Source organism: Schistocerca serialis, chromosome 3 (genome assembly GCF_023864345.2).
Source record: "Schistocerca serialis cubense isolate TAMUIC-IGC-003099 chromosome 3, iqSchSeri2.2, whole genome shotgun sequence".
In the NCBI taxonomy this organism is placed as follows: domain Eukaryota; kingdom Metazoa; phylum Arthropoda; class Insecta; order Orthoptera; family Acrididae; genus Schistocerca; species Schistocerca serialis.
The window spans coordinates 194,988,343-195,060,431 of record NC_064640.1 but is presented as its reverse complement, the minus strand read 5'-3'; positions in this window follow the sequence as shown (position 1 = coordinate 195,060,431).

The window sequence follows — 72,089 nt, the reverse complement described above, 5'->3', positions numbered from 1 at the left end:
ATGCGTGTATCCTCGCTAACGGAGGACATGTTGAACATTTCCTGTTACAAACGCTGGTACGTTCTGTTGCTGTGTGTTTCCATTCCATGATTAATGTGATTTGAAGAGAAGTAATAAAATGATCTCTAACGGGGAAAGTAAGCGTTTACGGACACATGTCCACATAATATATTTTCTTTCTTTGTGTGTGAGGAATGTTTCCTGAAAGTTTGGCCGTACCTTTTTGTAACACCCTGTAATCAAAAACATCTGGGAAACAGAAAAGATACCAGAAGAATGGAAGTCAGCCCTAATACACCCCCTCCACAAGAAAGGAGACAAAACAGACCCTAATAACTATAGAGGAATTTCGTTACTGCCGGTGGCATACAAAATTCTATCAAAAGCTCTGTTAAATCGCCTAGAACCTCAGATAGATCCACAGATCGGAGAATACCAAGGAATGTTCAGGAAGGGAAGATCATGCAGTGAGCAGATCTGGTGTCTGAGGACATTATTAACAACGAAAAAGTCCAGAAACACCACAGTAACATTTGTTGATTTCAAGAAGGCTTACGATTCCATAGACAGAGAAACACTTTTTAATACACTAGAAGAAATGAAGGTAGACAATAAGACCAGAAAACTAATTCAGGAAACATTAACAAATACAAAGTCAAAAGTGAAGTTCATGGGCGAGATCTCAGAATCTTTCGAAATCAAGACGGGGGTGAGACAGGGAGATGGCCTGTCACCCATTTTATTTAATGCTGTTTTAGAGAAAATAATCAGGACGTGGGACAAAGGAGTCAATGGGGTAAAGATGGGGAGAGAGAAAAATAGAACCGTCAACATAAAATGTCTGGCCTTTGCCGACGATATAGCCATCATTACAAATGACAGAAAAGAAGCCAAAGAAGCCCTAGAGATATTGCATGAAATCGCAGCCAGAACAGGACTACAAATATCATATGAAAAAACCCAGTACGTGGACACAAAATCTACAGACAGAAGCCCATTGATAACAAAGTACGGAAAGATAACACAAGTACAAAGTTTCAAATACCTGGGAGAGATTATACAGAAAACAGGACTGAATTCAACAGCCAATGAAGAAAGGGTTACAAAACTACAAAAAGCATACAGTCTTACATGGAACCATTACAATGAAAGAAATATTTCCGTCAATGCCAAATTAAGACATTACAAAACAGTAGTCTTACCCGAGGCCTTGTATGCCTCAGAAACACCAGTAATGAGAGGAAGAACTAAAATCAAGGAAATGGAAAGGCAAGAGAGGAAAATTCTGAGAAAGATCTATGGGCCAGTTCAGAGACAGGGGATCTGGATAAAGAGACCAACAAAGGAATTGAACAAACAGGCAGAGACAATTACAGACAATATCAGAAAAAGAAGAGCAAAATTCTATGGGCACATTCATAGGATGAATGAAAATAGGCTGACCAAGAAGATTTTTAACATCGTGGTGACGAATAAGGTGAAAACTAACTGGGTAAAGGAAACCATGGAAGACCTCAAAAATCTAAACATCTCCACAGACGAAATATCAAATAGAGGAAAATACAGAGAAAAAATCAACGAACAGAAATTAGAAGAAACACCAAAAGAGAAGAAATCAGGAAAGAAGTGGACAGAAGAGAGGAAGAAGAAACACAGTGAATTTATGAGAGGTTTTTGGGAAGAGAAAAGAAAGAGACAGAAAAAAGTGCCATGAATTTGAAATGTAACAATTTATGTACCATATTGTCATTGCGAATATTGATTGTGTTTTAACGCTCTCCTTAATGGGGAATTAACGATAATAATAATAATAAAGTTAAAACTATTTGGGGCATCGTCATAAGGGAGACAGGATAGATTCCATGACAACGAACCTAAATGACAGTGTTGTGCCTGATAATTCGCAAGTTGCAAGTACTTTTAAAAATCACTTTCTAGACATAGCACCAAATATAGGATTAAATGATTCAGTTGAAGAAACAAGAGAATACATTAAAAACGTCATTCCACAAAACTTTAAGCAACTAGAAACGTCAACAACATTCTTCACTGAAATGTATACAACTCAAAAAATTCTAAAATGAAAACCCGATATGTGGTTGATGGAGTTCCAAACAGAATTCTCGGTAGTTGTTACAGCCTAATAAGTAATGCCCTTAACGATATATTCAACGCATCACTGGTACAGGAATTTTTTTCCAGATGGGTTAAAATATGTAATCGTAAAGGATTTCTTAAGAAAGATAACAAGACAAACTTAAACAGTTATCGTCCAGTTTACATACTAACAGCGTTTTCCAAAATATTCTGAAATGTAATGTACTCAAGAGTAGTATCACTTAATTGGAAACAATGACTTTAGCAGATCACAGTTTTGATTCCAGAGGTGTTGCTCGAATGAGAATGCTATTTATACATTCACTCATCAAATAGTACAAACCCTAAATAGTAATATATCGCCAGTTGGTATCCTTTATGATCTTTCCAAGACGTTTAATTGTGTAAATCATACTACTATGTTAGAAAGAGTCAAGTTTTATGAAAGTGATGGCTTTACACATAACTGGCTTAAATCACACTTAACAAACGGAATGGAAAGAGGTCGTGCTAAATAATTCAGAAGCGTCAGAAAAGTAAAAAATTTTGATGACTGAGGAGGGAAAAAAAAAATCAAAAAGGGAGTCCCACAGGGTTCAATTTTGATTCCACTTCTATTCCCTTTATATGTGAATAACCTTCCACTTAATATTCAACAAACAAAATAGGTACTTTCTGCGGACGATACTAGTGTTATAACAAATCCCATTAGAGAGAAAGCAACATAGTTGGTAAATTGTATTTTCCAAGGACTGATTAAGTGTTTCTCTGAAAATGGACTTTCCAATCCGCGGCTGGTTCGAGGACGCGCCGTAAGCCGCACGCGCGCGTCCTGTCGCCACTGAGCCGGCTGTATTTGTTTGTGGATATCGAGGCTAAATTTTATGCTTTTTTCGATTGCGCATACTACTTTTTGTTTTGTAATTTTTGATGTGTATATTGAGCATGGCTAACTCTCCACAAAAACAGTCAGTTAGACAGATTGTTCAGTTTCAGGCACAGCAGATTCAGTAACTGATGAACATGATGACAAGACTGCTCGCTGCGCGAGTTAACACGCCGCCGCCGCCGCCGCCGCCGCCGCCGCCGCCGCCGGTCAGCACAACCACACACCAGCAGTGCCTTTTTGCGTCGCACCATTCCGTGCATTTGATTCCACTCAAGAATAATTCGAGCATTGAACACAGCTCGATGCACACTTCACAGCGTATCACATTTAATGTATGGGACTGCAAGCTTATTCTCTCGCAACTGTCGGTGTCTCAGTGTATAGGCTTGCCCCACCGCCCACCCTGAAAGTGCTCCTCACGATGAATTAATTGCTGCGCTAGACAAATACTCTGATGAACAGATTAATGTGACAGCTGCGCGTCAAAAATTTTTTACGTTTGCTTGAGGCAACCTACTCACACTCATATGGAGTTCGTACCAGACGCTTACACGCCATTACAAATTCAAGTGCGTTTGTGGTAGTTATTGTAGCGAATCCACGATGAGAGACGTCATTAGTCAAAATGTGTCAGGTCCTCGGATATGCCAACGCATTCTTATGAATCCTGATCCTAGTTTCCATCAGGTTTTGGCATGAGTGGAGCGTCAGGACTCGTATGAAAATGCAGTAGCAGCCTTTGATTTCGCTCGTATTTGTGCACTGCAGAGCAGTGGTACACAGGTTGTGCCCGCAGTGAGCGTGCCGCGGCTTGCAAAGTCTCAGCCAGGGCAGGACGGCGACGTAAACAGAACCAGAGAGCTACACAGCGGACTAGCGCAGTTAAATCATGTCCTCGGTGTTTTACAGCACACAAGCAGACGGCAGAAAATTCTACTTGGTGACAGACCACAAGTTTCTTGCCTCAATGTTCAATACTTCAAAGCCAGTTCCTCCCGGACGGCACAAAAGTTGTAGCGTCGGTCTCTGCTCCTCTCTAATTATCAGTACGAAACTGTGTACAGACCAACGGCTAAGCGTTCGACCGCATACCCTCTTTGTCGCCTTCCACTTGGCTGTGATTCGACATTCGACACCTCAGAGGATTCTTATCTGCACGTTGCTCTTCAGGACAATGAAACACTTTACAGTTTTCCCATCCACCATCGATGGATTGCTCAGGCAACTTCCGCACACACCGGTCTCAGGATTCTGTTGCAGTACCCCCGCTCTAGGTGGCCAAGTTCATAGTAACCTGATCGTACGCCATTATTTTGCTCTCCGCACAACTTATACGTCCTGCAGTGTCTCATCTTATTACATACAGATGATGATTAGTCACGTGTGATTTTTCCACATTTGCTTCAGAAAGAAATTCTTCGCCTTCTGCATCAAGGACATTTGGGCATAGTACGCACTGAACATCTTGCTCATTGCCATTGCATATGGGTCAGCATTGACACTCAAATAGAACAACTGACTTCACAAAGTCCGGTTTGCGCGTAGCACCAGGCTGCTCAGCCACAAAAAGTTTTCCTTCGCCCACGTCCAGCGCACTCGGCAGCGTCTGTTGCCGGTCTCTACTGGAATTCTCATTGGCATATTGTGGTAGACGCCATTATAAAGTTCCCGTTTGTAGTGCCCACGTAGTCCACCGCAACAGCTAGCACTATCAAGACGATTTTCTTCATCGACAGTCTACCATAACTGTTGGTTTCGGACAGTGAATCCTAATTCCCGATGCACGGGCAGAGGCACAAGTTGATGGGGATCTACCTTGTGTTTTAGCTAACGATGAGGCGTGTGTGTCTAGGGTTTTTAAGTTTTGTGATGTGTCTGGACTCTGGCCTACACTTTTAGGCTGGAGGTTTTAGTGTGTTGCAGAGTGGCTGACTCCTCCCTTTTTTCCTTGTGGTCCGCCAGCCACTTCCATCTGCTACGTTGTTTTAGCTCCCTCTACCATTTTCTTCTTGTGATGTCCATGTTTTACTGCTGACGCCCTGCTTCATCCCACGCTTCGGTGTGGTTGAGCACATTTTTTCAATGATTGTTCCCCGTGTTTTATGTTCCGTTTTATGTCAATGTTCTGAGGTTTTTTTTTTTTTCTTGACACCCGCCTCACTATGATACTGCACGGGCGCTGAAGACCTTGCTGTCGTGCGCCCACAAAACCCCTCTACTACTACTACTACTACCCAATTCCCGAATTCACATCGGCTGAATTTCGGCAGTTCTGTGACGTCAACAGCGCCGAGCATGTAACGCGAGCATCATTCCACTCTCATTCCGAACATTCCAGCAACAGATGAATAAATTACGTGCTCCTCACACACGCGACCAAGAGTTAGTGTGCTTGTTGTCATCAGCCTGCTTCTCATTCACGCAACCAAGAGTTAATGCTCTTGCTTTCATCATACCGTTCCAAGAAACAACGGCAAGTCACCGCGGAACTTCTGCACGGACGCCGGCATAGGACACTGCTACAGTTGCTGCTGTCTGCTCATCGTCCGCAATTCTCTAGGTTTAATGTAAATGATTTTGTCTTTTCCATAGCTTTTGACATATACAGGCGCTGGGATTAGTAGTTGGGTCGCTCGTCATATGTCTTGTAGGTCCCACCAGGCTGCAGGAGCACAACAGAGTCAGCTTCCTTTGTGTGAGATGTGTGATCCTGCCGCGGGTTCTTCATTACCAGTCTCAGTCACTCCCGCCTCTGTTGTGTCGCGCGCTGCCGGCACCAGACGGGGAGCCTACGGCCATCGAAGCTGCGCCGTCGCCATCGCCGTCACCACACCCAGCAGCTGGATGGGGGCCCCATTAACCCTGCCGCTTTCCAGTGGGCCACCGTTTACCCTCCAGTCGTAGCACCTTCGCCAATGGAAAACGATGTTTCATCCCTGGGTGTGAGTCTGCGGCCTAAAGTTGATTATTCAGTTTATGTTTCTGGCTGTTCGCAAGACGAATGTCGGGGTGCGGGAAAGAGATTGTCGTCGGCTAAAGTTTCGACTCCTGCCTCGTCAGTGGCACCTGCGCCCACCCACCCATGTGACTGCCGTGCCAATCCACGGCTGGCTCTAAGACACACCCTCTGCCGCACACGCGCCTAGTGCCACCACCGAGCCAGTTTAGGAAGACGCCGTACTGACATCAGCCCAGTCGGGCAGTGGAGTTCACTCGATACATGCAAAGCCTACTAGTTACTTCATCTCTCTGTGTTATTATCCACGATGAACATTCTTGTTTCAAGGAATTATTACAAATGGTTCAAATGGCTCTAAGCACTATCGGACTTAACATCTGAGGTCATCAGTCCCCTAGACTAAGAACTACGCTACTGGCCAATAAACTGCTACACCTCGAAGATGACGTGATGTAGACGCAAAATTTAACCGACAAGAAGAAGATGTTGTCATATGCAAATGATTAGCTTTACACAGCAATCACACAAGGTTGGCGCCGGTGGCGACATCTACAACGTGCTGACATGAGGAAAATTTCCAACCGATTTCTCATACACAAACAGCAGTTGACCAACGGCGCCAGGTGAAACGTTGTTGTGATGCCTCGTGTAAGGACGAGAAATGCGTACCATCACGTTTCCGACTTTGATAAAGGTCGAATTGTAGCCTATCGCGATTGCGGTTTATGGTATCGCGACATTGCTTCTCGCGTTGGTCGAGATCCAACGACTGTTAGCAGAATGGAATCGGTGCGTTTAGGAGGGTAATACGGAACGCCGTGTTGGATCCCAACGGCCTCCTATCACTAGCAGTCGAGATGACAGGCATCTTATCCGCATGGCTATAACGGATCGTGCAGCCACGTCTCGATCCCTGAGTCAACAGATGGGGACGTTTGCAAGACAACAACCATCTGCACGAACAGTTCGACGACGTTTGCATCAGCATGGACTATCAGCTCAGAGACCATGGCTGTGGTTACCCTTGACGCTGCATCACAGACAGGAGCGCCTGCGATGGTGCACTCAGCGACGAATCTGGGTGCACGAATGGCACAATGTCATTTTTTCGGATGAATCCAGGGTCTGTTTACAGCACCATGATAGTCGCATCCGTGTTTGGCGACATCGCGGTGAACGCACATCGGAAGTATGTATTCGTCATCGCCGTTCTGGCGTATCACCCGGCGTGATGGTATTGGATGCCATTGGTTACACGTCTCGGTCACCTCTTGTTCGCATTGACGGCACTCTGAACAGTGGGCGTTACATTTCAGATGTGTTACGAAACGTGGCTCTACCCTTCAGTCGATCCCTGCGAAACCCTACATTTCAGCAGGATAATGGACGACCGCATGTTGCAGGTCTTGTAAGGACCTTTCTGGATACAGAAAATGTTCGACTGCTGCCCTAGCCAGCACATTCTCCAGATCTCTCACCAACTGAAAACGTCCGGTCAATGGTGGCCGAGCAACTGGCTCGTCATAATACGCCAGTCACTACTTCTGATGAACTGTGGTATCGTGTTGAAACTGCATGGGCAGCTGTACCTGTACACGCCATCCAAGCTCTGTTTTACTCAATGCCCAGGCGTATCAAGGCCGTTATTACGGATAGAGGTCGTTGTTCTGGGTACTGATTTCTCAGATCTATGCACCCAAATTGCGTGAAAATGTAATTACATGTCAGTTCTAATATAATATATTTGTCCAGTGAATACACGTTTATCATCTGCATTTCTTCTTGGTGTAGCAATTTTAATGGCCAGTAGTGTACTTAAACCTAACTAACCTAAGGACATCAGACACATCTATGCCCAAGGCAGGATTCGAACCTGCGACCGTAGCAGGAGCGCGGTTCCGGACTGAAGCGCCTAGAACCGCTCGGTCACAGCGTACGGCTGAATTATTACAATACCTTTTGACTCGCTAGACTGAATTTAAGTAAACCAAAGTAAAGAACATATTATTTGTGTTTTTAATTATTTTGTTCTATGTCTCACCACCCACCCATTCCTCAGCAAGCACCCCTGGACCAACTCAATATTTCCAAGTCCTCCATGAGTGACGGGGTGAGAAATATTCATAACAATGAATTACGAGCACAAAATCTGTGCTGAAAAATTTTAAACTAACCTGCAGGAAGTTGGCAAAGTCAACTTCACTTAGCAAACATAATCCCTTAGGATGGTGACATCCCCAAAACATTCGCACCCTAGTTTACACCAAATGTATAAATCGACATTTTCGGCAACTTCAGTATCAGAATAAGTTTCACATCTTGCATAAAGTGCTATTTCGAGCACAGACGAGCAGTCTATCCTCTCTGCTGCATCTGCACTAGATGTTTCAGACAACGTTCCACTTATCACTATGTGCCATTAGTTACTGTATCCCATCTCATAACAGAGTCACCTTTGCGCTACATTATTTTGGAAAGGCAACCGCATGGTAAAGGAGATGAAAGTTACAACACATGCACCCGCTTTTGTAAAATTCAGTGTAAACACAAGAGCAGAAGTAGGGCACAAAGTCAGAAAGCTTCTTGGAAAAATTAAGAAAGTAAATTTTAGATAGAAATGTACAATAAATGATACAAAAATCTTAAAATCTGTAAATAAAAAACTGGAATGTCATCAATCCACAGTTACAAAGGCGGACAACGGGAGTGCTCTTGTTATAATGACAGAAGGATATTATATAGAGAGAACCCATGGATTCTTTGATGCTAATAATATTCAGCATATAAAAAAGACCCAACAAAACCATTTCAATGTTACATTATGAAGCAATTAAAGAATAAAAATTTCCCCTTGAATAAATCAGAAAAGAAATATGTCATATACATGAACACAAAGGCACCACGTTAAGAGCACACCCAAAAATATGCAAGGAAAGAAATCCAATAAGACCAATAGTGAACTCTATAAATAACTCAGTATACAATCTTATCACAGAAACTAAATAAAGTAATTATTAAAAATTATACATACGAGAAAAAATATTCCATAAAAAAGCCGTGTGACTTTATATGAAATACTAAAAGTCACGAAACTCCCTCAACATTTTCAATTTCTACCACTGGACGACGGTAACTTCACTCAGACATAGCTTTACAAGAAGATATGGCAGTAATCCAAAAGAACATAACGAAACAAAAGAAACTAGTAGACACAGGAAATGTTGAATTCATGGAATTCCTCCAGCTAACCCTGAAGTGCAACTATTTTATATTTAATATCAATACTTATGCGTAGCCAGATGGTATGGCAATGGAATCGTCTATATCTGGTACCACAGCTGACATATTGATTAATCATTTGGAACGATAACTGCTTAACAACGAATAACACTGCCTAAAGAAAATTTTGTTTTATTGGAGATGTGTTGCTGACATACTAGTGCTATTAGGGGGTCATGTCAGAGACGTGGTGGACATTCTGGAAAGCTTTAGTAGTCTACACTAAGAAAAATATATTTACAGTGGAACGCAAATAAGACAGAGGTATCAGTTACATGGACTCAAATATTAAAAGACACTTCAGTACATGCACATTCAAAATTTGTACGAAAAATGCGACGACTAACACAACAAGCACAAAAACTTCATGCCACCAAAGCATTCATAAGCAAGCAGAATATTGGTCAGTGCTGCCCAGGACAAGTAACATACTTTGAAGCAAGAAAACATGCAACAGTAAACGAACGTACCACAGCGAAACAGACTGGAGTTGGCAATTACTACACAGCTTCCATGGCTGATGCAGTGCTCGACAAAACAAAGAAAGATCACTATATAAACCACGCAACAGATGAAAAGAAACGTATATCTAACATCCCATATATTGGCAATATACGACAAAAAAATTTCAAATATTTTCAAAACACACAAAGTGAAACTTGGATTCTCTACATCCAATAAACTACAGCAGAAATTATTACATAATATTAAGTGTAATAGTGACTCATATTCGGATTCTGAAATATATAAAATGACATGCTGAGATTTCTCAATGTTCTGCTTAGAACAAACAGGCTGAGATATCCACACCAGGTATATAGAGTACATTAAATACTATGTACACAACAGACACACAAGATCAGCAATATCCACTTACATACTCAATACAGGACACCCATTTGAAAACGAATAAAATGACAAAGAATTTCACCGACTAAATAAAGATCGTAAAATGATGTGTTGGAAGAAACGGAGATACGTTTACACACAAATAATATAAAAATAAAATACTTAATGAAAAATGGGAAAGTGACTCACAATGAACCCCTTGAGGGCGAGGTCGTAAAAGGGCAATCGCATTTACGGCATTCGACACCCCACACCATGCAACCACAATATAGGCTGCTTATGGCAACAGGAGAGATACTCAATGCTGAGCACAGCATGAGGCTACGGAGTATAGTTGAAGTGCTTAGTCGAGAAGAAGCTCGCAACACTGCTACCGTACTAGTGGCGTTGATACAAAACAGACAAACGGTAACGATAAACAAAGCAATCATTGTATTATATCTACAACATCAGTAGCCGAAGCAGGGCAACAGACTGAAGCAAAGAATTTCGCAGAATGAGGAAGAAGTTCCGCATGGAATATTAGCGTTCGTGCAAGATGAGTCAGTGGAATGTGTGCTGTCGTACACGCTCAATTGTGTGTACAATGTACGTGGGGAATACAATAATGACGATACGTGCTTAACAAGTGAAAGTGATATGGAAACAGGTGTCGAAGAATGTAATTCGTCATCCTTGTCGGACAGGAACCCACAAATCTCTTCTCCAGTGTAACGTAGTAAAGGGCAATCGTTGTCCGAGGAGAGGGTGCTAAACATAACTACGCATTTGCAAAATCTTTCGCAGCATAGTAAAAAACCAATTATGAGCAGATTTCAAATAAGTTCGCAGCAATATGACTTTGCAGCGCATAAGAAAAGCTATGAATATTCAACGGTTGACGAGGCGCACTTGTTACAAAAACTGGTGTTTACGCACTTAAATGAGCTCCATACAGTTTTACACGACGTGCATCACAGTGACATAGTACCTTATGCGCGTCAAACTGCGAGCGACATAGATTACAGTGATTTGAAAGGAAATACACTCCTGGAAATTGAAATAAGAACACCGTGAATTCATTGTCCCAGGAAGGGGAAACTTTATTGACACATTCCTGGGGTCAGATACATCACATGATCACACTGACAGAACCACAGGCACATAGACACAGGCAACAGAGCATGCACAATGTCGGCACTAGTACAGTGTATATCCACCTTTCGCAGCAATGCAGGCTGCTATTCTCCCATGGAGACGATCGTAGAGATGCTGGATGTAGTCCTGTGGAACGGCTTGCCATGCCATTTCCACCTGGCGCCTCAATTGGACCAGCGTTCGTGCTGGACGTGCAGACCGCGTGAGACGACGCTTCATCCAGTCCCAAACATGCTCAATGGAGGACAGATCCGGAGATCTTGCTGGCCAGGGTAGTTGACTTACACCTTCTAGAGCACGTTGGGTGGCACGGGATACATGCGGACGTGCATTGTCCTGTTGGAACACCAAGTTCCCTTGCCGGTCTAGGAATGGTAGAACAATGGGTTCGATGACGGTTTGGATGTACCGTGCACTATTCAGTGTCCCCTCGACGATCACCAGTGGTGTACGGCCAGTGTAGGAGATCGCTCCCCACACCATGATGCCGGGTGTTGGCCCTGTGTGCCTCGGTTGTATGCAGTCCTGATTGTGGCGCTCACCTGCACGGCGCCAAACACGCATACGACCATCATTGGCACCAAGGCAGAAGCGACTCTCATCGCTGAAGACGACACGTCTCCATTCGTCCCTCCATTCACACCTGTCGCGACACCACTGGAGGCGGGCTGCGCGATGTTGGGGCGTGAGAGGAGGACGGCCTAACGGTGTGCGGGACCGTAGCCCAGCTTCATGGAGACGGTTGCAAATGGTCCTCGCCGATATCCCAGAAGCAACAGTGTCCCTAATTTGCTGGGAAGTGGCGGTGCGGTCCCCTACGGCACTGCGTAGGATCCTACGGTCTTGGCGTGCATCCGTGGGTCGCTGCGGTCCGGTCCCAGGTCGACGGGCACGTGCACCTTCCGCCGACCACTGGCGACAACATCGATGTACTGTGGAGACCTCACGCCCCACGTGTTGAGCAATTCGGCGGTACGTCCACCCGGCCTCCCGCATGCCCACTATACGCCCTCGCTCAAAGTCCGTCAACTGCACATACGGTTCACGTCCACGCTGTCGCGGCATGCTACCAGTGTTAAAGACTGCGATGGAGCTCCGTATGCCACGGCAAACTGGCTGACACTGACGGCGGGGGTGCACAAATGCTGCGCAGCTAGCGCCATTCGACGGCCAACACCGCGGTTCCTGGTGTGTCCGCTGTGCCGTGCGTGTGATCATTTCTTGTACAGCCCTCTCGCTGTGTCCGGAACAAGTATGGTGGGTCTGACACACCGGTGTCAATGTGTTCTTTTTTCCATTTCCAGGAGTGTAGGTCATGAATGTTCAAAAGGAATAATGACGTATATAATTACAATACCAGAAGGAAGAATACCCTTCATTACTCCACAATAAGATTGTCTTCAACGCAAAAACGGGTACACAATTCTGCAACGAAAATTTTTGATGAGTTGCCCAGTGAAGTAAAATGTCTGACAGACATCAAAGTAAAATTTGACAGCAAACTGAGAAAGTTTCTCTTTGGCAACTTCTATTTCGTGGGAGAATTTCTGTTACTGTAATGTGCAAAAGGTGATGGATGCGAATTACTAATTCACATATGTATGTCTTTTTTCTTTTGCTAAAAAAAGAAAACTTAGATAATTTAGAATGTAACCGTAAGCACAAATTATTGATTGGCAACTCCATGGAGTGTCCTGTGCACCACGAGCAGATAATGGATGTACTTAAAAGTGAAGACAGCATTGGTCGTATTTTTTTTGTTTCATTAACCGCAAAATCGATTTTCGGTCACTTAGTGACCATCCTCAGTGCTGTAATATACAATTTAAATAGGTAGGCACTGGAGTCAACAAGCTTAGACCCATCACATAATGTGATCGCTCTAAGCTTGTTGACACCAGTGCCTACCAATTTAAATTGTATATTACAGCACTGAGGATGGTCACTAAGTGACCGAAAATCAATTTTGCGGTTAATAAAACAAAAAAATACGACCAATCCTGTCTCTCCTTCTAAGTGTATGCACAAATTAATTTGCGATGCGAACGTAAAATGATTCGTTCCATATCATTACCATCTACCGCGCAAAATGTTCCGTGGAACATGTAACTACCTGCCTAACTATCACAAAACAGTGCCACAGAATTGTAAGACGTAAGATAACGAAATTTCAAATAAAGCGTCAACTTGACGATGTACAACAGACTGCCGAATTGGTCCGAAAAATTGTAGATGAGATAAACAAACGGATTTCATCTTTCAGTAAGAAATTTGTTTCCAGCTCCGACGAATCAGGATTTGAAGAGGAAATGTATGTGAAAGAAACCACGGAAATTAGAGGTAACAAGAAAGGTCCGGCAGGTGTTGCCGACCGGTTCTAGGCGCTTCGGCCGGCCGGTGTGGCCGTGCGGTTACAGGCGCTTCAGTCTGGAACCGCGTGACCGCTACGGTCGCAGGTTCGAATCCTGCCTCGGGCATGGATGTGTGTGATGTCCTTAGGTTAGTTATGTTTAAGTAGTTTAAGTTCTAGGGGATTTACGTCACAACAAGCAAGAGTGGGAAAATGGGCGTAGAGAACTACAACCATGTTGTGAGTACTGCTTTTTGCCAATAGCTGTTCAAAATAACATTCTTTTGCTTCATTCCTGGTCTGCATATAAAAATTATCCTCCTTTAGAGTATACTATTCCTTGTGAAAAGTGTGTAACATTGCAGTTCATTCCACCTGGAACGACTGGACAAATTCAGCATCTGGAGGTTTGTTTTATCCGTTCGTATAAAATATACACTACGTTATCAAAAGTATCCGGACACCCCCAAAAACATAGGTTTTTCATATTAGGTGAATTGTGCTGCCAATTACGGCCAGGTACTCCATATCGGCGACCTCAGTGGTCATTAAACATCGTGAGAGAGCAGAACGGGGCGCTCTGAGGAACTCTCGGACTTCGAACGTGGTCAGGTGATTGGGTGTCACTTGTGTCATTGTGTCATACTTCTGTACGCGAGATTTCCACACTCCTAAACATCCCTAGGTCCACTGTTTCCGACGTGATAGTGAAGTGGAAACGTGAAGGGACACGTGCAGCACAAAAGCGTACGGGCCGAACTCGTCTGTTGACTGACAGAGACCGCCGGCAGTTGAAGAGGCTCGTAATGTGTAATAGGCAGACATCTAGTCAGACCCTCACACAGGAATTACAAACTGCATCAGGATCCACTGCAAGTACTATGACAGTTAGGCGGGAGATGAGAAAACTTGGATTTCATGATCGAGCGGCTGCTCATAAGCCACACATCACGCTGGTAAATGCCAAACGACGCCTCGCTTGGTGTAAGGAGCGTAAACATTGGACGCCTGAACAGTGCAAAAACGTTGGGTGGAGTGACGAAGCACGATCCGATGGCAGGATGTGGGTATGGCGAATGCCCAGTGAACGTCATCTGCCTGCGTGTGTAGCGCCAACAGTAAAATTCGGGGGCGGTGGTGTTATGGTGTGGTTGTGTTTTCCATGGAGGTGGCTTGCACCCCTTGTTGTTCTTCGTGGCACTATCACAGCACAGCCCTATACTGATGTTTTAAGCACCTTCTTGTTCTCCACTGTTGGAAAGCAATTCGGGGATGGCGATTGCATCTTCCAACACGATCGAGCACCTGTTCATAATGCACGGCCTGTGGCAGAGTGTTTACCCGTCATTAACTTCACTGTAATGGAATGGCCTGCACAGAGTCCTGGCCTGAATCCTATAGAATACCTTTGGGATGCAGGCGTCACCGACCGACGTCGATACCTCTCCTCAGTGCAGCACTCCGTGAAGAATGGGCTGCCATTCCCCAAGGAACCTTCCAGCACCTGACTGAACGTGCGCCTGCGGGAGTGGAAGCTGTCATCGAGGCTAAGGGTGGGCCAACACCATACTGAACTCCAGCATTACCGATAGAGGATGCCACGAACTTGTAAGTCATTTTCAGCCAGGTGTCCGGATACTTTTGATCTTAGTGTATTATCGCACTACCTGCATCTACGCCTTAAAGGACAGCCAGATCCACGACAAGCTTCTCGACAGACTATTTTTCATTCGGTTGCTTGCCTTCACATCCCACCAGTTGTCATCTGCCCGTTACACCCATGTGATTCTAAATGCATTCATTAAGAGTGGATACCTAGCTGAATGTCGTGCACGGTTTGTAACACCCAAGGAGTTCTCCTTCGATCTTGATGGTGGAACCTTTGCGGTCACTGTTCGCATCATTTTTCATTCGGTGATCGTGGTGCAAGGTAATGTTTTGTTTTGAACATTTCTTGAATATTGACGATGTCCATTTTGTGAAGTATGATGTACATACATCCCATAGAAGGTTGGACTCTGTACATCCCGGACACTCATTTTCTGTCCCCCTCCTGATGCACATGGTGAATCATTAGCAACTAATATTTTTACTGTCATAATTTTTAACTCAGAACTTTTTAATGAGCCTTACTAAAGATTTAACTTGAGACTTCGCACTTAAAGGGTTTCTTGTCAGTGAATTTCTTCAGATGCGCTTAAAGTAACTTTAAATAAACCAATATAATGATGATACATAGAAACTAGTATCGTTTTAAATAATATAAAATGAAATAATGTCTGATTACATTAGAAAAATACACTCTGCACGAAATAGTAGTACAATGGGCGATCTAGAACGTTACTTCTGTTGAATATGTATAAAAATATCTTTGTGACTATTTCTAATTGTATTTTTGCTGTTTGCGACATGTTCTGTGGTCTGTTAATTCTGAGAGTGACGTTTAATATGTGTGAGATTCTGCTTAAGTGAACTACGAGGAACCAGTAAATAAAGATTTTTCAAATCATCTATTAACTATGTGTAAAAACCCATTTTCAGTTACAAAAATCTGTGTGTTTACATATTACAGTGAAAGCAGTAGAATAACGCATAATCTCACAAATCGGAAACAGCACATAAATGTCACAATATACGAACAATGCACTTGAAAATGGGAACCATTTCCCGAAACGTGTCGTCCAAGATATAAATAAAAGAAAGTCGTGAGGTAACAGCAAAATCTATTTACATTCGCAGGCTTCCACGAACCATTTCTTACGGATAAAATAATAATTTAAAAAATACAAAGAGAGGATAGCATCGGGTCAGAGAAATTGTGGTTCACGGATTTCATGACCAATAAATATGTTTAATTTTGGAGAACTCTAACAGAAGCCTGTAGTGTTGAAACTGTTTTTCCTATATTGAAACATAGCGTGGGAAGAGTACTGTGTGCGTTTGGACACCCATATTCACCCAGTGCTACAACACTTGTTTCCTAGTGAACTACTATAGCACAAAGATGATAATGTCCCTACTCACGCTGCAGGAATTTCGCAACACTGTTTTAATGAACACGATAAGAAAGTGCACCACTTCGAGTGGCGCCGCAGTCTGTCTAGCGTTATAGAGCAAAATCATTAAGCATGTAGACGTACAATGCTAAGTCTGTGCAGTGACACGGTGCCAATATACTTGAGTTCAAACCATTCAAAGGGAGTTCAAAGAATTATTTTGCCTGCGTTTGACAGGGAGGATAACGCCCAAGTTTTCTAGCCACCAGTCTACATCTACATCGACATATATACTCCGCTAGTCACCAAGCTGTGTGTGGCGGAGGGTACAATTCGCGCCAAAGCCATATTTCCCCCTGTCTGTTCCACCAGCGGATCGCGCGAGGGAAAAATGACTATCTGAACGCCTCAGTACGAGCTCTAATTTACCTTATCTTTGAATGGTGATCATTGCACGGTCTGAAAGTTGGTCGTAATAATATATGCTTTACATCCTCAGCGAAGATCGGATTTCGGAATTTAGGGAGCAGCCCCTTCCGCTTACCGCGCCGTCTATCAGCAAGTGTGTCCCACTTCAAACTTTCTTTGAGATTTGTAACGCTCTCGCGATGGCTAAATGTACCAGTCACGAATCTTGCAGCTCTTCTTTGGACCTTCTCAATTTCTTGAATCAGACCCAACTGGTAAGGGTACCAAAAAGACGAACAATACTCTAAGACTGGATGAACTAACGTATTGAAAGCTATTTCCTTTGTTGAAGGACTGCATCGCTTCAGGATTCTACCAATAAACCGCAATCTAGAGTTCGGCTTACCCGTTACTTGTGTAATCTGATCATTCCATTTGAGATCATTTCGAATAGTCACACCCAGATACTTGACGGACTTCCAAAGACTGGGCATTTATTTTGTACTCGTACATTAATGGGGATTTTCGCCTTGTTATACGCAATAGGCTACACTTACTAATATTGAGAGATATCTGCCGGTCATTACACCACGAATTTATTTTCTGCAAATCCTCATGGATTTGTTCACAACTTTCGTGTGATACTACTTTTCTGTACACTACAGCATCATCGGTAAACAGTCTAATGCCGCTGTCAATACCATCAACCATATCGTTTACGTTAATCGTAAAAAGCAGCCGGCCTATTACACTGCCGTGGGGCACACCTGAAGTTACGCTTACTTCTGTTGAAGTCACCCCGTTCAGGACGACATACTGCTCCCTGTCTGTTAGAAAACTATCTATCCAACCGTACATGTCATCGAGTAGGCCGTAAGCTCGCACTTTTTGGAGCAAACGACAGTGCAGAACTTAGTCGAACGCCTTTCGAAAGTCGAGAAATATGGCATCAACCTGGGAGCCGCCATCTAGAGCCTGTTGTATATCATGCACAAAGAGGGCCAGCTGTTTCTCGCATGACCGCTGTTTCCTAAAACCGTGCTGGTTTCTGCAGATGAGCTTCTCAGAGTCTAGAAATATCATTATGTCTGAACACAAAATATGTTCCACGATTCTGCAACAAATCGATGTCAGTGAAATTGGCCGGTAATTATGTGTGTCCTATTTTCTACCCTTTTTATATATTGTTATGACGTGGGCCTTATTCCAGTACCGTAGAACTTTCCGCTGTTCCAATGATCTCTGATGGATGATGGATAAGGATGGTGCTACATTTGTAGCATAGTCAACATCAAATCTTACGGGGATAGCGTCTGGGCCATATGCCTTCCTGGCGTCTAAGGATCTTAACTGTTTTACAATCCCAGATACACTAAACACTATGACAGCCATCCTTGCGTTTGTTCGACAATTGAAAGGGGGAATAGTGCTGCAGTCCTCTACCGTTTTTGAAAGCTTCGTGTTAATTTCGGCCTTCTGTTTATCATCATAAGTTACATTACCCGTACTGTCAGCAAGAGAAGGTATTCAATTATTTGTAGCGTTCATAGATTCTACGTGCGACGAAAATTTTTTGGGTTTATTTTTAGAATCTGCAGATAAAATATTGCTTTCAAATTCATTAAAAGAATCTCTCATTGACCTTTTGACAGCTGCTTTCATTTCACATAATTTCTGTTTGTCAGCGGGGCAGTGACTACGTTTAAAAGGACTGTGCTAAATTCTCTGCTTTCTCTGCAACTTCCTAATATGTTTGTTGTACCAAGGTGGATCCTTTCCTTCCCCTATAGTTCTGCTAGGCACATACTTCTCTAGCACATGGTGGACAATACCAACCAAAGATGCTCAATGTCTTTGTGTCTCGTGGTGAATGCTTGGAGTTGACTATGAAGATATTCATTAATGAAACTTATATTTGCTTTCCCAAACAAGAAAACTCTACGCTGTTTCTTTGGGTTTTTTGCAGCTTCCACTGACATAGAAGCCACAACGACATTATGGTCGTTAATACCTTCTTTTATATTGACTTCCTCTAAAAGATCAGGTCTGTTTGTCGCCAAGATATCTAATATGTTCTCATCTCGAGTTGGTTTTATAACCAACTGCTCAACCTTGTATGTTGAGAGCGCTCCTAAAATAACTCCGCACGAGTCTTTGCTTCTGCCCCCTGTGATAAGCGTGTAATTTTCCCAGTCAATGGATGCCAGATTAAAGTTCCACCTATAACTAATGGATAATTTGGATATTGATTTACTATGTGTTCAAGACTTTCCCTGAAAAGTTCTATGACGTTTGTTGCAGAGGCTGGTGGTCTATAAAAACATCCCAATACTATGATAAATCCTTGTCTGATTGACAGCTTTATCCAGACTATTTCACAGTCCGACTCAGTATCGAACTCATCTGCGTTCAAACAGCTTTTAACTGCAATGAACACACCACCTCCCATAGCATCAGTCCTATCTTTCCTAAACATTGTCCAATCCGAGTTCAAAATTTTACTACTATTTACGTCTGGTTTCAACCAGCTTTCGGTACCTAATTCAATATTGGCACTGCCACTGTTTATTTCGGAGAGTAACTCGGGGATCTTGCTCGAGACACTTCGACGATTTACTAACATGAGATTTAGCATATTTAAATCCTTTGGAATGACCTGTTTAGGCGAACTAACCATTTTTACAGGTGGCACACCCACATCAGTGTCTTGGTATGCCCCCATATTTTTCTCACTGTTGCACGATAGAGGACTGGATGCTATTGATTTGGATAAGCCTTCGTAATTAGGTTTATCCTGGTAAGCAATTAAGTGCTTCACTGTTACAAAAGGACAAGCTAAAGCGTTAGCTGCCATACTCTCCCTCTCGATTATTAAAACACTGTAGTTTGCCTTATACACACAGTCACTTACACCTGACAATTACAAGTAAGATGCACCATTACTCATTACTCATGAAGAGAGTTGCCAAGCGCCAGTGATAAAAACCAGCGGAACCACTTTTCACCGCAGAACCCGATTAGTGCCGTGTCATGTAGGAAACTAGATGGCGTTTAATAGTAACGATCCGGGCGCATTCATTACTCAGAACCAATTAACTCTGCAATGTCTTGCGCAAGAGGCGGCGATTCCCTTTAACCCGCATTCATACACAAGGTGTGAACGACCAGCAAGAAACTGTGCAGGAATATCAGTGACTTTGCTAGAATTATTGACACACATGAATCAGTATAAGACTGCCACTAATGGCAACTACTTTTGTCCCATGACGACGTCAGGGGCTTAAATACAAAACCGGTAAGTCTAATTGCAGTATGAACCAGACACCCCATTATCATATTAAGTAAAAATTTAGAAGGATATCACGAAGATAGTTCACTATGGGAAAAATTGTATTTAGTAGTACATTTGACGTTATTAAGTCGCATTAAATTAACAGCTTAGGTGAAGGTGTTAGTATCTCATTCGTTAGTTAGATTGTAACTTGATCCATAGATCACATTTACGGTAGTCGTTATGATGTGGAACGTGTCAACCGAACAAACACAGACAAGCAGGGTGAAAGAATATTCGTATGGCTACATGCTAGCCATTTAGAAGTTTCCTTTTTGTGAATGTGACGAACTATATCTATTCATGAATTTCTTTGTTGTACTGTAGGTAAAGTTAAGGAGAAGCATCTTTGATCGATATTTGAAAACACTTTTGATATGTGGCAGACATTTTATTTTCATCAGTAGATTGTCAAAGAGTTTTATAGCGGAATATTTTACCTCTTTCTCTCCCAAAGTTGTATTCATAAAAGAGTAATGGAGATAATTTTTCCTTCTTGCCCTGTACTTGTGAGTATGTCTGCTACCCTCATACTCTGGTATATTGTTGATAATGAATTTCAGAAGTGAATAACTGTACATTTGGCTGTGGTTAATATTTCCATCTGCTTAAATAAAAGTCTGCAATATGTAAATGTGTGAACCCCATACGTAATTCTAATTAATTTCTTTGGTGCAGTATAAACTTTTTACGTAGTGAGAAGTGGTCCCAGAATAACACCCCGTAAGAAATCTCTGAATTGAAATATGCAAAATACGTTAACCTCGGAACTTCTGCATCCGCAGTTGAGGCAACACCCTCCGCCCAGACTCTGCAATCTACTGCGAAGCAGGCATGTGAGCTGCATGTGGAATACTGTTGCCGGGTGAGCAATGGTGAGCTGAATTTCCTCATGTCATGGCCCTACGCTGCGCTGCTTTGACGCCTGCGTGATCAAAGGCAGAGCCCTGTCACGACAAAACTGGACAGCGCAATTATAAATATTCGCCTGTCACACCCTGGCAGCTGCCGATACTGAGATTTCCTCTATGCCTGCTGTCGGTCCCACATGGATCAATCAGTTTCAATTACATCTTTCACCATTTTCATCAAGCCAGTTTTGTGTTAGTCGCTACCACACCTGATGGTTTCGGGTCTTTATCCGAAGCCACCAAGAACCTCCTCTATGGTGCTTCCAGCTGAGCTCTGGGCATCTTCAAGAGGTGCTGGGTTAGGCATCAGAATTCCGGCATTCTTAAAGCCTGCTGAGAGAGCCCGCCTGCTGGACGTGTGACAGCGACCTTGCATCTTCTAGGCTACTTCAGTCGTTGCTACTTCACTGAAGCAGCACACAGTCGCCCCTGTTTGCTCCCACCGCCGCAGCCAAACGCGCCACTATGTGCCATGCTCACACAGACACACCATTACATCCCAAAGATGAAAGTTAATTTTATGGCAAAAGTGGTCGAACCTAAACATTCTGGAAGGTCTACTATATAGTTATTCCAGTTCAAGCTTTCATCACTGTGTACACCTAAGAAAGTAGAAATTTCTACTTTGTTTCATATTTCTTCCTGGTAAACCAGATTAATGGTAGGTGAGATATTTGTGACAGAACAAAACTATATGATATGTGTTTTCCTAAGTATAAAGCTAGCAACTTTGTGCAAACCCAGTTTGTAACTTTCACAAAAAGCATGATTTACTGTTTCCTTTATTGATGCTTCTTTTCTTGGCTTCTCGGCAGTGCTGTACTTTCCAAACAGAACTAGTTGTGCCTCCTGATTCAAATGAAACTGCAAATCAATATCGTGCAGCATGAAGAGTAGTGGGCCAATGATCGAACCCTGTTAGACTGCTATTGTAATTTTTCACATCACAAATAATATAGAGTCTCTCGTTGTATTAGGGTTAATTTCAGCATTCTGTTTCTACAACAAGAATTAAATTAGGTCTGTTCTGAACACACATTCAATAAAGACTTAACTTCTCTAATAGATTATCATGACTGACACAAACAATTATCATACATAAGTAATGGAAGATCCCATCTGCTGATAGTTTACCATTTATAAGTTTTATTATGTGCTTAGTACCTTTATAAAGAGGAACATATTCGGGTAGCCCTTTTAAAATCCAAACTGAGATTGGCTGACGAAACTTCCCGTGTTGAGACATATGAATAAATACAAGGCATTGGTGGTTCAAATGATTCAAACGGCTCTCAGCACTATGGGACTTAACATCTGAGGTCATCAGTCCCGTTGGCCCCGGTGGCCAAGCCGTTCTAGGCGCTTCAGTCCGGAACCGCGCTACCGTTATGGTCGCAGGTTCGAATCCTGCCTCGGGCATGGATGTGTGTGATGTCCTTAGGTTAGTTAGGTTTAAGTAGTTCTAAGTTCTAGGCGACTGATGACCTCAGATGTTAAGTCCTATAGCGCTCAGAGCCATTTGAACCATTTTTAATCAGTCCCCTCGACTTAGAACTACTTAAACCTAACTAACCTAAGGAGAGCACACACATCCATGCCCGAGGCAGGATTCGAACCTGTGACGGTAGCAGCAGCGTGGTTCCGGACTGAAGGGCCTAGAACCGCTTGGCCACACCGGCCACCCTTTAAGAGTAGATACCTAGTTGAATGTCCTGCACAGTTTGTAACTGCCACGGAGTTCGCCTTCGATTTGACGATGCCAACTTTTGTGGTCACTGTGGCTCGCCATTTTTCAAATGGCTCTAAGCACTTTGGGACTTAACATCTGAGGTCATCAGTCTCCTAGACTTAGAACTACTTAAACCTAACTAACGTAAGGACATTACAGACATCCATGCCCGAGGCAGGATTCGAACCTGTGACAGTAGCAGCAGAGCAGTTCCGGAGTGAAGAGCCTACAATCGCTCGGCCACAGCGGCTGTCACGCCATTTTTCGTTCGGTATTCATGATGCAAGTTAATGGTTTGTTTTGAACATTTTTTGAACATCGACGATGTCCATTTTGTGAAATATAATACGTTCATCCCGTAGAACACTGATCACTACACCTCCCGGACACTCATTTTCTGACTCTTCCTGATAAACATGGAGAGTCAATAGTGGCTAAAATTTTAGCTGCTATAAATGTTAACACAACACTTGCAGATGAGTCTTACTAAAGACTGAACTTTTGCCCTCGCACACAAACGGTTCCTTGCTAGAGCTGCGAAGGCCTCGTTATTTACGGAACCGAGCCTGCACATTTGGCGAGGTGGTGTGTGTGTATTATCGCATTTGCCCTCGTTTACATTTGTCGACCGTGTTCTTTACCTCGCAGTGGTAAATCAGTAATTATTATGGGTTGCCGTGCTCGGTTCTTTCTGCAGCGATTGATTACTGCAGTGACGCTCAGGCACTGAAACAGCGAAGTGGTACTTCACACCACTTTGTTAAGTAGCATTGCGACGTTCTGCGTTTCTGCTTTTCTCGCTCGGAACTGTGTGACGCTGCTCGCCTTGCAGCCTGACGTCCGTTACACTGGCTGTATGACTTGTTGACATTCGAATTGGGACCCTGTCCCACGACTAGCCATCTCTGCGCCTAGCTCGCTGGGTAGAACTGTATAAGGTTTAAGCATGTGCTACAAACTTGTTGTATGGCGCAACAAACTTCCCTTGTTACTTAAATTTCGTTTTAAATTTTGCCTATGATTATCCTTTGCAACAATCTCATAGATCTGTACGTGTACATAATTATACATTGTGCTCATTGCAACAACTTTTTTGTTCGTGGGAGCAGAATAACATGCATTTTCTCCTTTTCCCTAATCGTATACTTTCATGGTTGAGTTTCGGTTTACTGGATAATAAATTTAAAGTTTTAGCAGTGTATGCTCCTCGGTCACAATGACGGATGGACCACACCACCTGGCGGCAGCGCCCTCGTTGGTAGAACTGCGAACATCAGCTGTTTTCAGCGTTGCAGCTCGCCGCGGCCATCGGAGTATTCTGGAATCTTCGACTGGAGCAAATCTCGGAGATGACGAATTTCCACGCATTATCCAGTTGGTAGCCGCTGTCACGGTTCATTAGATTTTCCGCGATGCGTATTTCAAAGGATTCTTTTACAATGGAGTTCCAAGAAGATGTTGCTGTGATCAAAATTAAAGTTTCGTCATACTCCATTTAACGTCCGTTGGAAATATAATGTTCATCAATTCTTGACTTGCTGGGTTGCAAAAGTCGAGTGCATCATTCTTCCACTGTCCGTGTTGTTGGTCCTATATAGGCCATACCACACTGACAATTTATTTTGTTAATTCCCACCTTCCGCAATAACAAATTATACTTCACTGATCCCAGCACGTCCGAAATCGTAGATGATGGGCGGAAAATTACTAAGAATTCTTGGTACTTTGAAGGAAATATTTCCAAAAAAGGGAAGGAAAGCTAGGAAGTTAGCTGGCCCGTTGTCATCTTTATGTACTTCCCGGTTCTTCGTTTTAACTGAGAATGCCTTGTTGATTTGCCGGGTAGAGTATACATTTTCTTTAAACGCTGTCTTTGACACTGTATGGGCTCTGTGTACAAGGATTTTAAGCACACTCATAGTTTGGGGGTGGGTGATGCCAACTTAAAGAATATAAGTACAAATCAGTTTGCGTGTGCTTACGATAAACAGAATGTCCCAGAGAGCCGTCACTCTTCCATGTATCCAAGACATCCAGGAATGGGAGACAACCATCTTTCTCTAATTCCGTATCAAATCGAATGTTCTCATGAATGGAGTTAAGATGATGTAGAAACTGCATCAGTTTATCTTCTCCGTGGGGCCACACTACGAAAGTATAATCCACGTACCTCCAAAAAGCTGTCGGTTTATGAATCGCTGATTCGAGTGCTGTTTCCTAAAAATCATCCATAAAAAAGTTAGCCACAAGGGAGACAAGGAGCTACCCATGGTGGCGTCGTGCGTCTATTCAAAATATTCTTGGCTGAACATAAACTAGGTTGAGGAAAGAGCGTGTCGAAATACAGCAGTGATTCCCGCCTGAAACTGTTAACCAACTACTACCAAGGAATCAACTAAATACCTATGCAAAATGAAATACTACATCAAAACCCACTAAAAGATCCTACGTGGGAACGTCAATATTACTCACGGAGCCCACCGTCTGTGAAGTCTATTCTGTAACGTGGTTTTTGAAGCCAGTTGAAATTCATATCAACTACTAGAGATATATGGTGAAAATGCAATGACTGATGGACTGGTGTTAAAATGGCTGAGACAGTTCAGTGATGTCCATACAAATGTTTATGATAAAGCACAGAATGGGCGTCCTTCTGTTGCCAATGGTGGTTTCGTTAAGAAAGTGAGTGAAAAACAGATAGTTCACAATAACAATGCTTTGTGATGAGTTTGGCATGAAACTGTCAGAAATTTCTTAAATTTCTGCAAATTGCGTTGCCATTGGGTTCTGAAAATGCTTATGTTTGTCGAGAAGACGAAATGACTTGGCAGTGCTTTGACATTTCTTACCCAATACAGTGATCTGGAGGATGAGTTATTAACCTTAATAGTGACTAGTGATATGTCGCACCAAAATCAAAACAAGAGTTGATGGAGTGGACGCATTCACAATCTCCTAAAAAACTTATATTCAAAGGAAGGTTGTCAGCACAAAACAAAGTCATGTGCTCCGCGTTCTGGGATAGACAGGGCATTCTGCTTGTTGATTTTCTCCCCAGAGGAGAAACTATCAGTATGGTATGATGCTCTGAAAGACTGAAAAAACATTAGAACGTAATTCAGAAAAAAAAATCGTGGAATACTTGTGAAGGCACTGTGTTGCTTCATGAGAACGATCATCCCCATTCTGCTGGCGTCCTGAAAACCTTACTGAACAATTTGTTTGGGAGGAAATCGATCAACCGGTTTACAGCCCTGATCTGACTCCTTCTGACTGACACTTGAAGTGTGATTTTGGAGGAAGGTGCTTTTACAGCGATGACGTCGGCAAAAACGATGTTCAGCAGTGGCTGTCTTCACTGGCAGTACCTTTCTACGAAGAGGACATGGAAAAATTGGTTTCCCACTATTGCAAATGTCTGAACAATGCTGGCAACTATGTAGAAAAATACTTTAAGACATAGTCTTCCCTGTAAAAATAAATTTCGGTTTGAAAAATATGTCTTCATGAGTTTCTTGCCAACACGGTACTTATTTTTCAGATCGGCTATTAGCCGATAAAGCTAGGCAAATTCGCGTAATAGAAGGTACAGGACAATATTTTGCAGCATTCGTAGTTCATAAAGCAGTGCTTGCCAAACTTTTTGTATGATGAAAAAAATTTCAAACAAACTATGAACGCACCTTGTCTTAGATTCGAGAAAGAGTCTACAGCGTGTTTAAAAGAACATTGAATCTAGTCAGTGGTGGCAGTGGCTGAAGGTGTCTTAAAACAGAAAGGAAGAAGAAGAAATTGAGTTAAAATGCCAAGGGTTCTACCAATATCTAATACACTGTGCAAAACAATGAAAGCATCACTTTTTCGAAACCCCGTAATTGTGCCCCATTACCACGAATAAGTTTGAATTTCACTGAGAGGCCTACACAACGTTCCTCTGTAGTGGTGCAAAAGCGTGGCGCACTCCAATGACACCCTCGGACTCGACGACGATTCAAACATTAAGGTGTCGATGAATGCGAAAAAAGATCAGTCCTCACAGAAGTTCGTGTGACGTGTACGCTTGGTTAATGATGTCATATTGGCATTATATTTCACTTCAAATCTGCGAAACGCCGCTGTGGACGAGTCACACGATGGGAAGGTCGGTACTCCCCCCCCCCCCCCCCTCCCGTCGTCACTCTACTCACATTTCACCCCTTCTTTCGACGCCATGGATGGAGGTCAAACTGTAACGCTCAGATTTGAAATCACGCGCTTTTCGTTTGAGTAAATTGAAGGGGGATGCTGCTATCATCTGCAGCGGGACATTAAGTGAATTCAGCGATGACGAACGAAAATGTGTACCGAATCGGGATTCGAACCCGAGATTTCCTGCTTAGTAGGCAGGTGCGATAACCGCTGCGCCATCCTGGACACAGCGTTATGGCACCTGCACGGACTATCTCGGTACGCCACACGACCGATCCACACTCCCATCGAGCGCCACCTATCCTCAGTCCCTGTCCATTATACTCCTGTTCGCTTCTTAGAGATTCCCACAGCAGCTGTTCCAGACACTGTGCATTCAAATAATTTCTTATGAATGGCTGAGGATAACACTTCAGACACACCTCCGCTCAGAACCAAAGCGGAAAGGAGTCAGGGGACAGCATATAGGGCGTCAGTGAGACCAACCCTCCCGTTAAAATGTTGATTCCCACACATTTAGCGACCAAAAACTGCAGTTCGCAGTGCGATGAGCAACAGGACGAAGTTCTTGACAGTCTCTGACGCTGCTGACACCTCACGGATGCTTTTTCAGCCCTCCTGTGGCGTAATCGTGGGGAGGTGGTGGGGGGGGGGGGGGCACAGGGAGGAGGGTGCGACATTGACACTTACGTGAATAAAAAGGGAACGGGTCCCTCTAAGACCTCCCAGTTCGACAGGACTGTCGGTGGCATCCGCCCACGTGTACTGACAATGTTCGGAGTGTGCATGTACGGAGAGTCGGAGAGTACCTGTATAGTAGTCATAGGCAGCTGCAGGCATCGGAGAGGGTGTAAAGTGATTGGCTATCTGCAGGCGCCTAGGGGTACTTTGCTGGTATTCTCTCGAAAGGCATATATTTAAATCAAATGTGGGCGGGTGCCATTGAGGGTGTCGCCGAACCGAGTGGTCTTTCGAGGGCAATTTTATTCACGAATGTGCCATATCTCACTCCCTCTCCTCCCTCCTTCCCCCCCCTCCCCCCCTCCCCCCTCCTCCCCTTCCCCCCCCCCCCCCCCCCGACACACACACACACTGCCACAACGCCACAGTAGGTCTGAAAATGCATAAGCACCCTTTGCTGATTTGGATCGCCTTCACATTTCATCGAATGGTTTTGAATGGCCCCTAGTGATTTTACGTTCTGCAGAATAGCAAAAATTGCTTTCACGTGAACTCCAAAATGGTGTGATCGCGTTCACTGGGGACGATGCCCCACAGTATCCTCAGAGAATGGTTGAAATTTCTGGGGGTGTCAGTAGTGTCAAAAGTTGTCATCGCAATGGGAACTGTAGTTTTCCATTGCGAAATGTGTAGGAATCAACGCTTCAAAGGGGAGGGTTGGTTTCATTGAACACTTTTATGTCACCCTCTGACGCCTTTTCGTGTCGATTCTGAGCGGGGCTGCATCTGAAATATTTTCCTCAGAGTCCTGTAAGAAAACCGCATGATATTAATTCTAAATGTCCCGGTACTGACCTCCATCGCAGAGGCGTCCAAAGAAGGGATGAAATGTGAGCGAGAGGAGGTGCGAAATGTCCAAATTTTGTGCCAGTCTGACATCTTCAACCAACCTTACACGTCCCATCAAATCATGGGCTCTGGTCTGGTTTTTGCTTCCTGTTTGAAGTATCTTCGAGAGCGATGGTGACGTTGTAGGGTACCACCCGTTTGTTCCATTAGAGAGGAAGGTATAAGGCGCCTTTGAGCGAAATTTCAAGCTTCCGAATCGGAGTGGGGGGCAATTATGGCGTTTCAAAAAAGTGATGTAATTGTGTAGTGCGGTGTATATCAGTAACGATCATCTCGTCTACAGGACTAAAGGAAGCTAAACTGCATAATAGGACGATGGAGGCCATAGCTATCGGTAACATCTAAGAGTTGCTGTCAAGTCTTCGAAGTGCACGCTCCACAAAAGATTTACGGAATCCAGGCATTGATGACTCCGCTACTGCAGGTATCGATGTACCTGATTGTCTATACACCGACAACATAGAGATTTAAAGATGTCATTAATAAGATACTGGAACTAGTCGTGTAAATAAAATAAGAACTTTTGAAAACATACGGTTTTCTGTAATTTTTCTTTAATAAATTAATAGTTACGATCCCCAGTTTAACTCTATCATACGTTTTAGTGATTAGGGAAGTTTTAGTTTTTAAAAACAAAACATCAATTATTAATTAACTGTCTGCATTAATTATTTCACGGGTAAGTTGTCGAAAAAGTTTTTCGGGTAGTATTGATAATGTACTTTACTGTGGCACCCTAATCACTCAGCAAATCACACCCTCACATTAAGGGTAATAAAATATTATATGTGGTTCTGAGCAAAACGCCGGCCGTAGTGGCCGAGCGGTTCTAGGCGCTACAGTCTGGAACCGCGCGATCGCTACGGTCGCAGGTTCGAATCCTGCCTCGGGCATGAATGTGAGTGATGTCCTTAGGTTAGTTAGGTTTAATTAGTTCTAAGCTCTAGGGGACTGATGACCTCAGAAGTTAAGTCCCATAGTGCTCAGAGCCATTTGAACCATTTTTTCTGAGCAAAACAATGACTAGTAAGCAACGAAATCCATTCAGCCCTATTCTCTTTGCAGAGATGTCCCATAGACAGAAGTTTGCATAAATGAACATACATTTGCCACACTGTGCAAACAATGAGATGCTAAAAGAATTAATCGTTTGTCTTGAATGTTCGTTGAGTCATACTGTCGAAGTAAGGCTACTTTTAGATTACGAGTTGTCTGTCATTGAAATTCAAAATCTATTACAAAATTGTACAACTAACTGACAGCACCACTTACCTAGACTCAACTAGTAAAATATTTTTTGAATATAACACAAATTTATGACAGTCTCTATTAAGAAAGTAAGGCAGTTTCTGTTTATAATTATGAGTCAAAGGTAAATTTTAGGATTTGGCCCAGGAAGCTATCAAAGATAGCATGACTTGGATCAATAACAATGTGTATGCTCACGTAAGTGAAACTATATTGGTCATACTAACCCATGTGATTTCATTAATGAAAAAAACAGTACGTTGTATGGAGACGATAATTCGAAGCACTATGGCTGCGTCGTCGAATATTATTTGGTTTACGCCTCAGCTTTTGTGTGGCTCACACATGGCCCCTCTTCAGATTGACAAATGCCATGGAGCACTGTGTAAACACCACACATCTTTACCAGATGAGTGAACGACCATCCAAGGCCGTAGCTGCTTGTAACTGTATAAATTTCAACTTCGTATCCAAACCGTAATGTGCTCACTATGATGACTGGGCGCTTCGTCCTGCAACGTTTCCATTGCTGTGCTTTTGCTCCCTGGCACAGAGGAACTTTACTCCAGCTTTTCCTGTCACACCATTGCAATTCTATAGATCCTAACTATGGACCAGTAACCCACACAGTTTTTTTCACATATTGCATTACATGTATAGATACGCTTCTCATTCGGAACAATAGCCAGAACTAAATATAAATAATAAAAAACAAATCCACAAAATGCAGACAAAACAGAAGATTGACAGTTAAGAATGAGATGAAGCTAATTCTCTGTTTTAATCTCTTCATGCGGCGTTGTGTGGTGGTACATTAACACGACACTGTGCTTCATACACTCTTCATCAATCCGTTGAACAGCCGTTGTACAATGTTAAGATTTGTCTTTGGTGTACAACTGCGGTGTCATATTTAGTTCGCCGACCCTGTAAATGAGACAGTTGTTTTGACAGAGCCTCGAAACTCTCCCAGAGAAGTAGAATATATGCCTGCAAGGAATTCATTCTCTCCCTTGCTATTATCACCATGGACAACACAAACTGGACACTACACCGTACATCGACTCTAAACAGGGAGGCTTTAGTCATATGACCCACAGTTCGCGAAATGAACGTGCCACTGCGAGCAAAGAAGGAATTATTTAAAATTAAGCAATTTAGCCTACCTTACAGGGTATTCTCAGTCATGTGTATGTTAAGTCTCTACCCCTTCCTTCACGATTTTCTTTAGTTTCATTCCTAGTGTCTAGCCTGTCGTCCTGTTACTCGGTCCGAAGACTGGTTTGATGCTACTGCTGACGCTAGCTTATTCTGTGAAAGCCTATTCATCTCTATATAACTACTGCAGCGTCTCTCAACTAGCACCTTCTCATTATAGTCAAGCGATGGTCCGTTCTACAATTTTTTACCACCCCCTCACACACAACTCCCTCCATTACCAAATTGCCTATTTTGATTCTCCAAATACGTACACATTTTATGCCATGTCTGGAAGCCAATATACGGAGACTGCACTTTTGCTTCACGAAATCCAGATAGGTATATCTACATCTGCAATAGAATTCGGATGAATTCATTATATGCAGCGACGCATCGCTTAGAAATTTCTCTTGTAAGGCAGGCATTATCAGTACACCATCATTTCCCGACAACTTATACATTTAAACTGACGAAAGAATCAAGCTCATTTTTCTCACATGTTATCTAAGAAAGTATCCTATGAAAATGATATATGGGATACATTGGTCCCACTTAGGCCTTATTAAACATGTACTGGATAAGTAGCGACTAGATTACTTTCATATCATAATAGATGGAATAGGTCTATGGTTTTCATCGAGAACCACCTGTTAAACATGTCGAATGCAGACAACATTAGTATTTACTGTGTCACGTAGTTTGCGAAAAACGTTTTTCTCCTTTACAGTAGCTCTGAAATAACATAGAGATTTCTTTTGATAGCCTTGAGTTGTTTAAGTTTCTGAAAATGTAGAGCTCATAAAAAGCCATCACTACTACAGTATGAACTGACGAGAAATTCTTTCTATTTTTGTCGCTGCATTCGTATAAGTACTTAAGCACTTACCCGAGATACTGCACGAATGTGTACTGGACCCTTCTGTTAATCATTAGAGCGAAAAAACAAACCTTCGAAACAACCAGGAAAGATGAAAAGCGGAAAGAAAACTTAAGACGTCTGGAATGCTGTAGTAACGTATATAAGCATCTAATAACTCTAAGATACAAATGCTAAAAGGCGATCAAGTGAGAAGTTAGGGAACTTCACATTTATTAGTTTGTCAGTCATGATGAAGAAACGAAATACGACTTTCAGTTGGTATTTTATGTTTTTCTGCACTCTCAATTTTTTAAAATTATTTAAATCTGTATAAGACTTTTCTTTTTAGGGTGGAGATTGCTCTCGAAATCAAAAGAACGGAAACATGTTTTTATAACTATTTGTGATTTTTAGGCATCGAATGTGTACGAGGAAAATAGTTATCTGCATAGTATTAGACGTGTTTGAAGAACAACTTAGAAAGCAAAGTTTGGAAAATTTTGCGCATAGGAAAAATGGAGCAATACTGTTTTACTATAAAATGTGTTTCAGTCAACTGACTGTCCGCCCCCGGTAGCTGAGTGGTCAGCGCGACGGTCTGTCAATCCTAAGGGCCCAGGTACGATTCCCGGAGATTTTCTCCGCTCAGGGACTGGGTGTTGTGTTGTCCTAATCATCATCATTTCATCCCCATCGACGCGCAAGTCGCCGAAGTGGCGTCAAATCGAAAGACTTGCACCAGGCGAGCGGTCTACCCGACGGGAGGCCCTCGTCACACGACATTTATTTATTTAGTCAACTGACTAACCGTTAGCTGTGGACTGTAAGCACCTCTTAGGCTCTGCCTATTTAAACATCCCATGAGGACCCTGCTGGACTATGGAAGTAGTTGCCTTGTGGAAATGTCGTCTGGCAGCGTGTTTCGAATAGACATGTCTAGCAGGTGCGTCATAGAAATGTTGATTCCCACTATGCTTTGAATGGACTACGGTTTTAGGTGCCTTATGGAAATGTTGACCACCAGCATGTATTGCCACAATCGTTGGATAAGAAGTGTTTATCGGCTACTGGTGACGATTAGTCAGTTGAAACAATAGTTATTAAACAATTTTGTGAGTGCCGACTGAAATAATCTTCATTGTTGAATACTAATGGGCTCAGTTCTGCTCTTAGGAAATAAAATGAATTAGTATTGAACGTGCTGTTCGACTATGGTGTCACGTGAGACGAAGCCCAAGCTACGATACGGTCAGAAATGGCGGGGAAATCCGACGGGTCCTTTTCGAAGGAAGTATTTTTTTATAATGGAACCATTTGTGACTGTGCCTTTACCGTTTCAGGAAAATCACGGAAACCTGAAAACGTAATTGGGCAGGGGGATTTGAACCATCCCGTTGCGATTTCAGAATCATATCTACAGCTTCACGCCGTTCAGTCCTTCAAACGCGCAATGCAGTGTTCGATTAGATAATGAAATGAGGAGACTGGATTGTGTTGTGTTGATTGTGTTGTGGTATCCCTTATTCATACGTCATTGTCATTGTTCTACTGAAATATAACGCCATAAAAGATCAATACTTTGTGTCAGATACATGGAACAGCGAAACTTTTTATCTGGAATTAAATCAGGTTGATTCACAACATTAACTTATGCTTCAAATTTAAGAATCATTTCAAAATAAAATTGCTCCTCATCACTGATCGCTTGGGAACACTAATGAAGAAATTTCACTTGAAGCTTCCAATGGAGGTAGTTTTCCACCTGCTACTCCCGGGCAATAATTTGAGAGCAGCATTCGCGCGGGACCTGCGCCACACGTTCGTGACGTAAGGCAGATATTCGGAGCAGCATTTCTCAGAGGCGGACGATAGGTAAATGGCTCTTTAAAATTCCGGTTCTCGCTACCACTCGAGCCTCGGCCTATCAGTCTTTGTAATCGCTGCAGAAACAGGTCGGATAACAGTTCTTCACAGGTGGTAGGCTTTTTTACTGCTCATCTTATGAAGGATGTGATTTTAAGTCGATAGCACCTGTGAACATTTGACTAGTGTTTAGGCTGGGCGTGCGTCACGCACCTATGTGGTATGCCAGGCATCTAAAGGTAAACAGCTTTATGAAAGTGTTGTATAATAGCGTTATCTCCGTTTTCATAAAATAGTAATACTCAGTAAATGTGCACTATTAAATTTATGCGTTTCCTAAGGAAAATCACACGCAGCCCATTCCTTAACAAACAGCGTGCAGAAACATTTCCTGCGGATGCTTAAATAATTTCTATGTAACAGATAACAGATATGGCACTGAAAGGAATCCGTTTAGTTTGGTACCTTGGGTATGAGGTAACCAACAGTCAGAGACAGTACTACGGAGCTAAGTGGTACAGTTGTCAAGACACGGGTCCCCTAAACTGGAGAAGTAGCCTCCAAATTCTCATCTGACCACACTAATTCAGATTATTCATTCCAAAACCATACCGAATCGTGTCAAGCTTACGTTGGTAGGACTTTTTGGTGGCTATTTTCTATTTCACTCTTAGTACAACCAACTAATGTGTATGTTATTATTTATATGTAATAACGGAGTGTTTTGTGTAATCTTACTTACATAAATCTTCACAGCAGTAACGGGATCAATGTTTTCTGTTGATGATGCGTGACTGCACAACCTAAGAGTTGGCTTATGCATTCCAGTGTATATACGTTTACATATGTGTGAAAAGTTTGGTGTTAAACAGTAAGTTTCGCATTTTTCGCTTAATCCACATCCATGTGGACCATTGCACTTAGAATCTCTGGAAGGAAAATAGCGTCTATCTTCTTCTTTGTAGTCCGCCCCGATAGCCGAGTGGACGCCGGCACGGTAGCTCAGCGTGTTCGGTCAGAGGTTTAGCTGCCCTCTGTAACAAAAAACTGAGTGAACGGATCAACGAAGAACTTAAACGGGTGTCATCGGACGTCCGCCCCGAACAAATTCAACGATCAATATAGAACAAAATGAGTTACAAAAAATAGAAAAACTGGTCAGCGGGGCGATCTGTTACGCCACGGGGCCCGAGTTCGATTCCCAAGTTCGTCGGAAATTTTCTTCGCTGAGGGACAGGGTGCTGTGGTGCCCTCATTATCACTTCTTCATCATCAGTGAAAGGCACGGGAAACCACCACTGGAATCACTTCCCTAGACGCTCATGCGATGGACAGGCAGAACACTAAGTTCTTTTTCTTCTTTGTAAATATATATTATGTGTTCTAGTGAAATATCCTCTATCCCTGAAGATAACGTGGTAGAACTAAAAATATGTGCATCTACCTATTTGTCTATTTATATAAATTAACGTTAGTTACATGACGAAAAACCACTCCTTTTTTTCTTTTCTTAAACTGTAATTAAGCTTGTTAGTTATGCACTTTATCTATTTCGAAGCTAGATAACTTCATCTGCAGGGCTTTGTATACCAACATGAAGATTAGTTACGAGTATCAAAAGTATCATCTTTGTTGTAGATTTGTACAAAAACAAAACTCCCACACCCAAATTATTCCCAGTATGAATCTGTAATGATACATACAGGTGCGTTTAGAGGACGCAACAGTGAGTGAGAGGAATGGTGAAATAGTGAAAAAGAGGATACAACAGTTTACCATTTGGTAGTTACATTTATTTATACATGACGTGATGATACGATTATTATGGAACGTCTGAGCACGTGACATCGTGTAGTTACTTATGGCTAATACCAAGAAGTAATATGAAATCGGTCGAGAATGTAAAATCAGTGTTAGGGAAGGCGTATGGAAGACTTATATTTGTCGCAAGTGTTTTGGGGAAATGTAGAACGTTGTACATAAGACGATAGTGCGACTATTTCTAGAGTATTGATCCACTGTATGAAGTCCATATAAAATAGGCATTGCAACAGACATTGCGTCGTAATAAAGATGCGCAGGTAACTTAAATGGGAATCCTTGGAAGAAAGGTGATGTAGTTCTCCTATAATCCTGTTGGATAAAATTTGAGAACTGTTCATTGAGAACTGCTGCGTCAGGTAAGGTAACTGATTCTAAATTATTTAATTTTGATGATGACACTAGCTCGGTAGCAACACAGTCTATGCACCAAATAATGTTTTTACAAACATACGTTTATGAATGTAGGAAATAAATCGGTACTAAATCACACTGTTAATACTTGGCAGAAATGAGATCGGCATTTGTAACGCACCTCCTTGAAAGTTTTTGCAGAAAGGCCTGCAAGACATTGCTGCATCGATTTCCGATAAGCTACTGCAGGAATTCAAAAAAAAATCTTAGCACTAATCTTCACTCTTTCAAGTAAAAAAAAAATGTTCAAATGTATGTGAAATCTTGTGGGACTTAACTGCTAAGGTCATCAGTCCCTAAGCTTACACACTACTTAACCTAAATTATCCTAAGGACAAACACACACACCCATGCCCGAGGGAGGACTCGAACCTCCGCCGAGACCAGCCGCACAGTCCATGATTGGAACACCTTAGACCGCTCGCCTAATCCCGCGCGGCTGTTTGAAGTCAAAACAGTAAAATCACCTCATGTCTCACTCCTATTCTGTCGAGGAATATGTGGAAAAACAATTAAACTAGTACTTGTGTTATATTGTTGCTTATGCAAATATATAATCAGCCGCTTGTCGTCTGCATAGGACTCGTGCGAATTTTATTTTAGGCATTACTAAATTTTCTGGTTTTACTTTCATGTAATGACTCGTTCCGTGACCATCGAGATTTACTCCTGGATTTGGTACCAATCTTAGTACATAGACGTGTAAAACGAAATAAAAAAATAATAACCTTCTGCTGCCATTGTACATCTCATATAGGACGATGAGAATAAGAGAGGAGAGATAACGGGGCATACGGATACATTTTTCCCTCGTTCCATACGCGAATAAAGTAGGGCAGGGAATCGATAGTATTTGTACAAAAAAGACTTACTCAGTGGCTTGTGGATTATAAATGTAGATGTAGATCGTTTTGCAACACGGTTTGCGGAGTGACTGTTACGTCAGCGAGTAGCTGCAGTGAGACCCTGCTGCCTTAATGAAAACACCAACGCGGTGCACTGGAAGCGTCAGCATGTAAACACAATGATTTAAGAGTATATACAGTTTTGAGACTGCTCTCGGGTTCAGCACCGCGCAGAAATATAACAGAATGAAGAAAACATACTTTTCAAGTATGTGTAAAATGTCTACCACAGAGATATTTCGAAGTCAACGAGGTTTCATTTGTCTCCGCATTCTGCGTAATACAGTTTGTCATATCTTGACATAGGGTACCGAACAGATTTGCTTACATAGTTTTTAAAAATGTCGTGTTCGTTGAAATTTACATCTTGGACAACCTGTCGTCCTAGAATGTCTTATTGTCCACGTGACTTCATTGGTACTTGACTTCATTTTTCATTCAGTCAAAAAATGAGTGTCTGCTTTCAAACTTAGCCATGCTGCAGTCCTATGCCAGTGAAGGCATCGAAGAAGACATTAAACGAGGTCGAACTGCAAAGTGTCGCTATAGTCCAGGTGTGTCCAATAGAAATGTTCGTTGGACGTAAACTAGAATTTTTGGAAGAAAGAAGACAATTTTCTCTTGAAATCCTGTTGGATAAATTTAGAAAACCCGTTGTAGATGGAATCTCTGGGGAAGAGAAGGGGAACACATACAGAGAGAGTGATTTTCCTTTCCCTCGATCCGCAGATGAAATTACCCAGCGCGAAGATACTGGACTCGCATTGGGGGTGGGGGCACAACTGGGGTTTGGGTAACGGGAGGCGAGGGTCGTTTCCGTGGAGGCACATGTTTATAGTGGGCGAAAAAAATGAGGAAATTCAAAAGCAAATCAGAAGAGTAATGGGAAAGGGGAAGAAGGTAAGGATTTGATGGATTTAAAATGGGGATTGGCCGGAGATCTATGAAAGGATATCACGATTTGACTGTGCTTAGATTGGCGAAGTGCACACGTCAAGTGGCATTACCCAATTTCCCAGAAACTTTGCTCAGTGGAAGAGGATCAAAATAAGCGAAAACGTTTCTCCCCTTATTCATAGATACTGGATCGTTTGTGAGAAAATGACTGTTAAAGTTTTCGAGCGACTTTATGTGCCTTTTGGCAAGTAAACAGTTCAGTCGAAGCGGTGGCACTGTGGTTAGACTCGCGGCTTCACACCTTTGCGCCCTGTGTTCGAAACCCGACAATTCATTTAGTTTTTCATTTATTTACACATGTCAATAGAGGACAACTAAATGAATGATTTCCGGTCTATACTGAAATAACCTCGGTGGCGCATTGGTTCGCACACTAGACTTGCATTCCGGAGGACGACGGTTCTAACCCCGTCCCGCCATCCAGAATTAGGTTCACGTGATTTCCTTAAATCGCTCCAAGCAGATGCTGGAATGATTCCTTTGAAAGGTAACGGCCGATTTTCTTCCCAATTCTTGACACAATCCTAGTTTGTGTTCCGCCTCTTAATGACGGGACTTTAAACCCAATCTTCCTTCTTTTTCCTTTCTGAAGTAATGTTACCCACCTTTCTTGAAGCTCCAATGTAAATGATAGTATTTCATTCAGGTGAGCCGTAATCCCTGCAGCAGGTAATGCTGTCATTAGTTGCAGTCAGTCTAGGATTTTGGTTGGTCATCATTGTAAATGTACTCCAGAGGAAGATTACTAAGTCTTTCACGCTGAATTGCAGTGTCTTGACCTTCGCTATGTGTAATGATATTACGTTATTACCTACTCTTTGAACGTTTTATTCTTCCATTATGAGTATTAATTCTCTTGTGTATGTTAGTCATACACATTATTTTGACAAATGCTTGTATCACTTTCGGTAAATACTTGCCAGGATTCGATGTTTTTAAGGATATTAGCTCCAGTCAGTCAAGTGTTTGCCTATCCCTCACATATATTACACACTTGGTTACGTGCATATAGCTGACCCCGGTATGGGCTTCCTGTGGATAGAAAAGCGTTACTTAGACATTCTCATATGACGGAAACACTTTGCGGCACAGCAAACAATATTTGCAACTTGAAAGACCAACTGCTGTGATACATACCCTTTTTCTTCGCAGTTGGAGCGGGTATGATGCTCACTTTTATGTTGGGCACTTGGGTGGTTTCGGTTTGAAAGGACAAAACAATAGTGTCGTGCCTGATAACGTTGATCAGTACATCGTCTTCTCCAGACGAATCACACTAAAAGTAACGCTCCACTTCCTTAATTCCTTCAGTCTGATGCATACACCTTATCTGAAACTTGTGCACCAGAAGGACATGCACATGACTAGACCAACTCATACCGATGATGCAAGGTTTCAGCTTGTGACTCCTTTTTACGAATGAGTGGATTCTATGGAGAGATCCGATGAAATCACACTGCACGGCATAGCTCCATTCACCAGTACACTTACAGGCACGGCCGTAACGGATAGAGGATAAGGGTCAATGTCTCCATAGGTACGCGATGGCGAATAGCCTACGAATGATCGAGTAGCACTACAAGACTTCTGACATCTGGAGCTACAAGGCACAATTTGATGTGAACTGCCTACACAGACGCGCCGTGCAACAATCTCTGCCAAGTGGAGGGTTCCAATGGCTGTCCGTCCGATAACGACGTCCACAGACTGAGTAAGTTCGGCGAAGTGGCTACAGATGCTACTAAGGGATATGTCGTAGAGGCGGAAGTAGGATGTCGGCCACATTACGTAATGTGCAAAGTGACATGACGTTGTGTGTACTGCGATTAGACCCGTGTGGTTGTTCCATCTCCAAGCGGATGACCATGCTTGGGGATAAACAGAGATATATCATGCACATGCTCCAACAGAGCTCAGCTTGGGAATGGAACTTATTAAAGTCACTGGGGCCATCTCCTTCAAACAGTCATGTTGATTTAAGCAGTATATAGATGTACATAAAGAATATAGCGCTCTTGCAACGTGTGATTTGGAAAAAGGATTTTTAAAATTACTGAACACTTCAATTTGTGGAAGAACTGTGGAAGACTTAAAAAAGCGTGGCAAAATTTATTTAGTTGGCATGACCAATATGGCGCTAGAGATTATACTGCCAGTCCAAATTTTAATCAGGCTGCCGGCCGCTGTGGACGAGTGGTTCTACGCCCTTTAGTCCGGAACCGCGCGGCTGATACGGTCGCAGGTTCGAACCCTGCCTCGGGCATGGATGTGTGTGATGTCCTTAGGTTAGTTACGTTTACGTAGTTCTAAGTCCAGGAGACTGATGACTTCAGATGTTAAGTCCCATAGTGCTTAGAGCCATTTAAGCGGGCTATTTTCTTCTATCAGGGCTTAGTCGCTCTGTATATGGTGAAGGTTATGGTGTAGTTTACAAAATCTGTCGATGTCTGTATGTGTGTACTGCACCTTTCCAAACTCCACATGTACCACTTCTTAAGACCTAACTTCGCAGATCCAAAATTACTTTATATAGATACAACAGTTTCATTTATTGGCTGAAAGGCTTTGATCCATATCAAGTAATAAGGTACCATCCTGAAGCATTCGATACTACCGGATATGCTTCTAATAATCCTTAGAGCATTACACCTCAAACCAAAAACTTTATCAGCCTGATGGATGACGACGTGAATGGTTCAGAGACTGTGGAGTTCGTGGGGCTCAGATCAAAATGAATGTATAGTGCACAGTTACAGGCGCCACACATAGACTGTGTAAATACTGCTGTCTCAAAGGCACTCTCGATCAAAGATTACAAGAGGTGCCTGCTGCACACTTGGTGTGCAAGGTAGTGTTTATGTCGTGAGGCAGTGTTGTCCATACTGCATTGCAGCTTTAAGATGGGCTGTCTCTATGACGACAAATGCTTCATCTGTGGAGATGGGATTAGCGCCCTCCCGTACTCACACAATTCACTTTGGTAATAGTGATGGAGAGTGCATGGCAAAGTAGTATGGACCGTCTGTCATAGGCATGTGTTATCTACATGTACATATACACGGTTACTGTGCAAATCACATTTAAGTGTATGGCAGAGGGTTCATCGAACCACCTTCACAGTAATTCTTTATTATTTCAATCTCGTACAGCGCGTGGAAAAAACGAACATCTTTATCTTTCCGTACGAGGTCTGATTTTCCTTATTTCATTATGGTGATCGTTTCTCCCTACGTAGGTCGCTGACAGCAAAATATTTTCGCATTCGGATGAGAAAGTTGGCGATTGAAATTTCGTGAGAAGATACTGCCGCAACGAAAAACGCCTTTATTTTAATTATGTCCACCCCAAATCCTGTATCATTTTAGTGACACTCTCTTCTCTATTTCGAGATAATGCAAAACGTGCTGTTTTTCTTTGAACTTTCTCGACGTACTCCCGTCAATCCTGTCTGGTGAGGATCCCACATCCCGCAGCATTATTCTAAAAGAGGACGGACAAGCGTAGCGTAGGCAGTGTCTTTAGTAGATCTGCTACATTTTCTATGTGTCCTGCCAATAAAAGGCAGTCTTTGGTTTGCGTTCCCCACAACAATTCCTATTTGTTCTTTCCAATTGAGATTGTTGGTAATTGTAATTCCTAAGTATTTCGTCGAATTTGCGGCCTTCAGATTTTTCTGATTTACCGTGTAACCGACGTTTAACGGATTTCTTTTAGCACTCATGTGGATGACCTCACACTTTTCGTTGTTTAGGGCCAATTGCCAATTTTTGCACAATACAGATGTCTTTTCTGAGTCGTTTTGCAATTTGTTTTGATATTCTGATGACTTTACTGGATGATAGACGACAGCATAATCTTCAAACAACCTAAGACGGCCGCTCACATTGTCTCCTAAATCGTTCATATAGCTAAGGAACAGGAAATGGCCTATAACATTACCTGGGGATTGCCAGAAATCACAAATGTTTTACTCGATGACTTCCCATCAATTACTACTAACTGCGACCTTTCTGACAGGAAATCATGAATGCAGTTACAAGACACACGATATTCCATAAGCAGGCAATTTTACTACAAGCCACTTGTGTGATACACTGCCAAAAGTCTTCTGGAATCGTAGAAATACGCAATCAATTTGAAATCCCTTGTCAGTAGCACATGTACATCTGAGAGTGACGGTGGTTTTTTTCTTCGCCTGCTGCTAGTCATACGATTTAGTTTCGATTTTCCCCATGCATTTTATATATTGTGTAGAAGCATGTAAATAACCAGTGGTAAATGTAGTAATAACTGTCTGATGTATCTTGATTTGTATAAGAGTTTTCTCTTAAAGTAAAGAAAAAATTATACTGCAAAGTATGTTTCAAAAAAGAAATTCGAAAAAAAATCATGAAGAAGCCAAATGTTTATCATATGCATGTTAATATTTTCAAAGTGGAAGACCCTGATCCATTTTGCGAGCTAACATCCCAAAGATTTTCGGGTTCACATGCGGTTCCCCTTCATCGAACTGTCTTCGCTCAAACTCGTCTAGGGGTTGAACGGCACGTTTCGCATTACACGCCCTAAATTAGACACTTGTGACTCATTGGTTAAACTGTCTGGATGATGGTAAGTTTGTGTAATACAGAGTTGATATAACATATAATAACAGTAGTAATAATATCGGGAACTAAATTAACGACCCATAAATGACGTAGGCCACACAGTTGCAATTTGGTTAGAATAACGTTTATTTAGAAAGCAAACTATTAGCGAAAGTGGTCGTATTTAGAGTTACTGTTACACTCGAGCGCAGTTCGATCATTCACAATCTCATCGCGAAACACAAGTCCGATACTCCACCTCATGCAAATATATAATCAGCCGCTTGTCGTCTGCATAGGACTCGTGCGAATTTTATTTTAGGCATTACTAAATTTTCTGGTTTTACTTTCATGTAATGACTCGTTCCGTGACCATCGAGATTTACTCCTGGATTTGGTACCAATCTTAGTACATAGACGTGTAAAACGAAATAAAAAAATAATAACCTTCTGCTGCCATTGTACATCTCATATAGGACGATGAGAATAAGAGAGGAGAGATAACGGGGCATACGGATACATTTTTCCCTCGTTCCATACGCGAATAAAGTAGGGCAGGGAATCGATAGTATTTGTACAAAAAAGACTTACTCAGTGGCTTGTGGATTATAAATGTAGATGTAGATCGTTTTGCAACACGGTTTGCGGAGTGACTGTTACGTCAGCGAGTAGCTGCAGTGAGACCCTGCTGCCTTAATGAAAACACCAACGCGGTGCACTGGAAGCGTCAGCATGTAAACACAATGATTTAAGAGTATATACAGTTTTGAGACTGCTCTCGGGTTCAGCACCGCGCAGAAATATAACAGAATGAAGAAAACATACTTTTCAAGTATGTGTAAAATGTCTACCACAGAGATATTTCGAAGTCAACGAGGTTTCATTTGTCTCCGCATTCTGCGTAATACAGTTTGTCATATCTTGACATAGGGTACCGAACAGATTTGCTTACATAGTTTTTAAAAATGTCGTGTTCGTTGAAATTTACATCTTGGACAACCTGTCGTCCTAGAATGTCTTATTGTCCACGTGACTTCATTGGTACTTGACTTCATTTTTCATTCAGTCAAAAAATGAGTGTCTGCTTTCAAACTTAGCCATGCTGCAGTCCTATGCCAGTGAAGGCATCGAAGAAGACATTAAACGAGGTCGAACTGCAAAGTGTCGCTATAGTCCAGGTGTGTCCAATAGAAATGTTCGTTGGACGTAAACTAGAATTTTTGGAAGAAAGAAGACAATTTTCTCTTGAAATCCTGTTGGATAAATTTAGAAAACCCGTTGTAGATGGAATCTCTGGGGAAGAGAAGGGGAACACATACAGAGAGAGTGATTTTCCTTTCCCTCGATCCGCAGATGAAATTACCCAGCGCGAAGATACTGGACTCGCATTGGGGGTGGGGGCACAACTGGGGTTTGGGTAACGGGAGGCGAGGGTCGTTTCCGTGGAGGCACATGTTTATAGTGGGCGAAAAAAATGAGGAAATTCAAAAGCAAATCAGAAGAGTAATGGGAAAGGGGAAGAAGGTAAGGATTTGATGGATTTAAAATGGGGATTGGCCGGAGATCTATGAAAGGATATCACGATTTGACTGTGCTTAGATTGGCGAAGTGCACACGTCAAGTGGCATTACCCAATTTCCCAGAAACTTTGCTCAGTGGAAGAGGATCAAAATAAGCGAAAACGTTTCTCCCCTTATTCATAGATACTGGATCGTTTGTGAGAAAATGACTGTTAAAGTTTTCGAGCGACTTTATGTGCCTTTTGGCAAGTAAACAGTTCAGTCGAAGCGGTGGCACTGTGGTTAGACTCGCGGCTTCACACCTTTGCGCCCTGTGTTCGAAACCCGACAATTCATTTAGTTTTTCATTTATTTACACATGTCAATAGAGGACAACTAAATGAATGATTTCCGGTCTATACTGAAATAACCTCGGTGGCGCATTGGTTCGCACACTAGACTTGCATTCGGGAGGACGACGGTTCTAACCCCGTCCCGCCATCCAGAATTAGGTTCACGTGATTTCCTTAAATCGCTCCAAGCAGATGCTGGAATGATTCCTTTGAAAGGTAACGGCCGATTTTCTTCCCAATTCTTGACACAATCCTAGTTTGCGTTCCGCCTCTTAATGACGGGACTTTAAACCCAATCTTCCTTCTTTTTCCTTTCTGAAGTAATGTTGTCCTTATTTATCTCCTAATTGTGTGTCTCGTGATAAATAAAAAATTTAAAAGAAAACAACAGATGAATGAGAAAATTATTTGAAATTGTTTTCAGTGATATTCCTGTAGTGTATGTCGATTCATAAACAATTGCAAGCGTCAGTATTCGGTAAAGCGATCCGTTATGCGTTGTTTGCCGTGAGATTATTACCAACGCATGAAATCTACAGTAATGTTAACGACTTTTCTTTCCCAAGTGATATTCCTATGAGGAAACGTCACTGTGGCAGTCTTGCCTTCGCGCGATGCTCATGGTGTTCGTAGTTTCTATGCTCCGAATGCTTCTACGATTGGTATTACCGAAGGGAATGTAACAAATCTCCCTGAAGAATAAAATGGTTCAAATGGCTCTGAGCACTATGAGACTTAACATCTGAGGTCATCAGACCGCTAGAACTTAGAACTACTTAAACCTAACTAACCTAAGGACATCACACACATCCATGCCCGAGGCAGGATTCGAACCTGCGGCCGTAGCGGTCGTGCGGTTCCAAACTGAAGCGCCTAGAACCGCTTGGCCACAACGGCCGGCACTGAAGAATAAACACAAAAATAAAATATAAGAATTAATATATCTGATATTAGAATGAAATGTAAGAATATGAGAATATAAAAATGTCATAACCCCTGAAAATCCCATACATACATACTTTAATGAGTCCGTTTGTGTGGCCACATATATTATGTAATAAGTGTATGACATTTATTGTGGAAGCCAGTTGTAATCTTACAATTAACATAACACCCATGTAGCTCCTAGCTTGATAAGAAACATTTGTGTAGTAACCATCTAGGACATGGGTAGAGAAATTTAAAAAAATATAAATAAATAACATAACGGAAACAATAATTGGGTTTCGAATGCGGGAAGCAAATGTGAAAGGCTGCAACGCTTCCCACCGTGTCATCAAGGCCGCTCTGTTTTTCTGGCGTTAAAATACCTCTAAATTACATCGAACACCGTCGGTTTCACAGAGGAGGTCGGGTACCTACGGATAAGCCGAGATACGTGTTCTCTTATTTTGACTTCTCTTCCACTTACCCAAATTTCTGAGAAAATGGGTTATAACACTTGGCGTGTTCTCCTTGTAACAATACTGCATCTCTTTGCTGCGGAGACGTTTTCGGCTGCTAGTTGGAGTCACTCTCGTTATACCAGGCGACAAAAGGGTACAGAGCGTATTTTGCGCTTGGTGTTTTGTTTATCATCGCTTTTCCTTCATCACTAATGGAACAACGAAAAAAAACACGTTAATATTGTAAGCGATGCCACTTTGTATTACGTTTCCAAATTCTATGTTTGGGACTGATGAACACAAGATAGAACTACCGAAATTCATACCTTTCACTTCATTCCAGAGTCTTGGTGATGTCACAAAATGAACTAACGCGCTAAGCAGTTCTGAGAACTGAACAAAAAATGGACAGATGTTGACAGGGAAGGAGAGGGTGCACGAAGTCGAAATTTGCCCTGGGAGCCAGTTACTCTGATCTGGGTGACGACACTTCTCTTTTCCGTGGTTTCTCTAAATCAGTTGGGCCAAACGATGGGATTATTCTTTTGATAAGAACACTACCATTACCTTACCGCACGCCGAGCTTGTGCTCCATTTACAAACACTTCATCCTCGACTTCACGTTTAGTCCTTATATTCCTTCTTTGCTTTTGCGAACGATACGGGACGGAAAATAGTTAATATTGGTACTATCCGTCCTCCACTACGGACTCTACACTGGCTTGATAGATACGTATTTTGATATAGATCTCTATTGTTTTTTTGTTGCACAATTAAAGATCTCTTACTTAGTAATTTAGGACAGGTCGTACATTTTGCAAATTTCATCACGTAATAATACAAACTGTTCGACATAGTCCGCAGCTCGTGGTCGTGCGGTAGCGTTCTCGCTTCCCGCGCCCGTGTTCCCGGGTTAGATTCCCGGCGGGGTCAGGGATTTTCTCTGCCTCGTGATGACTGGATGTTGTGTGATGTCCTTAGGTTAGTTAGGGTTAAGTAGTTCTAAGTTCTAGGGGACTGATGACCATAGATGTTAAGTCCCATAGTGCTCAGAGCCATTTTTTTTTGTTCGACATATTCCAAGCAAATATTGTTTTCAGCAAACAACATCAAAGTGATACTAATGAAATAAAAAGAAAATAAAAGAATAAATAATCTGCAAATTATTTTAAGTAAATGGCGGGTGTTAATCCCTTTGTACAGACTGTACACAACATGTAGCTAATGTTCTCAATTACCTTAGCTTTAAAGTGGACTTTGGGCAACTATAGCTATTTATTGTTTACAAAATACATTTTAGAAACAATTTTTAGCGTAACCGGTGATATAACTTCGTTCGGAATGATGTCATCAACTTCTGACAGCAATTTCTTTATTCGTAAGTTACTATGCAGGTATGTTTGCGCGTGCTTTTATCTCTAATGTTATTCTTCGCACTTACGTAGTTTTGTAGCTACGTCTGTTTTATGTGTTACCTAGTCTCAGTGTTGGTCTGCTTCATGTACTGTTTCTATATAACTATATGATCCTTCATTTTGTGTATTTTGCTGTCATTTAGTTTCACGGTTATGATTAGTGTGGGTGCGGGTCAGTAACGGCCTCTTTCTCGCCTATTTTTCTGGTAATATTCTTGAAGCAGTGTTCGCTGTTCTGTCCAGGTGTGCCCATAGAGCTGATACAGAGAATACGGACGTGCTTCATACTCACGTAATGAGTGTGTCACAATCACAACGCTGAGGTGAATTTAATTTTGGCTGCCCTCTGTGGTATGCTGCCAGTTACCGAGGAAGCAGGGAAAAGTCTGGGAGGGCATCGACAGCGTAGGTGTGGAGACAAAAGCGGCGGTGATATGTTGGCGGCGTGTTCAAAGCGGCTGGCATTCCTGTCCTGTCTGCGTCCCGTCGCAGGAGCAGTCGTTACGCGTCCAAGGACAGCCGGGCTCCAATTCAGCGCACCGGTCGCTGCTCCCGGCCGCCCTACCTTCATATCTCGCCCCTTTCCTATGATGCCACCTTCCAGAGATGTATCACATCTGAGGTAAGGAGCTCTCGTCCGAAACAACGGAACCCGTGCCGACGAAGGAAAGCGTGTTGTGGAATAACACTGGCAGAATAATATGAAAACCGCCTTGATTGTCGGTTTTAATACACTGATTTCATTTGAAAAGAAACGAGGCTGTAAAATGAAAATCGCTGAAGGGATCGTAACTCCATTGCCTACAGAAAAAGGTGCGGTCCCAACATGAGTGCTTATATCCCAAACTCGCAGCTAGATACTTGCCCGCTAGATATTTGGCATGGCATTTTATGTCTCCAGACCAATCAATGCAACGCTCCACTCCCTATTGCTTACATCGATTGGCGAAAAGTAATTATCACTTGACACCAATGAGCTATCTCTTAACATTATCATGCATGACATCACGTCTAAACAACAAATGACGCAGTGATGTGCTTGTTGCTTGTTTTTATATACTCTTCACGACCAACATGAGGACATGTTAACAGAGGAATGAACTGATGTCTCGGTAGCGTCGGAAATAGTAGGACATGCAGCTGTTAGTGTAGTAACGCCGCAGTTCCTCTGGAACCTGTAAATTCCTGTACGAGCCAAACTAGTACATGTTATTCCAACGTTTTTTAGCATACGCAGATTCCAGATACACCTGCAAAATCTAAATTTACAATCTTACTTTTATTAGATTTCCAGTTGTCTCTGGAAGTGTATAACAACTCATGAAATCTCGTGATTTTGAGTTTTTTGACGAACTGATGCTGATTTGTATTTGTAAGTGGTCTGTGCAGTAGTACAGCTAGGGGACTTCTTTTCAACGTATTCCACACAAACACTCCACGAAATCATGGGATCTCGAGTTTTTTGACGACTTTAAGCTGATTCATATTTGTAATTGGCCAGTCCAATAGTTAAGCTACGGGGCTTTATTTATAAGCAGACCAAGTCCTTAGTTGCACGGTTTTAAAGATAGCCCTTTCCCGGTGACGATATCCTCTATCATACCATTATGCCTTTTACACTGAAGTGCCAAAGAAAGCCGGCCAGGGTGGCCGAGCGTTTCTACGCGCTACAGTCTGGAGCCGCGCGACCGCTACGGTCGCAGGTTCGAATCCTGCCTCGGGCATGGATGTGTGTGATGTCCTTAGGTTAGTTAGGTTTAAGTAGTTCTAAGTTCTAGGGGACTGATAACCTCAGAAGTTAAGTCCTATAGTGCTCAGAGCCATTTGAACCATTTTTTTGCCAAAGAAACGGGTATAAACCTGATTATCAAATAAAGAGATTCGTAAACAGGCAGAACACGGCCTGCTGTCGGGAAGACCTATATAAGACAGAAAGTGTCTGGTGCAGTGTTTAGATCGGTTACTGCTGCTACAATGGCAGGTTATCAATATTTAAGTGATTGTGAATGTGGTGTTATAGTAGGCGCACGACTGATGGGACACAGTATCTCCGAGGTAGCGATGAAGTGGGGTTTTCCCTTACGAGCATTTCACGAGTGTGTAGCGAATATCAGTAATCCGGAGAAACATCAAATCTTCGACATCGCTGCGGTCGGAAAATGACCCTGCAAGAACGGAACCAACGGCGACTGAAGAGAATCGTTCAACATGACAGAATTGCAAACCTTCCGCAAATTTCTGCAGATTTCAATGCTGGGCCATCAACAAGTATCATCGTGTGAACCATTCAACCGAACATCATCCATATGCGCTTTCGGAGCCAAAAGCCCTCTCGTGTACCCTTGACGACTGCGCGACACAAAGCTTAACTCATCGCCTGGGCCTGTCAACACCAAAATTGGACTGTTAACGACTGGAAACATGTTGCCTCGTCGGACGAGTCTCGTTTCAAATTGTATCGAGCGGATGGGCGTGTACGGGTATGGAGACAGCCTCATGAATCCACGGACCCTGCATGTCAGCAGAGGACTGTTCAAACTGGTGGAGGCTCTGTAATGTTGTCGGGCGTGTGCAGCTGGAGTGATGTGGGACCCCTGATACGTCTAGATACGACTCTGACAGGTGACACGTACGTAAGCATCCTGTCCGATCACCTGCATTCATTCATGTTCATTGTACATTCCGACGGACTTGGGCAATTCCAGCAGGACAATGCGACACTCCACACTTCCCTAATTGCCGCAGAGTGGCTCCAGAAACACTCTTCTGAGATTAAACACTTCCGCTGGCCACCAACCTCCTCATACGTTAACATTATTGAGCATATTTGCGATGCCTTGCAACTTGCTGTTCGGAAGAGGTCTCCACCTCCCGTACTCTTACGGATTTATGGACAGCCCTGCACGATTTATGGTGTCAGTTCCATCTAGCGCTGCTTCAGACATTAGTCGAGTCCATGCCACGTCGTGTTGCGCCACTTCTGCGTGCTCGCGGGGACCCTACACGATATTAGGCAGATGTACCAGTTTCTTTGGCTCTTCACTGTAGATTCCCGTAGTGGATCATCTGACTTTTATGCATCCTTTACTGTTCAGGCTATGGCAGCCATGCCTCCCACCAATGAACCAATTGGTGATGGACCAATAAGTGCTGGCATTTGAAATGCGATAATTTCACCATTAACCAGTGATAGAACCCTAGGTGTTTTAATGTGTCTTTTCCTTCTTGCTCCTATCTGCTTCAAAGCACTTGTCGCTGCTGCCATCGCTAACTGAATTCATTTTTTAACATTCCACAGGTTGTTTCTTCTGCGTCTTCAGTGTTTGACGAGCTGCTTAATAACATGAAAATGTAACCCAACACCTAATTTAAGTTTAGCGAATATTCTATATGAACTGCGACTGTCGCAATACTCTATGGGGAGCATATTCGGTTCAGAACTTATCTGTAGTTTCTCTGCGTCTTTGCCTTCACAAGGAGTGCCCAGGCGGATATGGAATATGCATCTATAACCATCAAAATTTATTTTTCCCCTATATCCAGTCGTGAATATTGTCACAGCCACGAGGTTAATCTGTCATAAATCGCCCAAACTATATATTGTGGAATGTCTACGAGGAAATGTTTTGCACACTGGCATTTGGAGTTTCCAGACCACCATCTCCATTATCATCATCCAGTTACCCACCTTTCTTGAAGCTCCAATGTAAATGATAGTAGTTCATTCAGGTGAGCCGTAATCCCTGCAGCAGGTAATGCTGTCATTAGTTGCAGTCAGTCTAGGATTTTGGTTGGTCATCATTGTAAATGTACTCCAGAGGAAGATTACTAAGTCTTTCACGCTGAATTACAGTGTCTTGACCTTCGCTATGTGTAATGATATTACGTTATTACCTACTCTTTGAACGTTTTATTCTTCCATTATGAGTATTAATTCTCTTGTGTATGTTAGTCATACACATTATTTTGACAAATGCTTGTATCACTTTCGGTAAATACTTGCCAGGATTCGATGTTTTTAAGGATATTAGCTCCAGTCAGTCAAGTGTTTGCCTATCCCTCACATATATTACACACTTGGTTACGTGCATATAGCTGACCCCGGTATGGGCTTCCTGTGGATAGAAAAGCGTTACTTAGACATTCTCATATGACGGAAACACTTTGCGGCACAGCAAACAATATTTGCAACTTGAAAGACCAACTGCTGTGATACATACCCTTTTTCTTCGCAGTTGGAGCGGGTATGATGCTCACTTTTATGTTGGGCACTTGGGTGGTTTCGGTTTGAAAGGACAAAACAATAGTGTCGTGCCTGATAACGTTGATCAGTACATCGTCTTCTCCAGACGAATCACACTAAAAGTAACGCTCCACTTCCTTAATTCCTTCAGTCTGATGCATACACCTTATCTGAAACTTGTGCACCAGAAGGACATGCACATGACTAGACCAACTCATACCGATGATGCAAGGTTTCAGCTTGTGACTCCTTTTTACGAATGAGTGGATTCTATGGAGAGATCCGACGAAATCACACTGCACGGCATAGCTCCATTCACCAGTACACTTACAGGCACGGCCGTAACGGATAGAGGATAAGGGTCAATGTCTCCATAGGTACGCGATGGCGAATAGCCTACGAATGATCGAGTAGCACTACAAGACTTCTGACATCTGGAGCTACAAGGCACAATTTGATGTGAACTGCCTACACAGACGCGCCGTGCAACAATCTCTGCCAAGTGGAGGGTTCCAATGGCTGTCCGTCCGATAACGACGTCCACAGACTGAGTAAGTTCGGCGAAGTGGCTACAGATGCTACTAAGGGATATGTCGTAGAGGCGGAAGTAGGATGTCGGCCACATTACGTAATGTGCAAAGTGACATGACGTTGTGTGTACTGCGATTAGACCCGTGTGGTTGTTCCATCTCCAAGCGGATGACCATGCTTGGGGATAAACAGAGATATATCATGCACATGCTCCAACAGAGCTAAGCTTGGGAATGGAACTTATTAAAGTCACTGGGGCCATCTCCTTCAAACAGTCATGTTGATTTAAGCAGTATATAGATGTACATAAAGAATATAGCGCTCTTGCAACGTGTGATTTGGAAAAAGGATTTTTAAAATTACTGAACACTTCAATTTGTGGAAGAACTGTGGAAGACTTAAAAAAGCGTGGCAAAATTTATTTAGTTGGCATGACCAATATGGCGCTAGAGATTATACTGCCAGTCCAAATTTTAATCAGGCTGCCGGCCGCTGTGGACGAGTGGTTCTACGCCCTTTAGTCCGGAACCGCGCGGCTGATACGGTCGCAGGTTCGAACCCTGCCTCGGGCATGGATGTGTGTGATGTCCTTAGGTTAGTTACGTTTACGTAGTTCTAAGTCCAGGAGACTGATGACTTCAGATGTTAAGTCCCATAGTGCTTAGAGCCATTTAAGCGGGCTATTTTCTTCTATCAGGGCTTAGTCGCTCTGTATATGGTGAAGGTTATGGTGTAGTTTACAAAATCTGTCGATGTCTGTATGTGTGTACTGCACCTTTCCAAACTCCACATGTACCACTTCTTAAGACCTAACTTCGCAGATCCAAAATTACTTTATATAGATACAACAGTTTCATTTATTGGCTGAAAGGCTTTGATCCATATCAAGTAATAAGGTACCATCCTGAAGCATTTGATACTACCGGATATGCTTCTAATAATCCTTAGAGCATTACACCTCAAACCAAAAACTTTATCAGCCTGATGGATGACGACGTGAATGGTTCAGAGACTGTGGAGTTCGTGGGGCTCAGATCAAAATGAATGTATAGTGCACAGTTACAGGCGCCACACATAGACTGTGTAAATACTGCTGTCTCAAAGGCACTCTCGATCAAAGATTACAAGAGGTGCCTGCTGCACACTTGGTGTGCAAGGTAGTGTTTATGTCGTGAGGCAGTGTTGTCCATACTGCATTGCAGCTTTAAGATGGGCTGTCTCTATGACGACAAATGCTTCATCTGTGGAGATGGGATTAGCGCCCTCCCGTACTCACACAATTCACTTTGGTAATAGTGATGGAGAGTGCATGGCAAAGTAGTATGGACCGTCTGTCATAGGCATGTGTTATCTACATGTACATATACACGGTTACTGTGCAAATCACATTTAAGTGTATGGCAGAGGGTTCATCGAACCACCTTCACAGTAATTCTTTATTATTTCAATCTCGTACAGCGCGTGGAAAAAACGAACATCTTTATCTTTCCGTACGAGGTCTGATTTTCCTTATTTCATTATGGTGATCGTTTCTCCCTACGTAGGTCGCTGACAGCAAAATATTTTCGCATTCGGATGAGAAAGTTGGCGATTGAAATTTCGTGAGAAGATACTGCCGCAACGAAAAACGCCTTTATTTTAATTATGTCCACCCCAAATCCTGTATCATTTTAGTGACACTCTCTTCTCTATTTCGAGATAATGCAAAACGTGCTGTTTTTCTTTGAACTTTCTCGACGTACTCCCGTCAATCCTGTCTGGTGAGGATCCCACATCCCGCAGCATTATTCTAAAAGAGGACGGACAAGCGTAGCGTAGGCAGTGTCTTTAGTAGATCTGCTACATTTTCTATGTGTCCTGCCAATAAAAGGCAGTCTTTGGTTTGCGTTCCCCACAACAATTCCTATTTGTTCTTTCCAATTGAGATTGTTGGTAATTGTAATTCCTAAGTATTTCGTCGAATTTGCGGCCTTCAGATTTTACTGATTTACCGTGTAACCGACGTTTAACGGATTTCTTTTAGCACTCATGTGGATGACCTCACACTTTTCGTTGTTTAGGGCCAATTGCCAATTTTTGCACAATACATATGTCTTTTCTGAGTCGTTTTGCAATTTGTTTTGATATTCTGATGACTTTACTGGATGATAGACGACAGCATAATCTTCAAACAACCTAAGACGGCCGCTCACATTGTCTCCTAAATCGTTCATATAGCTAAGGAACAGGAAATGGCCTATAACATTACCTGGGGATCGCCAGAAATCACAAATGTTTTACTCGATGACTTCCCATCAATTACTACTAACTGCGACCTTTCTGACAGGAAATCATGAATGCAGTTACAAGACACACGATATTCCATAAGCAGGCAATTTTACTACAAGCCACTTGTGTGATACACTGCCAAAAGTCTTCTGGAATCGTAGAAATACGCAATCAATTTGAAATCCCTTGTCAATAGCACATGTACATCTGAGAGTGACGGTGGTTTTTTTCTTCGCCTGCTGCTAGTCATACGATTTAGTTTCGATTTTCCCCATGCATTTTATATATTGTGTAGAAGCATGTAAATAACCAGTGGTAAATGTAGTAATAACTGTCTGATGTATCTTGATTTGTATAAGAGTTTTCTCTTAAAGTAAAGAAAAAATTATACTGCAAAGTATGTTTCAAAAAAGAAATTCGAAAAAAAATCATGAAGAAGCCAAATGTTTATCATATGCATGTTAATATTTTCAAAGTGGAAGACCCTGATCCATTTTGCGAGCTAACATCCCAAAGATTTTCGGGTTCACATGCGGTTCCCCTTCATCGAACTGTCTTCGCTCAAACTCGTCTAGGGGTTGAACGGCACGTTTCGCATTACACGCCCTAAATTAGACACTTGTGACTCATTGGTTAAACTGTCTGGATGATGGTAAGTTTGTGTAATACAGAGTTGATATAACATATAATAACAGTAGTAATAATATCGGGAACTAAATTAACGACCCATAAATGACGTAGGCCACACAGTTGCAATTTGGTTAGAATAACGTTTATTTAGAAAGCAAACTATTAGCGAAAGTGGTCGTATTTAGAGTTACTGTTACACTCGAGCGCAGTTCGATCATTCACAATCTCATCGCGAAACACAAGTCCGATACTCCACCTCGTCATTTACACGAAAGGTTTTAGAGTTCACACCAGGCGCGCGGCTGCTCACCGTTCAGAGACTAAGTCCCGCGATACCACACAACACGAAATTTGCTAAGTCGTTTCACTTCCTAACTGCCTAAAGACTGTCCAATTTCGCGTCTCAGTCCGAACCGTTCCTCTCGTCCGTCCCCGGTCGCGTTTTCCCGCGCGCCGAACCTATTTTCTTAACTGACTAGGGCAGTTCCCTTTCTTGAGACCGTCCATCTGATAGGCTACAGCTTATTCTACATTATTTTTTATTTTAACATATTTAAAAAATCAAAGCTTGACCACTTTCATGTTCTAAGTAACAATAAAATATGTCACATATTGAACGTTAAATTCTTTTACATAAAACCAATACAATTTCCTTCATAACTTTGAATGTCACGGCCAGTAGCCTTGCATCAATGTACTTCCTGATAAGTAAATAAAGAGCAAAACCAACTATTATGCGCTAAACTTTACAACAAATATTATTTTACAAAATGATTCAATAAGGTGTCATGCTGTCATCAAAAAATGGTTCAAATGGCTCTGAGCACTATGGGACTTAACATCTTAGGTCATCAGTCCCCTAGAACTTAGAACTACTTAAACCTAACTAACCTAAGGACATTACACACATCTATGCCCGAGGCAGGATTCGAACCTGCGACCGTAGCAGCCCCGCGGTTCCAGACTGCAGCGCCTATAGCCGCACGGCCACCACGGCCGGCTATGCTGTCATCGTTCAATGTGTTTTGGGAGGAGGAAATGATGATGTGATGCTTAACTGAAAACGCTGATAGTTTAAATTAACTATATCTTTTAAACAAATAAAGTTACAGAGTTGATATTTAAAACATTTGTCATTTTAATGATGCGCTTCTATATGAAACGTCGATCGTTAAGGTCGACCAAAGCGCTCCTGAACTATAATAGATATGAACAATATTGAAGTTTTGATGGGATTACAATGAAAATTTATGAAGGATGGTAGACTAAAATTACTGTGGCTTCATTCCCTGAACTGCTACAGAATCAACTAGTTTTCATAAATATTTTCTTTTATGGCCGATCTTAGGTCCGCAATATTTAACACTGCTACGTCTCCTTCCCGCCCATGAACCATGGACCTTGCCGTTGGAGAGGAGGCTTGCGTGCCTCAGCGATACAGATGGCCGTGCCGTAGGTGCAACCACAACGGAGGGGTATCTGTTGAGAGGCCAGACAAACATGTGGTTCCTGAAGAGGGGCAGCAGCCTTTTCAGTAGTTGAAGGGGAAACAGTCTGGATGACTGACTGATCTGGCCTTGTAGCACTAACCAAAACGCCTTGCTGTGCTGGTACTGCGAATGGCTGAAAGCAAGGGGAAACTACAGCCGTAATTTTTCCCGAGGACATGCAGCTTTACTGTATGATTAAATGATGATGGTGTCCTCTTGGGTAAAATATTCCGGAGGTGAAATAGTCCCCCATTCGGATCTCCGTGCGGGGACTAGTCAGGATGACGTCGTTATCGGGAGAAAGAAAACTGGCGTTCTACGGATCGGAGCGTGGAATGTCAGATCCCTTAATCGGGCAGGTAGGTTAGAAAATTTGAAAAGGGAAATGGGTAGGTTAAAGTTAGATATAGTGAGAATTAGTGAAGTTCGGTGGCAGGAGGAACAAGAGTTTTGGTCAGGTGAATACAGGGTTATAAATACAAAATCAAATAGGGCTAATGCAAGAGTAGGTTTAATAATGAATAAAAAAATAGGAGTGCGGGTAAGCTACTACAAACAGCATAGTGAACGCATTATTGTGGACAAGATAGACACGAAGCCCACGCCTACTACAGTAATACAAGTTTATATGCCAACTAGCTCTGCAGATGATGAAGGAATTGATGAAATGTATGATGAGATAAAAGAAATTATTCAGGTAGTGAAGGGAAATGAAAATTTAATAGTCATGGGTGACTGGAATTCGAGTGTAGGAAAAGGGAGAGAAGGAAACATAGTAGGTGAATATGGATTGGGGGTAAGAAATGAAATAGGAAGCCGTCTGTTGGAATTTTGCACTGAGCATAACTTAATCATACCTAACACTTGGATCAAGAATCATAAAAGAAGGTTGTACACACGGAAGAATCCTGGAGATATTAGGAAGTATCAGATAGATTACATAATGGTAAGACAGAGATTTAGGAACCAGGTTTTAAATTGTAAGACATTTCCAGGGGGAGATGTGGACTCTGACCACAATCTATTGGTTATGAACTGTAGGTTAAAACTGAAGAAACTGCAAAAAGATGGGAATTTAAAGGAGATGGGTCCTGGATAAACTGACTAAACCAGAGGTTGTACAGAGTTTCAGGGACAGCATAAGGGAACAATTGACAGGAATGGGGGAAAGAAATACAGTAGAAGAAGAATGGGCAGCTCTGAGGGATGAAGTAGTGAAGGCAGCAGAGGATCAGGTAGGTAAAAAGACGAGGGCTAGTAGAAATCCTTGGGTAACAGAAGAAGTATTGAATTTAATTGATGAAAGGAGACAATATAAAAATGCAGTAAATGAAGCAGGCAAAAAGGAATACAAACGTCTCAAAAATGAGATCGACAGGAAGTGCAAAATGGCTAAGCAGGGATGGCTAGAGGACATATGTAAGGATGTAGAGGCGCGTATCACTAGGGGTAAGATAGATACTGCCTACAGGATAATTAAAGAGACCCTTAGAGGAAAGAGAACCACTTGCATGAATATCAGGAGCTCAGATGGAAACCAAGTTCTAGGAAAAGAAGGGAAAGTAAAAAGGTGGAAGGAGTATATAGAAAGTCTATACAAGAGCGATGTACTTGAGGACAATATTATGGAAATGGAAGAGGAAGTAGATGCAGATGAAATGGGAGATATGATACTGCGCGAAGAGTTTGACAGAGCACTGAAAGACCTAAGCCGAAACAAGGACCCGGGAGTAGGCAACATTCCATTAGAACTACTGACAGCCTTGGGAGAGCCAATCCTGACGAAACTCTACCATCTGGTGAGCAAGATGTATGAGACAGGTGAAATACCCTCAGACTTCAAGTACGGAGCGGGTACTTGATCCCTATTGGCCCACTGACCTCAGCATAGATGCACAATATCTGTTTGCCCAGTCACGGCCCTGTGGTTTGGTGGCCTCATCTCATGCTCTTGGGGAAAGGAAGGGAGTGGGGGCTTATCCTATCTGTGACCTTTCTGTACTGGAACAATGGACACCTTTGTTCCAGAAACGACACGGTGGTTCGATGACCTCGCTACCTGTTGAGCTAAGTGGAGGAGCAGGGAATTATCATCTTACTGGTGATTTTGCTATACTAGAAAAACGGACCCCTTTGTTACAGAAATGGCATACACTTCTGACACTACTTCAACCTTTCTTCAGTCCAGATTTGGCTCCCTTGGATTTTCATTCATTTGGTCCATTCATGGTGACATTAGGTAGAAAAAAGTTCAGCGACAGTGAAGAGGTGAAAGAATTTGTCAAGGAGTGGTTCAATTAACTAGACATATGCTGCTTTGCATCTGGTATAAAAAATCTAGTTCATCGTTGGGATAAGTATATTAATGTTAGTGGGGATAGAGTTGGGAAGTAGTAAAAGTTTGATTTTTTAGAAGTACACAGTTTTCTTTAGATAAATTTGTCTCTTTAATTATCGAATGTCCGTTGTCGTGGAGAAGATTTCTCACAATCACTATTAGTGTGGCACGTATTTTGAAAACTGAAATATGAATAATTCGAAAGAAGGCAATTTGGACGTCGAAAGGAAATAATTCTAGGTAAGTGAACGTATTAAAAAATAATTTTAAATGACACATACGTGTTTTTGGTTAATGTATGCACTGTGTCACTTTCTGGTGTAAATAGTACACTGAAATATTCTAAGGATCATTTTCCGGCACAATCACAAATTTTCAGTACGAAATTCTCGGTTTCGGTCGTCACCAGTCATATTTAGATCACAAGACAGATGCCATAGTTCATTCCAAACGTAGGGAAAACCACATTGTCAGTGAAAAGAAGCATTCGAATAATTACTGGTCCCTCCAGTATGATTGAAATGTCGTTCTCTCAAAAATTGAAAGTAGCAGTACATCAGTGGTTTTAAATTGTGCATCAGTCACTACGTATTGAAAATAAGTGTATTGTATTTTATTGTTTCCCAAAGGAAACAAACCCATGGACCTCATCCAAGTCAGATTTAACCAAACGAAACTCCCTGTACAGTAGATCGATCGCATTACACCAGGCCAATGCTTCACATGAAGCCACATTAAAATGTTTCTGTGCAAGCTCCACAAAAAACTGTTTATTTGTTTCCATAGGACGAGTGTATAAACACACCTAAATTTCAAAGTTCATAGGAGCTAGACACAAACCAAATAGAATTGTTTATCACTTGTAATGCGTAAGTGCGTTTTCGCAAAAAAAAGAAAAAAAAGTACGCCAGTGGAAACATATTCTGTCGCTTATGGGCTTAACAGTAAAATGGAAATGTCGTGCGGCTAGGGCCTCCCGTCGGGTGGCTTAACAGTGAATCTACATTAAGTAATAATAAGTGAAAGAGAACCCTTGTTTGTGATATTCACTACAAGTTTTGGAACTGAAATATCTGCCAAGCGCTATAAACGGAAAAATTAAATAACTTCCATTTTAATTTTTAAATTCTTTTTTTCGTTCTTACAAAACGCATAAATACACCGTAATCAACACATGCTTTCACATAGGTGACACAAGCTTTCCTAGTTTGAGTAATATGATGGGCACTACTTAAATATACTAATAAAAAGACTCTGCAATACGTTCCGATCCCATTTCTAGCGACAAAATTGAGTACAGCTTGCATGTATACAATATTGTGCGTATAACCGTCAAGTGTTTGCGTTCCCAGATAAACAGATGGGGAGATAAGGAGCAGGACGCAGGTACAGGGAAGCTCTGCGGGACAAAACAAACAAGCCCTGGATCTCAACTCCCCTCAAGATTCTGGACTGGCCAACAGCGCAGAGGTGTTTGCTTGTTTAGTGAGGGCTCTCATGAGGTTTTGTGAAAGATATTCTACTGTGAGCTCCTCTAAATCCTTAGCACACTTGTCCCCAGCCTTCGTAGTTTGTTAAGAAGTTGTAACTGGAGTTAATGTAACAATTTCAGCTTTCTCTTAATTTTATGGTTAATTATTCACAATTTCGTGTCTCGAAGATGCAGACACTGCGTGAGCTGATTGCTCACAATGATTACCTTGTAATTTTTACTATCATGTGGGGTTGAGATACAGGGCTTGTATGCGGGAAAACTAGGGTTCAGTTCTACGTGCAGCATTCCAGATTACGGTTGTCCATGATTTACATTAATCCCAGATAGTTCCCTTGAAAAGGTCGTGATCCATTTCCTTCTTCAGCACATCCTCATTGTGGAAGGAACGTTAAACCCTAATATTCATTCAGTCTGTCTTTACTCCAAAATGTTAGACCCTTTTTTAAATCTTTGCCAGATACGATTCGATTCATTCACTTTTGTAGCAGTTTCCTTAGATCAATACATTAAATAAATATGTTAAACACGATTTTGAAGTTGATGAAGTCTTCTCGGGCTATCAGCCGAGTCAAGGCGTCGTTCTAAACGCCGGTCGAAGTGGCCGTGCGGTTAAAGGCGCTGCAGTCTGGAACCGCAAGACCGCTACGGTCGCAGGTTCGAATCCTGCCTCGGGCGTGGATGTTTGTGATGTCCTTAGGTTAGTTACGTTTAACTAGTTCTAAGTTCTAGGGGACTAATGACCTCAGCAGTTGAGTCCCATAGTGCTCAGAGCCATTTGAACCATTTGAACCGTTCTAAGCCAGAACGACGTCTAGACTCCGCTGATAATCCGAGAAGACTTCGTCATCGAGATTCACCGACAGAGTCTAAAGTCGCGCACGATTTTGAAGTGTTTTCGACTTTTATGACCTCTCTCTTTAGTGTGCACACGTGTTGCACATTTGTTTATAATTCTGTAAGATTCAAATGGTTTAAATGGCCCTGAGCACTATGGGACTTAACATCTGAGGTCATCAGTCCCCTAGAACTTAGAACTGCTTAAACCTAATTAACCTAAGACCATCACACGTATCCATGCCCGAGGCAGGATTCGAACTTGCGACCGTAGCAGTCGCGCGGTTCAAGACTGAAGCGCCTAGAACCGCCTGGCCACACCGGCCGGCTGTAAGATTCATTTACCGTTTTTAACCATCTCGGATCTGTTTATAAGTCGGCTGTAAAATTATCTGGTCTCCAAGCACAAGTGGCATGTTGGACTACCATACGTAGCTGTTTTATTAATTATTGTTTTTTCCACTTCTTTGGTACTCTGTAAAGCAGCTAACAGGCTAAGAGTGTCTGAGAGTTGCTTTTATTTTAATTGTGCCATCAGATACCTGTCCGACTGATTGGCTGCGATGTTCAGTTACCCTGCGAAAGTAAAGTTCGCGTGTGCAGTCCGAATCGCCTAATTGCAACGCAAAAAGTAAAATCAAACTATAATGTTCTGGCGACGACGAATTAATAACAGATATTGCAGAAACCTCATTCTGGGTAAGTATCAGAAACGGTAGACACAGTATAATGCACGACTTAGCCACAGCCTAGTTGATTGGTTCCAGAATGGGTTTTCACTCTGCAGTAGAGTGTGCTCTGATGTGAAGCTTCCTGGGAGATTAAAACTTTGTGTCGGACCGGAACTCCAACCTGAGTCCTTTGCAATTCCCGAACCAGTGCTCTACCGACTGAGCTATCCAAGCACGATCCATAACACGCCTCCACAACTGTATTTATCTCCTATTTGCCAAACTTCACCGAAGACCTCTTGCATATCTAGCGGTACTAGCATTTCTGGAATACAGGATATGCGGAGAAATCGTTTAGCCAGGACCTAAGGGTTTTTCTCCAGGATGGATTTTTACTCTGCAGGGAAGTGTGAGCTAATTTGAATCCCATGGTAGACTGAAACTGTGTGCTGGACTGGAACTCGGAGTCGAGATATTTTACCTTCCGCGAGGAACTGTTCAGCGGAATGTGCTATCCAAGAACGACTCACCCTCACCAGGTTTCTTTTTGTAGGCAACATTCGTTATTGTTCGCCTAGCATCGCTTCTTCTCCAGCGATTTCGGAGGCTGTCTTACCACTGGAGACGAAAACCACACACCTCCATGGATTACTAAGACGTTTATTGCATTAGTGTGCCGACACGTAGTAAAGTAGACTGGTCGAAAAATCTAAGCTCGTTTTCCGGTTTGTAGAATATATTCCCTGTTTCATCTCCTCGCCTCTCTAGCAGCCTCCAGATCGTTAAAGTCAGACTTATTACTGTTCCGTTTTCATTAAAAATATTGTTACCCCATAGCTAACTGGTTACCGTTAAGATTCCTTTGTAGGGTTGTCACATTAGTTTCGTGAGATGTCGGAGGTTCATCTATACAGTTAATTTGAACAAGTGCTGAAAAATATAATATGAAGAGCGTCGTTACAATCGAAAATGCTTTACCCACATGTTTCGTATTGCACAGGAAGTAGAAGCATATGTAAATTTTCCTAATTTGTAAGTGTCAATAATTAGATATTATTTGTCACATGTTGATGAAAATGATATAAATGCAGTATCTGTATACGACATAAAGTAGTAGCTAAGGAAAGGGGAGCAAAACATCCTCGGAGATCACTTCCACATCAGGACTTGTAAATTACTTGCTCCCCTAAACAAAGGGCACTGGGTTTGTTTCTACGGCTCACGGTAACGGAATATCTGTAAGCAAACCGACAACATATGACAACATATTTACAAGCATAGCTCGGCATGCAAACGTAGCGAATCTATTAATAACCACGGCAAGAAAAAGTCGAAAATCAGCACCCTCTGATTATGAGCCTAAACGTAAATGTAATGTGTATGAAGTTGCAGTTAGTCGACTCACATGGACAAGGATTTGAGTTCTGAGAGCAGAACGGAATTTGGATGTGGGTTAGGACGTTGATCGTAGTTGCGACAACGAGCAAAGTGCAGATAAACTTGTGTCAAACACTCACGTTTCCATTTGTGAAAAATAGCTCGAACACTATACTTTCTAATTCTTCCACAGCAACAGATGTATTTCATGGATTCTAACAGTGCAAATAAACGTGTGTCAAACACCCACGTTTCCATTTGTGAAAAATAGCTCGAACAATATAGGCCTATATACTTTCTAATCCTTCCCCAGTAACAGATGTATTCCATGGATTCTAACTTGCAACGATTATATACCCTCATTAACAGTTTTCTCAATTCGCTCATGTAATACCTCCTTTTGTGCTTCTGGTGTTTTATACAGATATACAGTCGCAAACTTTCCTTTGTGTTCTTGCAATGTAGGGAGTTCAGGCAATACCAAATTCGTGTATGACAGTTTGTCTATACTTAGATGACATACGTATAATGCGTCCGAATGTCACGGACCTTACATGAGCTTGATAAATAATGACAGGGCGATACAGTACGAGATCCTCAGAAAATAATAATTTTATTATATCAACAAAATTCAATTGCAGTTAATCTCATGTACTAACAAAACAATATCTACCAGTATATGGAGTGACATGAACAAACAAGTTAAAGTGAAACGCATTTTGGAGACGAATCAAGCAGGTGGTTAATGATATCATGAAACTCCCATTTAGCAAGAGAACGGCGAGCTTCTGAGCAGAAATGGATAAGGCCAAACATTATTCCTTTTAAGGTAAATAAGACTGGGACCGAGGGTAAGTGGCGGCACGTCATTAACAGTGCTAGGCTGAGACCCAGCAAGAAAAATAAAAATGTATTCACCTCTAGCGAGACGGTGATTAGCTGAAGCCATACATGGCTACGCAGTTGCGACACGGTGGGGAGATCCTCATTATATAAAAGCATTTTGAGGCCTAAAATTTCTAGCTCTCTCTCTCTCTCTCTCTCTCTCTCTCTCTTCTCACGGCGGACTGCAGAAGTGTGTGGAAATACGCGAGGGCGTTGAGAGCTTTGCTTTCTTCGAAGTGAGGACGATACACTTCACGTATCGTGGCGACAGATAGCAAAGCAGTAGTTACGTATTTCTGCGGGAATTTTTGCGGGCAAAGAAATTGTGCATTTCCCTCCAACCCATAGCGAGGGGGATATAGCCATTAATTCGACTAGGGAAAGATTAACATTCTACGGAACGCAGAAACTTGCGACTGAGTGAGAAGGGAATTACCGTTTCAGATCCAGCACGGAGACAACGCCGTTGCAGATGCCGCTTGGTACAGTACCACTGTGCATTGGGCCACAGTAAATGTCCAGTCTATATTTTGCTCACTCCAGCTTGCGTACGCTTTGACCATTGAATATCAAAAGCTAGGATATTAACCTACTCTCACATTGAGTACATGAGATTTTTTTTTTATCGCTTCAAAAAGTAATTTTATTCTCCACCAACTCAGTGCACTGACCAGCTACGACAATGTAGATTTAAATGAGCTGATGAGGCTTTTTAATAATCATTCTTTCCTGTGGTAAAAAATTTTCATATGTAGAGATAACGATTTTAATAATCGTAATTTCAATATGTGGAAGAACTAAATATTTTGTTATTGAGTGTCAAAAGTAATTGAATATGATTGTTGTCTATCACCTGACCCCTGCATCCAACAGTTGATAAATTATATCCAGAATAAAAAAAGGAATAGCTGTGTTGTCTTTCTAGAATAGTCCACAAACTTTCACTTTTATTAATTCATGCATCATAGGTACATGACAGCAGCATTTCTAATGATTTTCGTTACGATCCGCACCTGATATTAGCTGCCTTACAGGGCCAGGTTGATATTTATTTAGAATGTCTGTTTGACACCCTGGGCTTGAAAGACAGTTTAGATGTCTTGTCCATTTGCGCGCAAAGTGGTAAGCTATGTTTGCACACATTAGTACATGCACTGTGCAGATACAAAGGTCGGACGTACGACATACGTCGCAACAGTTCACATTGCTCTGTTTATTCAAATTATTAGTTCGGATTCCTTCTGTAACCAAGGGAAATGATTTCTGTATTCATACCGTTCGCTTCCTCCTATTCTGTTCGTACTGATCTCATTTTCTCTATTTGTTCACTTGGTACTTTCACTGCATTCAGATCACAATTTACCTCACACGTATTCAGTACCGTGAGAATACATTTCCCTTGCTGTATATACACCATAGATTCAGCATAATACACGTCTTACATTACAATCTCTTTAGGAATAATCAGTTCTTTTTTATTATTTGATTCGTTCCTTTTTCTCCACATTTACTTTAAACTTTTTCTTCCGTAGGACCTATTTTCACGTCACTTTCTGGTGCCATGCATCTTACGACTTGCCTTTGATTTGCATACCTTACCTTTTTCTTCGCCATTCCATGATGTGCATTATTTTATATTGTCTCCGTTTCATATGGGACTTACCCTCTTATTCGTAGATCCTCTACATCATCTACTATTTCTGTTTATTTCCATTTTCTTTGCAGTCCGACTCACAAACTGTCTCAAACGTGCCGTATTTCATTACTTATCATGTTCCATTAATCGTGGTTGCTGACCAACACGTGTGGTTCCTAAAAGCTTGTTGCGTTGCTTCTGTCTGTGTCGCTATTAGCAGCGCTAGCCTCTGTGGCTGAGCGGTTCTAGGCGCTTCAGTCTGGAACCGCGCAGCTACTATGGCCGCAGGTTCGAATCCTGCCTCGGGCATGGATGAGTGTGATGTCCTTCGGTTAGTTAGGTTTAAGTAGTTCTAAGTCTAGCGGACTGATGACCTCAGATGTTAAGTCCCATACTGCTTAGAGCCATTTGAACCATTTTTTAACTATTAGCAGCGGAGTTATTGCATCTTGAGTTACGCCCCTCAGTCTACGAATACCTTCCCTGCTAATTGCTGCTCCTCTTGCGAACGTTTCTTCCTTTATGAGCCTTATACGTCTCTCAGTATCTATTAATAACGACAACTATCTTCCTAATTTGTAGCACCATGCCATCATAATTTCGCTCTTCGCTTCGCAGTCTACGACTCTAAATTTTCGTCATTTCGTCGTAGTAACACGCGATTTCTTCGTGTTCGGCTCTCTTAGTTTCCCTTTTGTTGATCACTGGAACTCTGCATTTTTTCTGTACATACCACGCACCTTCATTGCAGTCCCTGGTATGGTGCCCTGTCCATCTACACTTAAAAGACATAACGTTGTTTACTCCCATACACAGCCCACAGTTACCCGGCAGATTACAATGAGGACATTTCCACTCGTGTAGTTCCTCAGCCTCCTAAAGAGAAATTCCGTCACCAGATACTTAGGCGACTTCTTGACCGAACGACAATATGGTGCCAACACTGAAGAAATGAACAAGAGAGCCAGGAACACGATGAACAAAATTATTATTCTCTCCAGCTACGATTACAAGCTGCCAAAGCAAAAAATTAGAACTTATCATAGCGCTATCTTAACAGCAATCATGGGATACTGTGCGGGTGCTTGGGACCACAGTCTTTCGCTCGTAACACTGGCCCGGATTGTGAACAGGGTACATCGAGGAATACTTCTTCAACTGACCGGAGCTTTTAGCACTGTGTTAATTGAGGTGTTGCAAATATTACTTGTAATGTACCCTCTCGATCTCCAGGTACGGAAAACAGTGGCGATGTAGCGGCTGAGTAAAGAACAACATCATGAAGTGCTGAAGTAAATAGGAATACGGACAACAAGCAAGCAGGAATTTCAAAATCAAATCCTCCAGCTACGGCAGAAACCATGGGATGATGCCTGGTCAGCGATGTGCACCTACGATTTTTTGCTAAATCTGAAATAGACACTGGGAATGAAGCACCTTAATGTTTCAGCCTGACACGCATCCTGGCTGATCATGGAAACTACGGCGCCTGCTGGCATCAGATTGGTAGCAGACAGCGCTCCGAGAGTGCCTGTGGTGAAAAAGGTACGCCAGAATATACTATCTGGCATGTTCACTGTATGCTGATACCGATAGGCACCAATTGAATTGGACCAGAACACTTGATGTTAATGAGATACAGCCGTGCCAAGCACGATGCAGACCTTGGACAACTTTGCTGACACTATTTCAAGAAAGGCTTGGGTATTGGATTATCTTATCAACAAATCCTCGTCTACTGCACTACAAGAGGCGGCAACAGAAGATCAAGAAGCAACGCAGGGAAGGGAGCTGAGGCCAATACTGGCGGCAAAACAACTGTCAACACCGTACGCACGGCTTATGCAACAGCCGTGGGCAGCATCTCAAAAAATGGCTCTGAGCACTATGGGACTCAACTTATGAGGTCATCAATCGCCTAGAACTTAGAGATACTTAAACCTAACTAACCTAAGGACATCACACACGTCCATGCCCGAGGCAGGATTCGAACCTGCGACCGTAGTGGTCGCGCGGTTCCAGACTGCAGCCCCTAGAACCACTCGGCTACTCCGGCCGGCGCTGCGTCTCACCATCCAAGGAAACAGAGCGGGCTGACGTGGGTCAGCAGGCGGCTGCCCTTGCTACCGGCAACAACGATGCTCCCTTGGAACATTGGAATCCTTCCCTGTAACCAGGGAGACAACAAACAATGGAAGAAGCAGATACAACTTCAACAGCTGGCCACCGTGGCTGATCGGTTCTAGGCGCTTCAGTCCGGAACCGCGCAACTGCTATGGTCGAAGGTTCGAATCCTGCCTCGGGCGTGGATGTGTGTGATGTCCTTCGGTTAGTTAGGTTTTAGTAGTTCTAAGTTGTAGGGGACTGATGACCTCAGATGTTAAGTCCCATAGTGCTCAGAGCCATTTGAACCGGTTTTGAGCCATTTTGAACAAATGCAACGCCATCCAAGTACCCAAGGAACCAGCAGGGCATGCCTATGGACTGCAGAGCGATGGAGTCCATTGTGGAATGTGACAGAAAAAACTGAAGTAGTAGTAGACATCGATTTGGTAGCAGGTGTAGTTTTTATTCATATTAGAAATAGTTTTATAAATACATTATTATTATCAGCAGTAATAGTTATGGTGATGGAACTTAGAACTGTGTACGATAAAATTCAGTATTAATTCCACTTCACATTCCACGTCTGTGTGAATTTTCTTGTCACACTGATAACAAAATTTCTAAAAGCTCTTCCCTTCTTTCTCCTTCATGTGTGTCACTATCCATCAATCCTTAGTGCTCCTGTTTGGCTTCCTAAAGTCTTTGACCATGTGACCCCTTCGGCGATAAGTACAACATCTTTATCTTGTTGTACTTCACATTTTCAACTTCCTTATGAGCAATTCTCTGGAACTGGTCCTTTTCTTCATGGACAATAGCAGGCTTTCCTTCCATACTGCTACCTCCATTACATCATCTAAGCTAATTTGTTCACTCCAGCTTTGTACAACTGTTTGGATCACGTTGCTTGATAGACCCTGTATGAAGCAAGCTCAGCACATCACGCATACCAGTTCTAACACATTTTGTAGTTGTGCTGCTCCTGTTCTGTTACTCTGATGTCTGCCTCTCTGAGCGATTACTGTAATTCATATGTCCTATTTCACATGATGGAATTGCTTCTCCTTGGTGTTGTCTGATCTGAAACATCCCACAGGTAGAATAGTCTATGGTGCACTTACCTGAATAATTTTCTTCTGACACTACTGTCACTTGATCACAATTATTAGCTCTATGCCAGACACTTAATTTCACCCTAGCTTACCCCAAAATTTCACATTTGATGTATTCAAGTAGCAATGATTCCAAATATGTTCGGGCTACTTCAAATTATGTGTTCACATTGTCAGTGAATTCCATAAGTTTGGACTTAACCACACTAAAAAACTTATTTACTTATATAAAAGCATCCTTTGCATTAACAACTGAACTACTAGCTGAAGTCATGTTAGGTTACTCGTAATACAGTGTTATACACAATGTCTTAAAACTATTTCTGCTGTCACTTGCCTCAACTCTGTGTTGATGGTGCCGTATTTCTGCTGATTCTCCATGTAGTTCCTTCTACAAGTATTTTTTTTTCCTATGCTGAGCTCCCTGCAACTTGTCTGGCATGGAAAACATCACTAAGATTCTGCTGGACTCTCAGGATGGCTTCTGTTTCTTTTGACCAGTACCACAGGCCTAGTCATCAATGTTCTTGCTGTACCCATAGTCTTCCTACTGCTCCTCCGTTATTGTGTCACTTTGTTTATTTATTTACACTTCAAGTTCCGTGGGACCAAATTGAGGAGCGAATCTCCAAGGTCATGGAACGTGTTAGTATATAAAATACATAAAAGTAATAACAGATAAAAATAAAATATTTATGAAACCAAAAAAGTCAGTCCATAAGTTGAAGTAAATGCAATCAACTATACAACAAGAAGCAGCTTAATTTTTCAAGGAACTCCTTGACGGAATAGAAGGAGTGACCCGTAGGAAACTCTTCAGTTTCGATTTGAAAGCGCGTGGATTAATGCTAAGATTTTTGAATTCGAGTGGTAGCTTACTGGAAATGGATGCAGCAGCATACTGCACACCTTTCTGCACAGGAGTTAAGGAAGTCCGATCCTAAAGCAGGTTCGATTTCTGCCGACTATTAACTGAGTGTAAGCTTCTTATTCTTGGGAGTAAGCTAATATTGTTAACAAGAAATGACTATAGAGAATATATATATATTGAAAGGCCAATGTCACAATGCCCAGACTCGTGAACAGCGGTCGACGCGAGGTTCATGAACTTAAACCACTTATTGCCCGAACAGCCCGTTTCTGAGCCAAAAATATCCTTTTAGAATGGGAAGAGTTACCCTAAAACATAATACCGTACGAGTGAAAATAAGCTAAGTAGACTAATTTTCGTGTCGGGCCATCACTCACTTCAGATGCCATTAGAATAGTAAAAATGGCAGCATTAAGTCTTTGAACAAGATCCTGAACATGGGCTTTCCACACAGCTTATTATCTATCTGAATACCTAGAAATCTGAAATGTTTAGTTTCACAAATCATATAGCCAATCTGTGAAATTAGAACGTCAGGTTTTGTTGAATTGTGTGTGTTAGAAACTGTAAAAATTGAGTCTTACTGTGATTTAGCGTTCGTTTATTTTCTACAAGCCATGAACCAAGGTCATGAACCGCACTATTTGAAACCAAGCCAATGTTGCACACAAGGTCCCTTACTACCAAGCTAGTGCCATCAGCAAACAGAAATATTTTAAAAAATGGTTCAAATGGCTCTGAGTACTATGGGACTCAACTGCTAAGGTCATTAGTCCCCTAGAACTTAGAACTAGTTAAACCTAACTAACCTAAGGACATCACAAACATACATGCCCGAGGCAGGATTCGAACCTGCGACCGTAGCGGTCTTGCGGTTACAGACTGCAGCGCCTTTAACCGCACGGCCACTTCGGCCGGCGGAAATATTTTAGAGTTGCCCATAATAGTAGAGGGCATATCATTTATATAAATAAAGAACATGAGTGACCCCAACACTGATCCCTGGGGCAGCCCCCCGCTTAACTGTACCCCACTCAGACCCCACATCACAGCCATTCTCAACATTGTGAATAATGACCTTTTGCTGTCTGTTGTTAAAGTAAGAGGTGAACCAATTGTGAGCTGTTCCAGTATTCCGTAATGGTCCAACTTCTGGAGCGATATTATGTGATCAACAGAATCAAACGCCTTACTTAAATAAGAAAATATGCCTAGCGTTCGGAAGCTTTTGTTTAACCCATCCTGTACCTCACAGAGAAAAGAGAATATAGCACTTTCAGTTGTTAAACGACTTCTAAAGCCGAAATGTACATTTGATAGCAAATTCTAATAACATTATAAGCACCTTACAATACTGTTTGTAATGGGCTACTGTAGCTTGATTGTGACTACTTCCAACATTTTGATATAATCCCCACTTTGTACTACATGAAATCCTTATCCAACTAGTCAACCACCTGGGCTGCCTGTTACTGCTAGTATTCCATTTAGAGCGTTCGAATGGAAAGCAACTCACAAAGTGCATGAGAAATGTGTCAGGGAGAGCATTATATTTGTCATCAATGTTATTGGCACTATAAACATCCTGTCACTCTTGTTCCTTGACGAGGTTTAAAAAAGTGTCTATTGCCGTTGGATTAACTTCCCTACATTATTTGTAATTATATGTGATATTTGTTTGGGGACAAAAGCCTTTTAGTGTTAAAATTAGTGCTTCATAGTCTGAAAGGCCATTCACCCTTTTACTAACAGAATGCCCATCCAGTAATGAAGAATGAATAAAAATATTATCTATGCCTGTGCTACTGTTCTCATGCACCCTAGTGGGAAAAAACAAAGTCTACATCAGATCATATGAACTTAGGAGATGTATCAACATCCTTTTTCTTGCACAATCATATACAAAAATACTATTGAAGTCACCACATACAACGAATTTCTGGTACTTCCTACAAAGTGAATCAAGAACCCTCTCTAGCTTGAGCGGAAATGCTCTGAAGTCAGAGTTAGGGTACCTATAAACAACAAAATGTAGAAGTTTAGTTTCACTAAATTCAACTGCCCTTTCACAACATTAAAATATCTATTTAGTGCGGTATCGTTATACGTGTATGGACTCCAATGGAATACTGTTTTTTAAGTACATAGCCACCCCGCCAACCCTCAAGGAACTCCTTGAAAAACAGGATTCCCTGATTCTCCATTTTGTAATGCTTCTACACAACTCACCCCACATACATGACACAATAAATTTTATCTCAAGCCCTCACACGAGTTCTATCAGCAGCTTTGGAGCAAGGTGTTGCCTGTGTGGGGCAATCAGGACGTTGATAACAGTGTGGGCTGAGGTGTACTAACTTACCTTTAATGGAGTGAAAGGGAGT